Source organism: Dermacentor variabilis, chromosome 2 (genome assembly GCF_050947875.1).
Source record: "Dermacentor variabilis isolate Ectoservices chromosome 2, ASM5094787v1, whole genome shotgun sequence".
NCBI classification, from domain to species: Eukaryota; Metazoa; Arthropoda; class Arachnida; order Ixodida; family Ixodidae; genus Dermacentor; species Dermacentor variabilis.
Genome location: NC_134569.1, coordinates 98,847,801 through 98,918,143, shown reverse-complemented (window position 1 = coordinate 98,918,143; position 70,343 = coordinate 98,847,801). Strand labels below are relative to the sequence as shown.

Genomic DNA, 70,343 nt, shown 5'->3' with positions numbered 1-70,343 from the left:
GAAAAGCAAGCGGCAGTGGATGGGACGAAATGAATTGCACACCTTTCGTCCGGCGTCATTTCTCACGTCGGAACGAAGGGGGAGGGGGAGGGGGGGGGTGACAGGATGCCTACCGGGTTTTTCTAAAGCGTTGCGCTGTGCGTTACGTCAAGCTATTGGCTGAGGATGCGTTCCTTGTAATACTCCGTTCATGTCGCACCGTCGAAGGCCACGCGCGTGAGCCGCACGAATTCGCTGCGCTAAAGTATCGTGCTGCCTTCTGCTCTTTCGTGAGGAAGGACTAATCGGGTCTTCATTTATCAACCTAACCACGAGAAAAGGTCCGCATCTGCTATAGACGTACGTACACGCGCCGAAAACGCAATTTTTTTGCGATGCCGGACGTTGAAACTATCGGGTCAGCGACGCAGAAGGCTCCGGGCACAGCCGGCGAGACTCGAAGCTTCGTGCACGTCTGCTTACCTTGGACGGCTCGCGCCACGCAAGCACACCGGCATTCTCTTTCTCTTTAATTCCATCTTCGTCACAGACAGATAAGCCACCGAGAGATACCTTCTCACCGCTTTGGTGTAGCGATCGCTCCTCCTAAAAAAAAAAGAAAATAAAGAAAAGGAAGCGCTGTCTCGCAACAAAGTGGCAGGGAAAAACGCAAGAGAACAAAAACAAAACAAAAACGAAATAGGCATAAATAGAGCGGAGGAAACGGCCGGCGTGTAAGTTGTGGAATGGCAGCCAGGTGGCGTGTGTTAACGCGGTGGTCATTGCCGTCTGCTCGCGTGATCGGAGGTCCACGTAATAACGCAGTCGCGGCTGTTGCAACGGAAGGCCATTGTGTTGAGATGTATAATCTGACGAAGCAGCTATGCGGTAGAAATGAATGTGAAGTTGAGCACTTGTTGCCCCACCAGCCCCCAGTGCGCGTACGTAAATAATTTATGTCTTCTCCTTTCGGACACCGTTTGCTCTTTTTATTTTTACGGCGGATACCACAGGGGCTGTTGTGTGCTTGTTAATTAGATGAGGGAACGGAGTAAGCTGCGAAGGTGATTGTTCCCAACGTGCGGCAGCATAGCCAAAGGAATTGCTTGTGGTCGCAGCATGAAGAATAGAAATATAGGAGAGGCAAACCTGTAAAGGACGACTCAAGGGGAAAGAGTGCGGGGGAGGCCAGAGTTGTTGATTGGCCGGTCGTACCTTCCTTTGTGGGCGTTTTTTCGCAATAGTGATTTATCGCGATACTTAACGCGTACAACCATTGGCCATGGCACCCGTTCGAATTGAAAAGATTCAAAAGTGAGGGCATGTGGTGTTTGAGGGCATGTCGGAATCATCAAATAAATGAATGTTTTTTTGTTGCTTTTTTTCTCGTTAATCGTTGTCTGTGGAGTTGTTTCGACAGACTGCCTCGCTTTAACGCATGTGCTCACTTGTCACCTTCACTGATTACTGATCAAGTTCCGCTCCCCGCAGCTAGTCGCCTTCTTCATTTCATTTCATTAATAACACCCGCGCGGCGGGACAGTAATTGGTTGAAGCGTCCCGCCACCGTCCTTATCAGCACTTGCAAACTCTGCAACTTCTTTACATCCTACTTTGGCAATGGTAAAACTAGAAATTTCGCCGGCCACGTTCTTTCCTTCCTTTTATTGCCCCAAAGAAAGAAACGGTCAAAGTTGCTTCACGGCCGCCGTCGACGTCTGCAACCGCGAAATGTGACAGCATGCGCGATCTCAGAATGAAAAATCGAGGTGCCACGCGGGGTGCAATGTTAATCGCATGTTAATGCACAGCGAATGCCAAAGATATAATGCGCACGAACCACCACGCATAGCATAGCGAAGCAGGCTTCTGTATAGCGAACGCCGAGCGGGAGCAGCAGTGCATCGCCCTCGAGAAAGGAACGTAAGCTAACGCAGTCGGTAAACAAGAAACCGGACCTCGGTATAAGCGAACTCGGCGAAGTGACCTGCGACCTCTCTGACCCTCCAGCCTTTTCCCCCTGCGCACCTTTACCTTTCCCAGAGGAATTGTTGCTCGTGATTCACTGGCCTCGCGGTTTCTCCGGGCGCCACATGATTTCACCTGTACACCGCAAATCGCTCAGGCTGTGCTATTCCTCACTAAAGCCGTGCAGTGCGGAGTTGTCACGCAGCAGCAGTTCTTGGATAGTGCGAAGTGGGAACGAACAGCGCGGAAGTCCACACGTATTGGCGATAAAAAATATATATACATACGCATATATTTGTCGTTCATCAGCGCTGTTTGCGAGTCGTTCTTCATGTCGTCCGGTCTCTCGCTCTTGTGCGCTGTTCATTCCCACTTAAGCTGTTCGTGATAGGCCAGCACCTTTGCTGACTATCGCATATTTGCTTAGTCTTGCTCCTTATCCCTTTCTTTTTATTTTGCGTAAACTTATATGGAACAACCAGCAGTATGTTAATTCTATAGTCTATCCTTATCGGCCGTCCGGATGAACTTACCTACACACGAGAGAACGAAAGAGAGGAAAAGAGAGAGGAATAGGTGATGAAACACGACTATAGGTTAATCAGGGTAAACGCCCGGTTGGCTAACCTCTACTGTGAAGAAGGCTAGAGGTTAGAGTAGATGAGGCGGATGGAAGCAAGGATGATAATGTATATGAACTGCCCTCTGAACACGGATGCGCGTTAGACAACTTGAAGCCCATTGCCAATGCACGAAAAAAAAAAAAAAACCTTCACAGTGCTGTAGCGAAGCGATCTCCAACGTCAACAACACTGCATCGTTTTCGTTGACTCGTGTTTTAAAAGGAAGAAGTACACAAGACGTCAGCGAGACAGGACGAAATGAGCAGAAAACAATGGCCGAAACGAAAAGAACACGCGTCTTGTTTAGAGAATCGCCCGATGAATTGTTTTACCTCTTCTAACGCTAAAATTTCTCTACCGTATTCTGCCTTTTCTTTTTCGCCAGACACGAGGACCCTCCTCCAAGCCGGGCGAAACAGAAATTCCTGGTATCTAATAAACGACGTGAAACGAAGCGTATACAGCGGTTCGCGCTGTGGCCGTGGGAAGGGAAAGGACGCACACATGGCATGGCTTGGAAAGCGCGATGCGGCATAGCGGAGCGAGACAACGGGTCATTTCGAGCACCGTTCGCGCGACGGGGGCAGCCAGCGGTGTGTAATATATTTTGGCGAGAGGCAGCGCGGCACGAAAGAATGGTCCGCCGGACGCCCTTCACGACAAAACACCCGCCGCTGCCAGTGTCAAGGTCGCGAGGGGTATTCACCGCGAGTAGTTTCGCAACTGGCTTCGACAGAACGCGTACACAGCGTTCGCCGCACGTGCGGACGAGGGGAAACTTGTTTAAGACCCGCGGCGGCGCCGCTCTGCGTTTTCAGGCACCGCGCAGGCTGTGTGGAATTAGAGTTTTAGTTTATGGGACGCAAGCGGCTTGCGTAAGCAAGAACTAGGGGCGACGGTACTGCGCATGCGCAGGGTCCGCACATGCGCAGTACCTTGCGCAGTACCCCTAAACTAAAGCTCTGCGCATGCGCATTACCGTCGCCCTTAGTTCTTGCGTACGGAAGCCGCTTGCGTCCCATACACATAACTCTCTTATTTGCTGCGTTATAGTCACGTTTGTGGATCCTAACCGCGTGCAATGGGACGTCCAGTATTGCGGCAAGCAGTGCAGGTTAGTTTTGCTGACAGTCAAGATGCGAGGCTTGGACACTGTCGCTGAAACCGAGTTACGTTGCAACGCGTGCGACAAGAGGTGGAATCGCAATGTGGGCGCCGCGATCGGCTGGCCGAAAAGTGTGGCGCCCAAAAATTTCTCTGACTCGCGTTCAGCCCTGGGCATCAAAGGGGAGCTTAAGTTAGCGCAGTCGGATATATTATGCGGGATGAACTTTATACATACACGTCCGACTTGCAAAGGTCCCAACGCCACTCTGCAGTGGTTACCTGGACACTGCGACGTCTTCACGGACACTCCGACGCCCTTCAAAGTGAGGCCCAATCAGAGCGATCTGATCCTGAGGTTCTGCTTTGTCACCAGGACATTATAACTCTTGTCTCACACATTGGATGGCGCAATCAAATTGCTTTTGTTCAACTGACCCTGACCGCCCGTCAATAGCTCCTATTTAATGCGTTGAACCGCCGTGCACCCACAGCATACCTCAAGGGCTGTGAAAGCAAGCTGAGGGCGTCCTTCACTGTCTGTCACTTTCTGCAGCTTACACGAGAAGCCTTTCTTCGAGATCTGACAACTCAGTTTGCCGCTGTGACCCCAGTTTCATCATTATACCTGAATACATTGTATATGTCCTGCGTGACATCACTTTGCGGTTAGCAGCAAGGATATTGCTTGAAATACGCGGACACACACATAGAGAGAGAGAGAGAGAGAGAGAGAGAGAGAGAGAGAGGTGAAGGACAGGAAAGGCAGGGAGGTCAACCAGACGAGCGTCCGGTTCGCTATCCTACACTGGGGGTAAGGAAAAGGGGAATAGAAAGGGGAAAAGAGGGAAAGAGTGAGCACTGAGTAGATGTGGGAGGATGCACAGGGACACTATAAGTGGTCTCTCAAACCGATCCAGTTCAAGTGCTGTACTGTAGAGCACGAATCGCTTCTTGTGCCAGTGACGGATGTGGCCACGGTCCGAGGATCTTTGACTCAGAGAACGGACAGATATACAGAAAAGGCGATATCCTAAAGCGGTGGAACAGAAACGGGGAACCAAGTCCGAGCCATCAAGGCGCTGCTGCTTATTTAAGTCAGTCAAGACTTGTAGACACACTTTAACATTTAGAAATGTAGGCTTGATTTGTTAATTTTATGATTTATATTGTCTGTTTTATAAATATGTTCTTGATTTCTTTATCAATCACTTGCTACGAAGTAGCAATCTCTGCATGTAGCAGGACTGGCATCTTGAGCCTCCATCAAACTCTATTTTTCTTTCTTTTGACATAACGTTCATATTTTGCTAGGTTTCTTGCGTGAATATGCCCCTTTGAGTATACCAGATGAGTATACAGCTTTGACAATTTAAACAACGCAGCCTAGCTTGTGCACCTCAAAATATCTTCATTGGTTGATACGAGTTAAGATCTATTGTTTTGTGCGCATTTGGCGCTGAAGGCACTGACATGCGCTCGCGCAAAGGTTTCGGGACCGGCCACGTACAAATACGTATGGACGAAAGCAGTGACTAGCGGTTTCTTGAAGTAAGGGAAAACGGAAACAGAAAACGGAGTGACAAAGAAACGAGTTTTGCGCCAAGACCACACACAAGAAAGGATACAACACAGACGCGTACTTCCACTGTTTAATGAGTGTAAAAGCACCCTACATATATAGCCCTCCAAGATCCGAGCGCATGCGTACGCTTACAAGGCATCATGTAGATTCAGGTAAAAAAAAACACGTTATCTGAGTAAGCGTGAAAGAAATGTCGGCTCGGCCTCGTACACAAATACAGACGTGTCACTGACACAATTCGGACCACCTTTTCTAATAATAATAATATTTGGGGTTTTACGTGCCAAAACCACTTTCTGATTATGAGGCACGCCGTAGTGGAGGACTCCGGAAATTTTGACCACCTGGGGTTCTTTAACGTGCAGCTAAATCTAAGCACACGGGTGTTTTCGCATTTCGCCCCCATCGAAATGCGGCCGCCGACCACCTTTTCTAATGTAGAAAGCTTCCAAAGTTTCACGTGCCGTTTGTTGCCTGCCTCCACCCAAAATCCTCAAATCTCAGAAAAGAATCGGTGAGTAAGGAGTTGCCTGTAGTGGTCCCCTACATCTACAGAGTTTCACACTGCCTGAAAAAAAGAAATAGCTAACCGGTACAATGTATCGGGTCTGTTTTCAGCTACCAAAAAGCTAGCCCAGCTTAGCCGACATATAACTTGCGAAGGCCAAAAGGTTTGCTGTCAGAAAAAGCGTGCCCGGCGTTTCATAGAGTGTGCCACAAACGTTGTTTATAAAATTCTCCTGCCCTGCGGAAAAACCTCTATTGGACAGAGGCCGGGGTGTTACGTGAATGACCAACTTGGGAAACATGCAGAAATAATGATGGTGAACGTCTAGTAGAACACTGCAGGGCTTGTACGAATTGTATTCCATGGTTCCGAGATTTGAGAATTTTAGGTGGAGGCAAACAACAAACGGCACGTGAAAATTTGGAAGCTTTCTACATTAGAAAAGGCGGTCCCAGTTGTGTCAGTGACATGTCTGTTTTTCTGTACGAGGCCGAGCAGAAATTTTTTTCACGCTTACCCAGATAACGTGTTTTTTTTTTTACCCGACTCTACATGATGCCTTCTACGCGTACGCATGCGCTCGGGTTTGGGAGGGCTATATGTGCAGGATGCTTATACGCTCATTAAACAGCTGAAGTAAGCGCCCGTGTTGTCTCCTTTCTTGTGTGTGTCGTCTTTGCGCAAAACTCGTTTATTATGCTGGGTAACCAACTAGCCCAGCAGTTCACCCTTCTGGAGTGACAAATGTTCAGACAATACAGAACAGAGAGCTAACACTGCTCTGACACATTCGTATAACAAACAAACAAACAAACAAACAAACAAACAAACAAACAAACAAACAAACAAACAAACAAACAAACAAACAAACAAACAAACAAACAAACAAACAAACAAACAAACAAACAAACAAACAAACAAACAAACAAACTAACAAACAAACAAACAAACAAACAAACAAACAAAGAGCACCACCATCGCACATACTAGTCAGGATATTGCAGCACCACGCAGTATAGCCAAAGTCTTGCGTGCATTAGCACTGAAGCGCAAGATCGATCACATGAGTAAACGAGCTCATTTCTAAATCACTCGATTCGCTAATGGGATTCCACTGTCTTGGGCTCAGACGGTGGCAAGAGCTTGGGCACAAGGCGATCGAAGTTAGCTTATGCCTTTGGACATCCCATAGCTACGTGTCGCTTCTTAAAGATGCAGTGCAAGAAGTTCGCCATGTTCCCTAAAGATGGGCCGAGTAACCCCCTTTTCCCCAGGAGGCAACATGAGGCAGTGAAGCGCTGCCAACTCATATCTAGACCACGTGAATGCAGTCTTGAAAAAATGGAATGAAGTGAATTCTGGGGTTCTATGGTCCAAAACCAAGATTTGATTATGAGGCGCGTCGTAGTGGGGTACCCTGGATTAATTTCGACCAGATGTGGTTCTTTAATGTGTCCCCAATGCACGGTACACGGGCATTTTTTGCATTTCGCCCCCATTGAAATGCGGCCGCCGCAACTGGGATTCGATACCGCGCCTTCGGGTTGAGCATCCCAACGCCTTAGGCACTACAAGCCACCACGTCGGGTCAAATGGATTAAAGTGCAAACATTAGGCTTTGATTAGACTCGAGTCAGTGGAAATCGTTCGCTGAGTTGAGGTGGCTTCGAATATTGGTGAGCCCAACTACTCGAGTGTGCAGAAATGCTACGCGTTACGAAAGTTCACAAGAGTTGTTTGGGTGACGTGAGTGTGCTTGCCCGTGACACGAATTAGGAAGGAACATGACTTCGGTCTTCTTGGTGAGACACACTTGGGTTAGGTGTCTGCGCAGTGGCAGACGGGGACGAGCAAATGTACACACAGAAGTGCATCCTAAGTATGAACTAGAAGGCACAGTGTTTGTGCGTAACTCTGCACTGGTGCTCCGCTCATCTACGAGTACAAGACTTCAAAACTTCTTCTAGGCACCTGTCGCGACTTGGCGAACTAGATTGCAAACTCATAATTTGGGGCGGAACGTTTTAGTGACAGTCAGTTTACAAAACTTGAGCGAGGATATATACATTTATCTAGGTAGATTAGACAAAAGGGATCCGACTCAAGAGAGGTAAACTTACGGACGACTAAAATATAGGTCGGTACGCGTATGGTAGGCATTATCTTACGACAGTCGTCTCAGTGGCTATGGTGTTGGGCTGCTGAGCACGAGGTCGCGGGATCGAATCCCGGCCACGGCGGCCGCATTTCGATGGGGGCGAAATGCGAAAACACCCGTGTGCTTAGATTTAGGTGCACGTTAAAGAACCCCAGGTGGTCAAAATTTCCGGAGTCCTCCACTACGGCGTGCCTCATAATCAGAAAGTGGTTTTGGCACGTAAAACCCCAATTATTATTATTATTACGACAGTCGTGACCGCATGTGGCACTCATGACCGGCGACTTACAGTTATTCTTGAAAAGAGAAGTAAGCGTTCAGTCATTGCATTCCGTCGGTACTAATGCACGGGGCCGAAATTTTGAGGATGACGACAGAACTGGAGAATACGCTAATGACCACGCGATGAGCTTAAGCAGAAGATTAAGCTTAAGACAAAGGAGAGGAGTTTGCAAGGTCACGTAGTGCTTAATGTAAAGAATCGGCTGCCTGTTGGTTGCAGTAACACAACGCGTGCCAATGGAAAAAAAAAAGAAATCATGCAGAAACCATCGACGATGATCGTCAATGCAAGCGAACAGCCGAACACTCCAAGAAAGCTATTCGCTTTGCTAAACGAATGGTGCGCTTTAACGACGTATATTTGCTGCAGTGAGAATACTTAAGTAGCGTTCGTTATTTAATTAAGTATTCCGTAGAGAACAGAGCTGTTAACCGGCACATCTCATTGCAGGACACGAACGAGGCTGATAATCATGAAACTGAATCACAAAACCGTGTGCACTTCTTCAACCAAAAAGATATACTTCGTGTCGATGTTACTCTAGTGTAGGAACCAAACACCCACCGTGGCTGCTTAGTGGCTTTGGTGTTAGGCAGCTGAGCACGAGGTCGCGTGATCGAATACCGGCCACGGCGGCCGCATTTCGATGGGGGCGAAATGCGAAAACACCCGTGATTTAGATGGCACGTTAAAACACCCGAGGTAGTCAAAATTTCCGCAGTACCCCAATACGGCGTGCCTTATAATCAGAAAGTGCTTTTGGCACGTAAAACCTCACACTTTAATTTTTTAGCAACCAAAGCTTGAAACCAAAGTGTTTTTCGACGAGGCCGAAGTTTACGCTCCATAGAACCTACACCACTGCATTCGTGCAGATGCATAAAGCGTGAAGTGTTTTCCAACTCTGTCACCGCGCAACCAAACACCGCGAAAGTCAAATGTTTTACTCCAGATGGAAAGAAATTTTTGGATTATGAGAAGTTAATTTCGTGAAAATCATGTACCAACTCACTTCCACCTTCCAATCTTGTTTGTTGGTTGGTTGGTTAAAGTGTTTGCTACGCGCCGGGTTAGCATCGCAGTCTGGGCTGGCAATAGCTTTGTTCTTCTCATGTAGCGAGCGGCGTGCGGTACGACAACATATCAAATTATTATTTAAAGCAGCGCTTTAAAGTAATATAATGAAGGCAGACGCTCGGACTATTACGCGGCAATATAGGATAGCCATCAGCACTCGGCCATTCTCGAGTGGTCTCTCCCCCAAGTACTCACAGAAATGCTACTCAGCTTCGGTGATAGGACTATCGATAATAGACGTGCCAAGCACGAAACAGGCAATTGAATATAAGAAATTGCAGCAACTAGTTAGGCATGCTTAAGACGAAGCCGGTTACACAGCAGTGTCGTCTAGAAAACGCCGAGGTGGTCGTCTAATCACCTGCTTAGATATATATATATATATACGGGATGAGAAAGGGGCAGGGAGGTTCACTGTAGCCAACAAAAGGCCCTTGCGGTCCCGAAAGTGCAAGCGCATCTGGCATGGCGAGAAAATTGCGGGCACTCACTACGCGGACAACAAGAGTGAGCGAGAGAAAGAGGGACTAGGAAAGAGAGAAAGCTGTCACCAAGCAACGTACTTGTGGTCAGCAGAGGGCAATGGACCGACAATCTATTATGGATTGACGTGAAGTCTCAACTTATAGACTAATTTAGCGCGACATTCTATTCCCCTCCATAGGGAGCCGCTAAACGTTTCGTACGAAAGGTATGGCCGGGAAGTGAGCTTGCCAGGCGGTCGTTCTGAGATTAAGATCAGGGGCGGAGTTATCTCACACCATCCGAGGCTGTAATCGTCGCTGCTTTTCTTACGCGAGAAAAGATCATAAATCACCGCGTTTCGTGCGTGTATCTTTGAGAAAGACAGCGAGAGTGTTTGGGGCAGGTGCGTATTCTGACAAGGAGAGATGGGTTACAGAGTGAAACAAACCGTACGCAGCATAAAAAAGAAGAAAGGACTCATTTACGAGCTTGGTGATTCTGTTAGCTCCGTTCTCGCGTGCCAGATGGCTCATACGTGTAATTGCAGTTTACCGTCAACTTTTCAGAGCTTTCTGCCATTTTGCTAGTAACTTTGAGTTGTTATCGCTCGTTTTCCAGCTACGTTTATTTTTGGGAAGAAGCCTAAATTGCTCCTAGCTGCTATTTGCAAGGCTTTGGTTACTTCTTTAGGAGACATATACGATTAGTTTATTTTTTTTTGTTCTTGCTTTTCAAGGAATGGAAAGGGAGAAAGAAAGAAAAGAGGCCAGCGTAAGGTTCATGAGCATCCAGCGGCGTCTGCCTAATTACAGCGTGTGGTAAACAAACCGGTCATTAAATCCAGTAGCATCATCAACCTGCGTCGGTGTAGCTTCTATGCAACGCCAATCGCGGTTATTAAAGTGTGTGTACGAAGAGTTCTAACAGCCGCCCTTTACTGACGCAGGCTCACAGCATTAGTCACGCTACCAAGCTGTGGGTCCGCAAGTGTCCGCGTGACAGCGGCCATACTGTGCTACGGTGCAGGACACGGGACCGCCGAATTTAAACGTTCTCAACGAAGGAGGAGGCACCGCAAAACAAAAACGGTTCGCATTTTTGGTCAGGATCAGGAGACTGACCTTTCTAGAAATTGTTTGTCGAACACCGTTGGCCCGGAGCACTCCGGTGGTTTCTTGATGGTGTCCTCTTGCGGCTTCCATTGCAAAGCACGTAGGTTGCTCTATGTTCGATTAAAAACAAAAACAAATATTGGCGGCTTCGCCCGGAGGGCGAAGCACGGACTGCGATAGCAAGGCTTAGCGTTGCGCTTGAACATTTCGGGACGTTATTATCACTACGCGCGGGTCCGACTAACGCGGACGCGATATACGTGGGTGCGCCAAAATATCTGACACCCTTAACAAGCTTTACCAGGCTGTGTAGGGCCTTCAGTGGCATTGCACAGGTTTCACTATACGCAGAGCTCGTAAAGATCCGCGCCAGTAATCAAGATTGAGCTCTGGTTATACTTTCAGGTTTGAGCTCTGACATTGTTTCCCGCTTTTAATATTTAATACTGTGAGAATTAAAAGTTAAAATAATATTTATGCGCTGTGATTGTTATGTTTCGTGATATTTCATTGCGGGCTGCCATTCTCAGAATTCTGAAGAATGATTTAGTCAAGAATGTAAGACCTGACAGATCAACTTTAGTGATGGAACAGGGTAGCAATATAATTCGCCTATATATACAGCATGACATGACATATAGCATGCAAATACACACACACACACACACACACACACACACACACACACACACACACACACACACACACACACACACACACACACACACACACACACACACACACACACACACACACACACACACACACACACACACACACACACACACACATATATATATATATATATATATATATATATATATATATATATATATATGTATGTATATATATGGAGCCTCACGGCTACGACGACGGCGAAAATGTCGGCATAGTTGCTATCACACAAACATACTGAGTTTCACATCAGATGTGCCTCTCTGTTAGACAGTGCGGTCCACTATTAAATGGAACTCTCAAGTGTGAGGCTATCATTGGCTGACGGTCTAGCTACAAGTGACGGCTAAAGCTATTTTAACGCACTGCGCGCGTGTATAAAAAGAAGCCACTGTGCCACAAACCACACGTCATCTGCTGCAAAGCCGGCCGATTTGTAAGTATACTTGCTAGAGGGGGAAATCCGCACGTGCTCTACACTTTATGTGTTTCATTTAACACCGAACAGCATTGTACATAACCAGGGCTACACTACTATGGTTGTGTTATGAGGCCGCCACTGGCGTACTATATTACGTGCAGTGACGTAGCACCCCGACGCTTGCGAGCTTAGACTTCATTTGTAGTAAAGCACTCAGAGTCGCGGCCAATTTTCTTTTTCTTTCTTTTTTTTTTCATTTCACTTCCACTATAGGATTGCGGCCGCCATGGCTCTGTCGCTAAATTGCAGTTTCGTGCTCAGAAGCAGTGCGCTACGTCTTGTGTATTCCTTGGAGATATGGGAGAAGTTCAGCGACAGCTGTAAGGAGAGCATTACTGAAACGAATTGTTGCAGAAGTACGAATATAACTTCATCACTTAGATACCGCCACCGCGAAAAAGTGACCGAGAGCCACTTGTCTCATTTTTACTTCTTTCCTGTTCCTTTCATCTAGTTAATATGTGAGACGTGTAGCCACAGCGATGGATTTATTAAAGAGATAGGTAAATGTAAATCTATTAATACGACATCTACTGTTATTCATCGTTATTTTATTCTAGCAGTATTTCACGGCTAACTTGAGTTGGTCCAACATCTATGTACAATATATGGGAACTGCCTCTTGCGTATTACTTTTTTAACATTTGATAAAGTTTAAGTCAAGATTCTGAAAATACGCTTATCATAGGGGGCTTCCTTATGCTATACCGACAGCCATGCGAACATGTGGTACGAACAAGCTACGAATGCTGAGCATAACTATCTTTTAAGCTAGGGCTGCCCTCTGTAACAAAAAAGAACACAAGTGAAAGAACAGAAGGCATGGACGGCTGGCACTATAATTTGGTGCCAACGTGTCGGCGAGAGTACTTGCATCATGGTATTACAGGTACTTCTGTCTAAATGTTGGCACCAGAGTTACTCTGTTTCCGGTTTCTCGTCTGTCGAAGTCTGTCGAGCCCAACTGTCACGGGAAAATCCAGCTCCCGTCGAGCGGCGGGTGATAGTTCGAGATCTACCAGACAACCACGCCCCCTTGGTTACAGAACAGCCGTCCTTGCAAGATCTGCCTAATGACGTTCCTGATTTTCCTCAATCTAGAATGGTGCGCACCCGTTGACTTAGCGCCTGTTCTGCAACTACATTCAAACTTCGCCGTGTGGAAAAAAAAAATTCCACCGAACCACAAATATATATAGCATTCGCTAAACCTAGCGTTTGTTGAGTAGCGAACATACCCATCAAATACATCTTGGTGGGCGGACAGATGCGAACGCGGTCGAAATTGTGGCCTGGACCACTTTCCGATTAAGACGAACGTTTGTGCTCTAAACTAATTCACGCTTAACGTTACGTAACGCGTTAAACTAGAGTCTCAAACCTACCGCCAGGGGGCGGGGGGCTCGCTAGGAACGAACGTTATACGCCGTCCGACCATGGCGAGAATTGCGAAACGAGCGAAGTTAATGGGCCAACTTTCGAGCCCGGACGGCGTCCCCTGAACGTCACCTCGCGGACTCGCGAGAGAAGGCTCTTCAAGACGGCCCACTTCACTTTGTCTAAGTACTGTCGAGGATCGTAAACGAGAACGAGAGGTTAGAGCAGCGTCTCGGAACTGGGTTGTCGCTTCCTAGTCGGATGCCGGGATGACGTTGGGGCATCGTACTTTGCACCGCTGCCCGATCGCTGTGCATTAAGGCGTGGGATTTCATACAAAGTTTACTGCAGAACGTGAACTACTGTGTTGAAACATAGCGAATCTTTAGCGAATATTTCCACAACTGGGTATGGGCTCCGCCAATTGCGTACTTCCCGGTTTCTTTTACGTTGTGATCTTCGATTTCCATTGTCTTTTTGCATGAATAGTTCCTTTGCACCAAGTAAACATCTAACAACGAAACAGAATTTTCGAGCGGTATGTAAATGGCGACTGCTTAGTCCAAACGGACCAATAAGTTGAAGTGACATCTGGGCGGCAAGCGTAAATTTGAAAAATAATTCATAGTATTATAAACGATTTACTCTGACGGAATCTCTGAAGGCGGTGAAATACTTTCGCTCAGTGGTAAAGGTAAGTTAAACACCTTCAAATATCAAATTTTGATCGGAAATGACCTTTCGGAAAGCTTATATTAGAACAAACCCTAAGTACGTCCGATGCAAGCCACAGCAAGTGAAAAATATATCCTTCACGCAAGTTTCCCGATAAACTGTGTGCCTTCATGGGACACATTACGAAATCTGGACATGAAGTTCGGTCTTAACAAAAAAAAAAAAATGAACTGCGCGATAAAGACGTAGACGAGCGAGAGAGAAACGACAAACACGGTCGCCCGTTTTTTGTCGTTTCTCTATCGCTCGCCTACGTCTTTTATTGCGCAGTTTTTTTTAAGGTGGAGTCACACCAACTTGCCTAGATCTCAATTTTGATGCACTTTGGGTTGTGCAGAACCACATTCACTGCCAATGAGCTTTGCTCTTACTCCAAACTTCGATACTGTTGTGATAATAAAAACAATGACGCTGATTACTGTATTTCTTACTATATATATATATATATATATATATATATATATATATATATATATATATATATATATATATATATATATATATATATATATATATATATATATATATATAGAGAGAGAGAGAGAGAGAGAGAGAGAGAGGTAGAAATAGAGAGATGGCAGCAAGGTTAACCATATGAGTTTCCGGTTTGCTACCCTGCACAGGAAAGGGAGGGAGGTCGATTGGTGGTTGAAATGGCTAAAGGTCGAACTGGAGCATGTTGTATTTTTTGTGTAATGAAGTGGTGGTGGTGGCAAAATTCGTGACTGACTGACTGACTGACTGATTGACTGACTGACTGACTGACTGACCTAGTGAACGCACGTCTGCCTTATCAAAAGGCGATATCTGCGCCAGTGGATACAGGCTTCGTGATGGAAGGTTTCGGATGACCACTGTGAGTTAGTTGACCTTTAAGCTCCCGAGTCTGGGACTGTACCCGTCCTACCAGTTCGTATACCGATATCACCGACGACGAGTTCTGCTTGTGATTCCTGCGGTTTGGTTTTGTTACTTTGTTCGAAGGTAACAAACAGCCCCTGCAGGCTCTTTTTCAGTCCGCGAGCTTACGAGTGAACGCTCACTTACTCTCTTTGAAAAATTTGCAATCACTGGAAATGGGAGTGCCGACAAAACTGCCCGTGAGGCACGTGGAGAAAGCGAAAACACTTCGATAACACTGTCGAGAACGGATACCGCGCGTTATCGCAGCGTTCTTGCCCATGCCATCACACTAAGCAAATGGGATGTGCCAGGGTTCACCAACTGGCACCTACATACCACAGACCCATACATGAAGTTACGGCTGTTACCCGGTTTTACTCGGCCGGAAAAAACAACTGTACCGCTTGCAACTAGGAGTTTCTTTTACGAACGTCAACTCATTCCTTATTGGAATGGCGGACAGTGCCAATTGTAGCACCGTGTGGCGTAGAAGAAACCATAAAACAACTTCCGCGTGACTGCCTAACATACAAAGCTGACAGGCGTGCCTTTTGGATGGATTTAGGGCACGTAGATGACCGGAATTTCACAGAAGAGATCTTGGGACAATGGCCTTGGGCCCTGCGATGTGCAAAGCCGAAAAAGCGCTTCTACGCTTCTTGAGATCCACCAGCCTGTATGACTGCTTGGGATGAATTGAATGACGAATGCTTTATTGCGTGTGTGTTTGTCCTTGCAAAGTGTGAATTTGTCTTCTCCTTGTCATCTTTCGGGTTCCTTTCCCCCTTCCACAGTGCAGGTTGCCAATCGGGCTCAGCCTGGTAAACCTCTTTGCCTTTTTCTTATGACTTCTCTCTCTCTCTCTCTCTCGCTCGCTCGCTCGCTTGCTCATTCGCTCCCTCTCTTTACATTTCTTTGAATGTCATACGTTCAGACAATAATTAAACACATATCTGTGTTTAGTGAAATATTATGATCTCATGCTCAGAACTAGAAACGCCGCGTGACAACTGAATCTTCTCGGTTGTTTAGCATTTCTTTCACTGTTATGACTTGCCGTTGGCCATTGTTACGAACACATTGTCGGCTATTCCAGTCGGTCTTTAACATTGTGTGGTCACGAACCCCTTGAACCTCTCATATGTTGCTAAATTACGCTTTCGAGGACGTGAACATTTATGGAACGAAAAGGTGTGCACAGAAAAGCAGATGACAGAACTGATGACATGTTACCTTTAAATCAGCCAGGGTGTCGTTTTACTTGATTTACACGTCACTAGCAAGGTGACATGTAATGAGTGTGTCGACATAAGTTTCTATCGATGAAACATGGAATCTCAAGTACGTGATATTTAAGCTGTGCACGTACATCTGACACGCACATACGCACATGCATAGAAAGGACATACACAGGCGCTTCAATACCATGGCTCACCCACTAGCCCATCAGTATTTATTAAGCAAAGTTAAATACGATTCCACGCCCTCCAAATAAATTAAATCAAGTCAATTTATTTCAACATTACAATCCAAAACAGCGCAGATGTTGAGGGTTGTGGCCTGAAAGCCGCGAAACGTCTCGACCACGTTTCTTGCTTTCAATTTCATCCAAATTTGTGCATGTGTGGGCGTGCCCGCTGTGAATTTATAATTTCTCCTTCTTCTCATCTTTGATTTTCCTTTCCTGCTTCCCCAATGCAGGGCAGTCAACCACGATGAGTCTCGTCAAGCTCCTTGCCTTTCTCTAACCGCTCCTCTCTTACTCTCTCACCTGAACCGATGCAGAGAATGCGGCTTTACATCGGCCATCGTGAATGCATGTGACAATGGTCGTTGAAATCATTCCTTCCTAGCAGCTGGGCCTCCAGGACGCCTTTGAATCCTCCGGGTGGCCTAACGGACATCTGCGCAACATACTTTGAGAAGGTGACCTGCACGAAAAGATTTGTTAATGCGAATCCACGGTGTGTCTGCGGCTACATTTAAACTTTAATAAGCATGGTCGGTTTCAGAAAGAGCCTGCCGTCATGTCACTGGGCTGGACTATTTAATACGTGCGATCGTTACGCATCGAACATAAGGCACCAAGAAAGCACGACGCGCATACGACGACATCTCACTCGTTTCGGACTACGGCACGCATTCTGGGAAATCCTGTTTACAAAGTATAATGAAGTTCAAAAACATTGCGCCTGGATGAGTCGACGACTGCGGCGCTATGCACGCCATTCGACTGAGTGCATTGTACTTGATCAGGAAGCGGAAAATGATGCAGGGTTTTACGCCCCATGCCACCGTATACTGCGGAGGTGTTCGTGAACAAACTCTAGGCGAAGTGGTGCTGCTTCCTGATGAACGGGGAAGTATCTGTGCGGTACGGTGCTTAAATTGCAAACCTGAAATGAAACATGGGAGTTTCGTTGCACCGCTTAACATGCTATACCGACATTTGCACACCGAAGCTTCGAAGACGGAGCGCGCGTGGGGAACTATGCCCTGTAAAAAAAAAGTTACACACGATCTTCGATACGTGCATGGACTGTTTTGTCTCATCGCGTGAGTCAAACCCTCTAGACGAATCTAATCTGGCCAGAATGCCAGCAGTATTTGTAGAAAAACCAGAGAGGCGTTTAGATAGTGAACATATTAATTCACTTGTGGGTGTAAACTAATTTCTCTAGATGAGGGAAAGTAACGCGCATTGTTAATACTAGCGTAGCATCTTTGGGAAACGAGACAGTTCTTGAGATTAGACAAAATAAAGACGTCAAGTTTATAGAAAGTTTTTTTTTTTGTAACTGTGCTTGATGCAATACACGAGTGGTGGATGGCGCTTGCGAGTGCTCGAAGCCAGACGGAACCAATTAATCTCGACAAAGCTGAACATTCCGACATGTGTTTGTGATTGTGCTGATTATGTTAATAATGCTGCCAGCGTTGTTAGTTTGGAATTGTTTCTGACGGCACTTACTCTCTTGTACGAATGCTCAGACATAAATGGACGCGAAAAAAGATGACAGAGAAGAAAGACCGAGCAGGAGAGAGCGACAGTTATGACTAGAAAATCCTTTGTCTTTTCTTGTGCCTAGTTGTGCGACAGCCTTGTGCTACGTGCCAACTAGACTAATTATCATCGTTAACTAAGCTTCCACCTAGCCACACTAACCAGTACGAACAAATTCACAGCAATAGTAACTAAACACAGTAAGTAGTGCGAAGAAAAACGAGGGAGACCGGACTCCAGTTGGCCACCACAAATTAACTTCTGTGAACAAATATGGGGAAAGCGAGATCGAGAGAGAGAGAGAGTTGAGAAGGAAGAAGCAGGGATGTTAACTAGAAAAACGTCTGGTTGGCTACCCTACGCAGGGGTAGGTGAACAGGGGAATATAAAGATTAAAGAGAGGGAGGCGGACTCTTGAATGAGACATGCCGGGATTTGCCTTGGGCATCGTCCAGCATGTTGTTCGATATATGGCCGTGATGACATATGCGATACAGTGCCCACTGCACTCTCACGGCATCCACAGCCGGGCACATTCAAAACCTGAGAGGGCATTTCGCTGATACCAGTGTCCCGCAAGTTAGTACAACCGACGCACAAAATACGAGTGATTCGTATAGGCAGTGGCGACTGGGACACCGGCTGTTGTCACGAGCCTCCCGAGGTGAATGGTTTCTAATTACCAAGGCATGCATGATCGCGTAAGCGCTCCCCCAACATCACTTTCAAGCATAATGTTGCGCTTGCGTGTAAACACCGAAGGACTTGACACGTCGAAGGTAAGGCGTCTGCCTGACAAGGCTAGATAACATGAATGCTGCTGGAATACAGATATTCAGGCGGTGCGCCTGGGAACCGCGCATCGGTTCTTTTTTCATAGCTATAATACAGAGTCGCAAAGTTGGAATGCGGCGCAAGGAGACATCGTTTCCACGTTCCTGAAAAGTGAGGTGTGCGTGTTTATATAGCAGATCCGCCCCTGATCCTCACGCAGCATCGCGTAAGGCGTCGTTTACCAGGTTTTTCCTTGAATGCGGTCAACGCTTTCCATCCAGGGAACCCAGCACCCTCTGGCTGTGCTCATGGGTTTCACGCAGGCGCACCCAGGGCCTCTCAGAGCGGCGGATCGCACAGAGACAGCGACCGGCTTTGTGCAAGCACACAGTGATGGCACTTTACTCCCTTTAAGGTGAACAAATGCCGCGAAGGCGTCTCCCACAAAAAGGAAACCCGCGTCCCTTTCTCCTTCGCGCCCGTGGCTGGCGTCCAGAACGAAGAGCCCTCTGGTGTCATCATTCCTAGTTAGCGTCGCGACTCTCGACTGGTGTCTTGCGTGGCGCTCAGTAAGCGTAAATTAGAGGAGCAAAAATGAAACACATAGCAAATGGCTTCTGTTAGTGTGGTCGTTGTCTCGGCCCTTATCTTCAGTTGCGTCTGTGGCGTCCAGTCGCCTGTAATAAGTAACTTGAAAAGTCATGCGGCCTGTTTGTGTGCGTCTTTTTATAGCTCGCTTTCGTTATCGTTATTATTTCCCTTGCGCCTCCCGTCGACGAGACGCCTTCGCCCTTCTCCGCTCGACCGAGACCGCGACCCGATGTGGCAGTTTGCTGTCATTGTCTTTTTTTTAAATCTGCATACCGCTCGGTCTCGACGGGGCGTAATTACACCGCGCTTTCGCCTAGGAGTGCTCAGGGCGGCGCGACAACGACATTGTCGAGTCGTTCACCGAGAGCTTTTGTCTTCTCACTCTCGCGCATCACTTCGTTCTGCTTCTTTGTGTTTTCTCTTCGGCCCCTCATAGGCGCTGAGCCGGGCTCCCTGCTGGGAAGCAGAAATAGCGAGTCTTTACGCTATGCAGGCTTTCTCTCTCTCTCTCTCTCTCTCTCTCTCTCTCTCTCTCTCTCTCTCTCTCTCTCTCTACAGGCTATAATCGGCTCTTCTTCGCGCTAACCTCCCTGCCTTTCTCTCATTTGCATCTCTCTCTCTCTTCGCGCTATATCAGCGCCGTGTATACGCCGAATGGACAGCACGCATTCTGTGTAGGCGTGCGCGTTCGGAGATGCACATGCTTGATTATTGGCGCACACATTGAGACACATCGTTCTCCAAGTACGCGAACAAACAGACCCGGCCGTCATCCTCAAGGTCGGGGGACGATTGCAGCGGTCACTGGTAATAAAAATAGTGACAATGCGGCGGCAGTGGTACTAACTCTTAGCTGTAGTTCTACCATCTCCCGGAGAGAAAAGTGGCCGACAAGTAGTGCTTAACCATTTACGCTGTGTGATTTATGGTGACGGTGTTCGGCTGTAATGCCACCACTTGCTTAGATCTGTGTATTGGCCAATGACGCTTCCACTGCAAGCAAGCAAGCAAGCAAGCAAGCAAACAGCGACGTAATGAGGGAAGGGGCGTTATCAGCCACAGCCATCATCGCCCGTAGTGGCAGCAACTTCTCTGCCATCAAAATACAATGGTTCGATTCCCTGAAAGCCGGAATCATTCTCAGTAACTCGAAATGACTCATTTTCATGTTCTGTTAAAATGTATTGGATTACGGCACTTCCTAGCATCGGGAAAGAGGACTCAGTCATAAATATTTAACATTCGGCTACCTTTTTACGTAAGTAGTATTATAGGCAAGCATTTTTAAAAGATAGCGAGAGACAGAGGGAAAAGGCGGGGACATAAATAGATGTTCGTCCTTTTTAACTCTACACACAGAGGATGAAATGAAGAAATGAGCGATATAGTTTAAGCAGTTGCTCGCGCACAACGTTGGTGCGAGCATCATGTCGACGAATGGTCACTGAGGTTAGTCGATTTCACAAACTCTCGCAATGTCAGCGTTATTTTGGATCGCGCCACGGCCCAATAATCATTGTCCCTGAAAATCGATCCCGACGTCATTAATAAGGGAAAAAAAAATAAGCCCAAGGTTCTATTGGCTCTTTGCTACTGCACGAGCCGCACTTAAGTGTGCTGTGTAGTAGTCCTCCACCACAGGGGGAAGGGGGGGGGGTGAGGTTCAACAATAAGGTTGCCTCACAGCGGCAAAAATACCGTAGCAATCGCAGCTGCACGAAGGATCATCAGCGTAGAGAAGACAGTTCGAGACACTCGGAGTATTCGATAAAGCTTACGTCGTGGTGGGAGCAAGCAAACACTGACGTCTCGCTGCTATCATTCTCGATAATGCTGTGAAAACTATTTGGGTTTCTTTTATGAACTGACCGGGCTGCATGACCAGCAAGGCCTTTATAGACGTTGACACAGTGCCGGAATTAGAAAATGACGTAGTGTTCATTGCAGATAGCTTGTAGGTAGACTCTAAATTCAGATGCTAATTGCTCGATAGTCTTGTGGCGTATTTGTAACAATAAACTTTATCAATAAAGTGTGCTTGATGTGTTGTCGTTCCTGATTCCGGGAGCCTGCCGCAACCTGCACTAACCCAGGATACTTAGACTGATTGGTTTTCTGCATGGCTCTATGACTGTCTGTGCACGTCTCTGTACTCTCTCTCTCCCCCTTCTCTCTCTTCTTGTTCTCCCTTCCCCCAGCTTAGGGTAGCCAACCAGACCCTCGACTGGTTAACATCCCTGCCTTCCTTATATCTTCTCTCTCTCTCTCTCTCTCTCTCGCATGGTGGCGTCAGTCAGCCACTCGGCGTTTGGAGATTGGGTAGACGCCTGCAAATATTCGGGGTCGAAAACGGTAGAGCCGCTGTAGCTTGAGCAGCCCAATTGGGCGACCACTGCAGATCCCACACGGCCTTGAAGTCGCAAAACGCGGCCTACTCCTTTCATCTTCTGCCGTTCAGCGAGAAGACGTTCCTGTCTTGGCCTTCTGCTTCGCAAGGACCAAGACAGTCTGCTAAGTCTGCTTCACTCTGCAAAGTGAGCTCTACAAGGCCTCAACCTCGGCGTGGTATAAGACAATGATGCACACTTCGTGATGGGCAACATAGGAACCCATGATGACTGCATGAATCTAGTGTGAGAATCTTTGCCACTGGTTAGTGCCGTTTATATTTCACATTTATGAACGGTTGTCTGCTGTTCACCTCTTCTTCCTCCACCACCCAGAAAATAAAAGACGAAAATAAAGCAAGAACATTTTAACAGCGGACGCAGGAATCTTGATCAGGACGTCAAGTCTTGAACCCTTCAACCTGACTTTATTTTTGCTAAAATGAAGAAACTGCAGGCGGGTAAACTTGACTAGTAGGGTGATACGAGTTGTATAGTCGTGCCGTTCTTGCTGAAAAAAAGAAAGAGGATTGATTAGTTCTCAGTGCTCCGTGGGCAACTGAATTATTAGTTAAGCTCCGAGTATCCTTATTCATATCAATTCATGGAGCACGAATTCTGCGAAAATATTAACTATACTTTTAGTAACTGACGCATTTGCTCGGTCTCCGAATCCGGGGCGCTTTCAGTGCTAAGGCTTCGTTTGCCTCCAGAGCTGAACCGCCATTTCAAGATCTCATCATCACTGGAGATGATCCGTATCATGAAAATTGGGTCGCCTAACATTTGGTGGCAACAGTGCCGAAAAAGTTCGATACGGTGCGGTGTTCGGGGTGAGGATCCCCCGGGATTCCCCGTAAACGGATATCCGAGGAACTTCATGCCGACATTCTATAATATTTTCTGCAGTCTCGCGAATTGTGTTCATTGTATGTCGTCCTGACTTTTCTACGCGATATACTACTCGGGAAACTCGAGTGTTGCTGAAATTGCCTCATATATCTCATTGAGTCTTCGCCATAGGTCTCCTGATTAGTTGCTGACTGGTTTTCTCTGTATTTGAAGAGCTTGACGTAAATTTGGCATAATGTCATCAAACAGCACTGAATACGAACACAATGGGAAAAGACAAGACAAACATCACTGACTCTCAATTAAACTTTATTTAAGAAAGAAGAAACGCGTACATCTTTATACAGGATATCCCACATAACTTGAGCCGAAGTTTTAAAAATGAAAGGGACTCCGGACGCGAGTTGAACTGAATGCATAATGTTGGCACTGGCCTAGAGTTACTCAGGCTATTCTTTATTTTCCTCTCAACTAACGGATTAGTAATGTTTAAATGATCAACTTTTTAAGTATTGGCTGCAGACCCCAAGTGTGATGCGCAAAGTTGTAGACCACCTTGAGAAACCTCTCAATAAATTGTTTCCAACACATTATAGCTCCCGTGGTCCTTTTTTCCGCGTTCCATAGAAAGCCCGTGAAATATGAAAAGATACCACGTGACGGGGCGATCGCGCACTGTTACTCTGCTGCTCTTAAGCGTGCGATGGATGAACAAGGTCGGTTGCAGCGAGACTGGCCCGCGACAGGGCGTTATGCCTGGTGTACGTATCTGGGCATGCGGCTCCTATCTCATGATGGTGCAAATGCATGCTGCTGGCCGAGCGCTGCCGAAGCGATAAAGCGTCTAAGGCCACGAAAAAAAAAAAAGACGAAAGCCGTATTTTGATTCTGCTTGAAAGATGAAAAGGGCGAAACGCGTGCGAACGATGGAAGGCGATGACGGCGGCTACAATTTTGCCTTTGTGCACAAATGACCTTGTAGTAGTTCTCGAATTGAACGATGATGCTACAACTTCAAACCTTAGGGCTCGATTAACAGCGGATAAATCACACGGTGACAAAACTAACTAATGGTAAAAAAGAAACCTTGCTATATTCAAGAAAGATTACGCATGTCTTCTTCAGACGATGACTCTTTTCACACTGGCCCCGTCTGCCCTCCTTCTCACACTTACTGTCGACCAGACGTTCTTTTTTGATCTCGCTCCCCGCACGTGCGCATCGCTTCCTGGTCGCAGTATCGGGTGGCCGCGTCTGACTTCACACGTGTGTACCGTGACCGGCGCGTCAGTTCCTGAGAGAGTGCTCCCGCCTGCTGTTTCAGTTTACCGGGTGTAGATCATACCTTATGTACCTCGTCTGAACCAATCCCAGTGAACTGCAATATATCCAGTGCTCCTCAGGCACCCGTATCCCTGCGTGTTCTTCACAGCAATGGTATCTGGCTGTGACCAACGTTGAGCAGCAGATATGGCCTACTCCAATGAGGAAAGCGCAGATAAGGTTTTGGCTCTAGGTGCGTCAAGTGGACATAGAAGGCGCGCAGTTGAGCTATTTCAACGCTGGCATTCCGGTACGCGTCCGAGCTCAATGACGATTGTTCGTGCGTATGAAACGATGAGACAGACTGGGACTTTTACGAAGAAACGACATAAATCTTCAATCCTGGGCGAGGACGTGGAGACAGATATTCTGTCAAAGCTTTCCTCAGATCCACATGCAAGTGTTCGTAGTGTTGTTGCTGAAGCTGGAGTGTCAAAGGCTTCAGTGTGGAGAGTACTTAAGAAGAGGCAACTTCATCCGTACCACGTGCAGCTGCATCAGATGTTCGAGCCCCGCTATTTCCAAAGTTGAAAGGACTTTGCAAACTGGATTATAATCAAGACGGAAGAGGACCCAGGCTTTGTCAACAAAATATTGTGGACCAATGAAGCAACCTTCTTACGTGATGCTCAAGTGAACATCCACAACGCTCACTATTCGAGCGACGGAAACTCTCAATGGTTTTTGAAGACACACCACCAATATCAGTGGTCGGTTAATGTGTGGTGTGGAATTTACAGTGGCGCTATCATTGGCCCCATGTTTTAACACGCTTACATGCTTAACACGCTTACAGGCTTAACACGCTTACATAACACGCTTACAGGCGAAAGATACGTCAACGACATCCTTGATGGGGTGCTTGAGGATTTTCTTTGCGAAGTTCCATTGGCTAGAATCAAGGATATTTGGTATCAGCATGAGTGGCGTTCCCGCGCAGGGCAGCAGCAAAGCTTGCAAATGGCTGCATGAAGTATTCCCGCAGCAGTGGATTAGACGACCATAGGCCCATTGCTTGGCCGGCACTGTCGCCAGATTTAACTCCCCTCGATTTCATTCTCTGGGTCTACATCAAGGATCAAGTATACCGGACACCAACCACATCACCAGAGAACGTAAAATAAAAAAATAAGACAAGTTTGCAACTCCGTCCCTGATACCATGATAAAGAACACCTCGGATAAATAACATAGTTTTCTCCTTAACATAGTTAAAGGGAAAATAAAAAAAGCCTGAGTAACTCTAGGCCAGTGCAAATATTATGCATTCGGTTCTACTCGCGTCCGGAGTGCCTTTCATATTTAAAGCTTTGGCTCAATTTATGTGTGACAACCTATGTATGCACGTCGGCACATAAACTATGTAGCTATCTAAAAGAGCCCTATACAAGATTATTTTACATCTGGTAATGCCACCACACCAACTGACACAGCTGTCCATACTTTTTCAATGAAGATATTGGTGTTACAGTCATTTTATCTTTTGCTAACCATCCATACTCAAGTAGCAAATGTCGCAATTAGCAGTAGCGTCGCAATATTTAATGAATCTCATTCGATGCCCGATCCCCTGTGAAGCCTGGATTGCCCTTCGTCACTGTGCTAAAAACCAGTTGCGGAAGTTCTTGATCAGGCAACAGGTTTTATAAGGCTGTGCACGTACTGTGGGTTGACAGCGAGCTTTCCGCTAGCTCCATGTGGCTAAAGAAATAAAAAAGAAGAAGTGGAATTTCGGGAATTTTCTTTAAGGGAAAGACACTAAGAGTGTTTCCAAAAGTTAGCAACACCTCCCGCTGGTCGCTAGCCGCCTGCCAGGTATGGTCACATGTATCCCACTGGCTCCCTGTACAAACGAATGTTGCACAGTTGGACAGCGGCGCTGAATAAACAAGTTCAGAGATGCTGCAGCCCGAACTGTCTCCACGTGGACGGCTCTGCTTCACAAGCGACGAAACATATAGGTTCTAACCTTCCCGAGCTTTCACCACGTCACAAAGGGACTCGTCCTTGCTTTTTTCCTAAACACCCGCCGTGGTTGCTCAGTGGGTATGGTGTTGGGCTGCCGAGCACGAGGTCGCCGGATCGAATCCCGGTCACGGCGGCCGCATTTCGATGGGGGCGAAAACACCCCTGTACTTAGATTTAGGTGCACGTTTTAAAGAACCCCAGGCGGTCGAAATTTCCGGAGTCCTCCACTACGGCGTGCCTCATAATCAGAAAGTGGTTGTGGCACGTAAAACCCCAGAATTTAATTTCTTTCATAAGCGTTATCACGCAGCACCTCTAACCCCTGCCCCCCGCTCCCCCCCCCCTAAAAAAAAAGAACACTAGCTCGACTTCTTTCAAGTTGCATCAACAGTCTTGAACCAGTGTACCCTCCTTCAGCGCATTCTTCTGCCCACCAGTCATCATTCTTCTTGTAAACTTCAACGGATTGGAATGGTCTTCCCAGTGATGCTGTGCACCACTCCATCACTGATCGATTCAAAGAAGGCATTGCAAGCGTCTTCCACAAGTAATTGCACCCAACCCTCATGTAAAACCCCTTAATTGAGGTCTTGGATGTATTGAAAATAAACAAATAAATAAGGCCAACTGCTCCCTTGACACTGCCAACGAGAGCGTTTCTCGAACGCCCCTGTAGAGGTGCGCCGGTATTTTCATTAGGCGATACCACCAAATGCAATGCAAGCTTTCACGCCTGTTGAACATATACGGATGCCTTGCAACATCCATCAAAAACATTATGATAGAAAATAATGAAAATGTGTAGGGAATGATTAGAAACTACCTTGGTTTAAACGGGTAGGTTGCAGAGAAGCTGCTCATCTACTTAGCTTATATGGCGCGTGCCAACTATAAGTGGAGGGGTGGGTGCAAGGACAGCGGGCCCTGGGGGCACACCGGGGCAGTTATGCCCCCGAGTCCTTCAAAGGATGTTTGTGCTTTATGCGGCGTGTCCCCGAGTGCGAAATGCTATTTTATGCCCGTTGCACCAGAGGCGGGCCCGAGGAAACCCATTTTGACCGCACAGAGCAAAATCGTATAGGAGGCCCGGCCTTAATCGCGACCACCACTGGCCGCTCCTCTGCCGGACCGGATTACACTGGGAGTGTTGCACGGGGTAGCTCAAGAGGTGTCGAGGGGCAATGGCGGGGGCATGAAGGAAGGGGGTGGGGGGTTCTGCGGCTTTTCCCTTTCACTCGAGGCGGTGGCGTACGGTGGGAAGAAGGACGGAGGGAGAGGCCCTATATTAGTCCGCGCCCTTCGGTCGGGCTTTCCGAAACCGTTTAGCCGAGCACCTGAAGCGGATCGCGCGCCCGACCTACAACACCTCCTGGCCATTCCTTCGACGCGGCCGCACGCCTCACGCTTCGTCGGCATTAGCGTTCGACGGCGACGGCGTACAGGCTGACGCTGCACAGCTCGCACCCAAAGGCGAGGGGCATCCGCTCAGGGGTGAGTGTGCCGACCGAGTTTTCAAGCCAGCGCGCGCTCTTGTCCCCGTCGCTCTTTCAGGGCACGTGCGTGTGCAAACGAGATAGCGAAAAAAGTGCAATGTCCTTCGTTTTGTAAAGTTGTCAATGGTGTTGCTGTTGCTTTTCTCTTCCCTTTACCCATGGATACAAGCGAGATGCGTAAATTGACCCTTCAGAAATAAGATCACCTTCTTTCCGGTGAGAGTACTATATAGAAGGGCCGTGAAAACCGAACATTAAACGAAGATTAGAACAGAGAGTGTGTGCGCATCTGTGCTGGTAGATTTCGCGGTCGGAGATCAAGGCCTGTGTTCGCTAAGGGTTCATTTGAAGCTTCATTAGGTCTTAGTGCAATCAGAAAAACACGCAGAGAATTGAGTAGGAACAAGTATTCAGTAGGAAACGATCTGTTGCTCATTGCGCAAATTTTGTGAAAACCAAAAAAGAAATATGTTTGCGGTACACAATAGATAGACTGCGTATTCCTCGTTTTGAAGTGGGCACCTTATTGCCATTTGTAATGTTGAGTTCTGAAAGTGTTACATCGTGGGTGATCGAATTGTTGTTGTTATCAGGCAGAGCTTTGGGGACCGAGCCTTTCTGTTTCTATGGTGTGATGAATTGTTAGCACGAACTGAACGAACTGAAGTTGCCGTGACATATGGCGCAAATTAAATCTCAACTTGCTTATCAGCATGGCGGGCAGCTCTTTCCGTCATGGTACAACAAATAATTATAAAACATTGCAATATAGAAACGAATTTAATTGTCCGTATCGCTTTGGAAGCGCCTTTGGGAGGCATCAAAATAATTTAGTTTGCTCGTTTTTTTACGGCGTTGTCCTCGTCCTGACAGTGCGTAGCCAGGAAGTACCAACGCACTTGTACCGTGCTAATGAAAATGCGCCGTGAAAATTCCGCCGCTGTGGTAAATGTGAGTGCATTTGTTTTCACGTAGGCTTCTGCAAACTATGAAACAATGGAGGACTGCAGAAAATTCATAATCAATATATTGCACATTAAGAAAATGGTTCCACCTTTGTATGTAATCGCTACGAAGCGCTGGAAACAGGACAGCATCGCATTTCCTTTGTTGTAGCTCTTTTCTTTGTTTATTGCTCAGGGCGCATAACCACAATTGGAGACTGACCAAGTGTTGCGAAATAAATATCCTTTCTTCGTCCGCGTCTTCCGCGCTTTCCCTGAAATCGCTGTGGTAACAGCTGCTTTGTTCTCCGTTTCCGTTATGTGACGAGTGGCAAAATCTTTTCATGCGCTTGTTCTCGTTTTTTTTTCTGGCCAACCACTGGGGGTCCCTAATGATTTATCAGCACCTTGAACAAGCGCACCCAACCAGAAAGCTCTTACGCGAGCAGAGTGCCTGTTAAGTACGCGGAATGCGTGAACGCTCTCGAAACGCTAATGACTTCTGTGTAGTCGCCCGGAGTGACTAATGCCAGCTTTCAGCGGGTTTCGCTAAACGACAATGATCACTGCTTCGTTTGCGCGAGCGTGTGATTCTTGCTTTTGGCTGATGTCATCAATTGGAGAAAATTACTAGGAAAGTTTGTTAACTGCTCTCATGAGAGTGAGCTATCGTAGAAACCTTTCAGACACGGGGAGTCGTGACGTTAATGCGAGATCGCTGAAAGCTTATCAGAGTAAATGACTGAAGGCCTCTAGAGATGCTTTAATGCCCTTGAACGTTTTCTTTGCTGCGCAACTTGCTCCACATTTAGTTTGCCTAAATGCTTGACAGATCAAGGAGTACACACTGCGTTTCTTTATATAGGCTCATATTGGTATCATTTTAGCCGCCTGCGCCACTTTCTGGCAGTACATTTGTAGTGTGGCCCCAATTTGGTCCTTGTGTAGCCTGCTGGTCCCCGATTGCAAGTGAACAGATAGCAGACTGAGCTTCATCTCTTACAGGTGTTGTTCTTTTAATTTTACCTCGCACAAGTTTATTATCGATGCTAAACGAGACCGTTACCAAAGAACAAAACGAAAAGGAAGTCGTTTGGATCAGGAAATGATAGTGCGAGTTTCCAGCAGAATCATAGGCCTTAGGGGACCATAAGAGGCGCTCGATTGGCCATCGCGGCCGGTGAGAACTAGCCCTGATGGAGTGTGCAAGCGCGACTGAACGAGGACGTACAAAAAAACAGATACACAGAAACAGCGCTACTTTCAACTATAGATTTCATTTTCGCACAAATCTATAGTTAAAAGTAGTGCTGTCTTTGTGAATCTGTTTCTTTCTACGTCCTCGTTCAGCCGCGCTTACACACTCTATCATGGATTTAAACCAACTAGCTCGCCAACGTGCTTTAACCATTAGAGCCAGCACTTTGCTGCTGGGAATTTCTTAATGGCGTTTGTCGGCCGGACAAATTTATTCAAGTATAACCAATTACAGCGGTGCAGATCGGTAGTATTGTGAATAACGAGAAGTAACGCATAGCGTGAGTGGCGATTTTTTTCAGTGTTCTTGGAGGGGTTTACCAGAAAAAAGCAACGAAAACCCTTTGCTTTCGGACTTTTACCACCGCATGCCTGCTCAATTAATTGCAGCAATATAGTTCAAATTCACACAACGTACCTTTCGGCGCCCTGTCTTGATGTAGCGGCTGGCGCTCGTTTACGCTGAACTGCTTTCCTGCGAGATGTCAGCACTTGTGCCTCACGCGCAAACAACGTTGGCGGAAAGAGCGCTTGATTAAGAGCGGGAGCTTAATTTGTCACTTCCGCTTTGGCAGTTTTTTTAGCCAGTTGCCACGGGCTGTCGTAGGTCTCACCGGAAGTGATTGACTAAAGAAACGGCTGCTAATTTTGAGGATGTATACCTGCTTGGCGTGACAAACAGCTGCTCAAGTGAGACAAGGGAGCGTCCTAGCCTTACCTTGTTTGACAGCGGGACTGGGCGTCTCACTAGACCATTGATGTGGCAGTCAGAAGTAGGGGTATCCCTCCCATGAATTGTTTCTATATGCCACGAACCAACCATTCCAAAATCGGAAGTATATAAGAGGGGCAGAGAGAGGGTTATCTCAACGTTTGGAAAACGAAAGGGCTGCATGATGAGGTTGACGTGTCAGAAAGAATGCTCCGGATGTTTCATGGAAGATGGGAAGTAACAATTGTGCTCACGAAAGAGCCCTTTCTGCAGGGGCACTCGGGCTCACCCATTGATTACTCACTCGGGCTCACCCATTGATTACTCAGAGACGGAGTCGATGCCGTCGCCGCTGTTGAATAATGTACTCTCTTCTCTGTATCTTCCCTTGGTTCCACCCAGGCTTTGAGACCAAACGGTTCCAACAAGATGTGGCGGCAAGCTTTCCTGGTTCTATGCGCTGCGCAGCTGCTGATCGCAGGGGCCGGTAAGTCATGGAGCGTCATTCGCAACCTTTCACTTCTCAAAGAAACGGTGGCCAGGCTTCCGCCGGCCGCCTAATCACACGGTAATTTACCGCTCGGTTCTTGTACGTGCCGGTGTTGCTGAAATAGACGCTTTCCACGAACCTGGGAGTATCTTCCATTCTCGGGAAACCACACAGTGCTCCTTAGCCAAAGTGCTGACCCGCGAGCATCCGTATCCAGCCAAAACCTAAGACCTCTCGAAGACCTTTCGCGAAGTCTTCGTGACTTGGAAAGAAAAGAGACGATATTAAAATTTCCGTTGAGTAAATAACAACGAAATACATACGCATGCATGCATAGCGTAGTTAAGGAATTCGTCGACCGGTATTCAGGAATCGCATATTACGCAAGGGCTGTCTTAAAATCATTCATCGCCGGGGTGATCCTGTCGTTATCACACTGATTGATATGTCGAAAAGCGGACACCCGAACACCTGCCAATATGAAGATGGTCATACGTGAGTGAAGTTCTGCGAATACGGGTCCCGAAATATTTCCGGTATTTCAAATATGTCCGTATAGTAGGTGGTCATACGTAAGAGAAGTTCTGGGAATACGGGTCCCGAATGTTTCGGGTTTTTCAAATATGTCCGTATGGTAGACGTTGACAAAAGCTATAAGCCTAGAAGGTCGCCAGAACAAATGCGAAAAACGTTACGGCCTGGGTGTGGGAGCTTCGTTCACAATTAAATCGAGTGTCACTGGGTTAATTACTGTGTTAGTCGACACAGTGCGCATCATGACTCGCGCCCTTCTGTAAAAAAGAGAATAAACACTTTATTCAGGCATAGTCGAATAGAGTCGACAGTATCATCTGAATCATTAGCCTACGGGGCTAGTTCTGGATGCAAAATATAAAAGTAAACATAATATGCAATCTAAAGCAATAATAGGTAATTTTATATGCGCGCTTTAAAGTTATGCTTTATTGATAGGGCAATGTTTGTCATTTTTTAAATGATGCAGGGTATTTCATTCAAAATTTCTTGCAGCGACAAATGATGTAAAACGCTGACCGCAATAACAGTGACTTTCTGGCAAATTGACTTTGTAATAATGCTTTGCCTTCGTAATACCCCTTGTAGGTGGAAGAAATTTAAATAAGAAGATCTGGTTAGTTTGTGGTTATAGTATCCTGTGGATCAAGACAACTGTGCTTTGCTCCCAGCTTTGGATAAATGACATTATGCTTAACTCTGGAAAAGATCTGCTAGAAGGCACGTTCTTGGCCGCCAATGCAATTAGTTTCGCAGTATGTTTTTTGAATTTTTGATCAGAGGTGTGCAGTACGACTTAGTGTGGGAGCTTGGGAGTGCTGGTGATTCAACGAAAAAAAAAGAAAAGAACTACACAGCGCAAGAAATAAGGGGACACGAGAGAGTGACACCACGAACATGATACGCAATGTTTGAACTTGGAATTGTTCAACTACCTTCGACAAGGTATAATAACCAGGAACAAATTTTTTGTTCTTTCATTGTTCAATATGTGGACTTCAGCGTAGTGACGAGTCAATATTTATTTCTAGATATCTATGACTGCTAATTTGCTGGATTAATGTGTGTCCAAGAAACAAGTTGCACGTCTTAGGACATAGGTCTTCTTTGCTATTGTAGACAAGTTTATTTGTTTTAACTCATGCCAAAGTATTTTCAAGCTCACGTTCAACAATGTCGTAATGACTACCTTGGAATCATTGTAGCTATGGATTTGATAAAGACTTTCGCTTCGAGTGCCCGTTCTCTCTCTATGCCTTTTCGAATTAAGATGACGATGACAAGAAACCCGTGGTGTGCTACTACTACGGCGAGGCGATGTCGCGGCCGAGCCCGATGAACTACCGCGTCTCGGACATCCCGGGACACCTGTGCAACTACGTGACCCTGGCTTTCGTCACCATCAACTCCGAGACCTTTGAGATGGAGTCCAGCATGTCCTCCTACCTCAACAACACTGGTATGTCACCTCACATGATTTTTTTTTTGCAACATCTTCCGAATTTAGAAAGCTGAACGTTAGAATTCAAGAGAAGTTCGAGCGCTGTCAAATGCTTCGGTAGGTGTGTAGCTATTTCTTCCATTATTCAAGCCTAATTCGTAGAGGTATTCTACTCCCAGCTGGATTTCGATTTTTTCTCCTCGCGTCCTATCGCAGGGTGAACGCACATAATGGAGCAGTATGAGAACTCTTAAAGGTGGAGTTAAAGCTAGGGCCGGGTGGTTACCATATTAAGGGCCGTTGCTACACCCGCGGACAACGTTCTGAGGCTACGCAGCCAACGCTAAAGAGCCGAAGCGCACGTGTGGCTTTGCTGCTGGATATAGTCCAAGGTATAAACGAATAATTTAGGATAATATATTTAAAATGTTGAACACCGTTTTAATTTTAAGCATTTAAGTAAACTATAGAATCCTATATTGGCCACCGAGTAATAAGTTGCAGTTTCGCCCGAACGGCGAAGCATCGATTGCGATAGCAAATTAGTGGACAGCTGTATACGAAGTAAGGATAGTAGCTTTATCGGCCGTGTAAACTTGTAAACACAGGCACACTAACTAAATTAACAAGCACGGTGTCATGCGCGCACAAGCAAGCACGAACACATCTGACTCGATGACCGCGGAAACTCGCTGACAAAACACTGGCGTGAGGAAACGCGGCAGCAGCAGCGAGCGAAGTAACCTTCGTGCTGTCTGTCGCTTGAACGAAACGTGAGCGCCGAGAAGGCAGAGCACGCACAACGCTACGAGCCGCCAACGCATTTAGACTCTGCTCCCAACGCAGATCGCTCTCACGATACGACCGGGCGACCGCGTGCAGCCGCCACATGCGCAATTGCAGCCGGAGTAGAGCGACCCCCCTACCCCCTTTCCTTTACTCCCGGTGCCTCGGAAACGACGGGAGATGGGGCGCTTCCTGCCCGCTTTCGTCTCTTTCGCGCCGGCGAGACTGAGTCGCGATCGTCGGCTCCCCTCGCACGCCTTCACTCGGACATACAGGGTCGGCGACGGTGTTATGCGGAACGTCACGGCGACGCCGACGGCGGAAATGCGCTTGGAGTGTCCATATAATTGCTATCGCAATGAAGGAGAGTTCTCGCTGCAACGCGGCAGCAAAACCAACTCCTCCTTCGGCACGCGCCCATACACTCTCTGCTCTAAAGCAGACAGCACTGCTCCCTGGTCACAAGGCGTCACAAAGCGATGCCGAGTAAGTGTACGGACTACTCGTGCCGTGATACAAGTGCATTAGCTCCACCCTGGTTGCTTTTCCGTCATAGCCACAGAAAGGTGTCCGCGAGTTTAGCGCTCCCTTTATGCATAAACATTAGGCCAGAAAAAAAGCACGCCGAGTGCCTTATCGAAACTCTCAGCGCGCCTTCAGTTCGAATAGGTCAGACCGCGTGTTTCAGTGAACACGGGCCGTGTGTCGGGTGTGCAGAAGCAGAAGCCTTAGGATATGCTCTCAAAAATAAGTAGCAAATATGTTTGACATTGTCTTCCCGTCTGTCTCGCAGGCCTGTACCAGGAGTTCACGTCGATAAAGAAGAAGTACTCGCACGTAAAGACGCTCATTTCTGTCGGAGGCTGGGAGTACGGACACAGCGTGTTCTCACGCATGGTCAGCCATACTGTAAGCAGGTGAGCTACATTAAGTGCACCTAGTCAACGGAAGGATGCATTATTGCTTTAACACGGCTGGGTATTTTCTGTGTTCCCCGAATCATAAGCAGCTTAGCAATTTTATTCATGCGCCATCCTTAAAGCCACTTATGATGGCGCCTCGCGAGGTCCTACGTGACCTACGCTCTCGCAGATTTTATTGCAATGATATCTCCTTTACCAGTAAGGTTTAAACTATTAAGGGCGACTATATGCACAGTGACTTGCGTTCTTTGCTGCTGCTTCATATTTTTTTTTTGCATCTTGTATGCGCGAGTGATTGCTTATGCTAAGTAGCCTTCATTATTGAATGCGATACATTTCTTGGCGAACATTTGCCACTTTGACAGTATCTATCTAGCCACCTACGTCTTGGTGCTCTCATGGCCGTTTCGTTAACTTGATAGGTACCAAAACTGGCATAGTACGACAAGAGTGTAGGCCGAATATAAATGATAGGTTATGACATGAATATCTTGACATGTGTGTCATGTAGGTCATGAAACATCCACCCACGTCTTGGTGCTCTCATGGTTGCTTCGGTAACTTGGTATGTACTAAAATTGGCATAGTATGACCAGAATGTAGGACGAACGTAAATGATAGGTCATGAGATGAATGTCATAACATACGTGTCATCGAGGTCATGATACAACCGCCTACGTTTTGGTACGTACCAAAATTGGCATAGTATGACAAGAGTGCATGACGAACATAAATTATCGCTCGTGACATTAATATCATGACATCTGTGTCATGTAGGTCTCGAAACAGTCACCTACGTCTTGGTTCTCTCACTGTCGTTTCGTTAACTTGGTATGTATAAACATTGGCGTAGTATGACAAGAGTGTATGACGAACGTAACTGATAGGCCATGATATGAATGTCATGACATACGTGTCATGGAGGTGATGACACAACCGCCTACGTCTTGGTATGTACCGAAATTGGCATAGTATGACAAAAGTGAATGACGAACATAAATGATAGGTCATGACAGGAATGTCATGACATGCGTGTCATGTAGGTCATGAAACAGCCGCCTACGTATTGGTGCTCTCATGGTCATTTCGTTAACTTGGTAGGCTCCTCGCACACTGCCTCGCATGACATCGATTCGCAGAGGGCGTGGAATCTGCCGGCTTTTTATTATTATTTTTTCTACTCTTTGACTGTATAACCATATCGCTGTATCCAATCTGCCGGGCCTAGTCACATAGGTATTTGTTGACTCAGGCCATTTTCCGTGTGTTGCTTCATATGGTGTCTAAATAATAATAATAATAATAATAATAATAATAATAATAATAATAATAATAATAATAATAATAATAATAATAATAATAATAATAATAATAATAATAATAATAATAATAATAATTTATTTTTGTTTATTTATGAAAATTTATATCTGCCGTATAAGTGGAGCAGCCGGAGGCGTGCTGCTTCTAACCTCTCCAGTTGTAATCCATTTAATTCTAGTTCCTACTTAATTGAAAGAGAGGGACAAGAAAAGGGGAAAGGTTAACCAGAGGGGAAGATCCAGTATGCTACCGTACGCTGAGGACAGAGGGGAGGGGAAGTAAAGTGATAGCAGAGCTGAGAGAGAGAGGAAGAAAGGAAGCACAGATACACAATCCCCAGTCGGTCATTATCACCGCACAGCGCAGTACCCCTTGTAGCACTAAAACCATAATTTCAGGCTACAGCTGCTCGTTCCTGCAATCTTGAGTGTGTACTGTTGTACTTAGTGATTTTTAGCCCTTAGTGTTTTTGCTCTTCTTTCTTTTTTTCGCCTCTTTTTTTCCCTTAACGTTTCCCACCTGCCCTGCTGCTGCCATTGTAAACGGAACCTGAACAGTCAAGCTGCTTTTCCGCAGCTTTTTTCCCCTTGTTTTTCCGTCATAACCATGTACCTCCTTGCTTGTGGAAATAAATAAATGAAATAAATGAAATGTCCAAGCCTGTTGTACTTAAAAATTGCAACAGTGTCCTCGTCACCCTCTGCTGCGATGACTTTTGATGTCGGCATCCTAAATTTCAACACATTCGGCAATGGAGGAACTCATCTCGTTCAAATTTGTCCTGTGAAGTTTGAAAATTACGGATGACAGGCGAGTTAGGTTTATTACGCTGACCTATCTGATACAATATGGTCTACGACCCGCTCAACCCCCTAAACCATACTAAACAAAACATTACATTCCCCTACCTCCTCAATGAAGCCAAATCTACGCGTATTATTTAGTTTAATGCATTATGACACTACTTATTAAAGAAATAAAGCTGAAGCTCCAAAGAACAAATGAGCTTAAATTTCCCGGAGAGATTCTTGGAAGTTTAAGCAGATCTAAAAACATGCACATCTTTTGCGGAACCGAGATTTTCCATCCTTTCGGCGCTGAACGGTTCCACTCAGATATTCAGAAACTATCAAGTGGGAGTGAGTGCTTGCTGAGCAGAGGGCAATGACAAATGAACGCATGATAACCTTTTCGGTGATGTTTTACAGCATTACAGAGACGCGACGTCTATAATCTGGTTGATCTTAACGTTCGGGCCATAACATGTGTGGAAGGTAACAAAAAAACTTGAAAGTAAGGTAAGCAACACTCATCGAATGACGGGACGAAAAATGATACGCATATCCTTAAGATACACGAATGGGGCAGAGTATAATAAATCCACGCGGAACCTATCACCTCGAGGTATACAGGACTACTCAGTTGTCGGGCTTTCCAAAGACAGCAACATATTCCGTACATGGGGAAGATAGCGTTTAGTATTGCTGGAAGAACTGTGAAGTAGATGAACTTTAGTACGTCACATATTCGAATCTAAAGGCCGCGGCTCTCATGAGTACTTCAATATAGTTTGCAGAACAATCGGCTTGTAAAAGCTATAGGCTAACTATTTACAGAGCAAACGGCGGGTATCTATTACATTAGTTGAACATAATAGAGAGAGGTGGGAGATGGAAATATCACGTAATGCGTAGAGCACCTAACAAGTGCGTTATTGGAGCAACATATTAGGTGCCAGTAGAAAGGAAACGCGGTTGAGGGCTTTGATGTATTAGATGCAGCGATTAGATCAATAAATTTGCAGGTATGGGATTGAGACGGCCGCCTCGGAACAGGCATAATCGTAGATCGCTGGGAGGGACATACATGCTAAAGTGAGCACAAATGGGATGATGATGATGCTTCTGATGATGAAGCACTGCTGAGGCACGTGTCATTCATCTTCTTGTCCTCGGAATCGCAGGCGGAGGTTCGTGAAGAGCGCGGTGCGCTGGATGCGTCAATACGGCTTCGACGGCCTGGATATATCCTGGCAGTATCCGGGTACGATGGTGCGCGGAGGCACCCACGGTGACAAAGAAAACTTTGTCCTCGTCATGAAGGTGCGTGTGACCTAAATGTACCAGGACGCTGTTTGCCGTGTTTGGTGGGAGTGCTCTGGAAGTTCTCTGCTCTTTTTTATTTTGTGACCCACGGTGTTGTTATCACTGCCCATTTCTGTGGATACATTTTAAAGTTTCACTGTGCGAAAAGCGAAAGGAAGCGTCCGCGAATATTGCGAACTTCGAGCGTCGGATAGTGTCGGGGTCAGTTCTGTATGCCCTGCTTTGGTCTAATTAATGCAAGTCTCCGTCGCGACCGTGCATTTGGTTTTGGTATATCAAATAAAAAATAAACGAGGTCTAGAAATCGCGTTGACATTAACATTGCGAATGTACATGGATTGGGGAAAGAAAGTCAAGAAGCAGGGTATCTATATATATATATATATATATATATATATATATATATATATATATATATATATATATATATATATATATATATATATATATATATATATATATATATATATATATATAAACTAAAGACGTATTTAGCTGCTGTGGTGGTTAACGTAGTACCGTGGAATTTTGTTTCTTAATGTCTACACACATCTTAAATACGCTGCCTGATGCGTAACCGAAAGTGATAGTAGGAGTGTAGACGAAGTGAGTTAGCTCTGCTCATCTAGAGATCGAGCTATGTGTGTAAAAGAGAGAGAGACGAAGAGGAAAGGAAGGGTGGTTAGTCTTCTGTTTGCTACCCAACATTTGGGTGGGGAGATAGGGGTTAGAAAGAGGATAGAGAAGAAAGGGTTAAAAAATGCACTCACAGAGAAACACACGCCATGGGCGTTCCAGTTAGAGACGTTCACAAAGGCCGGTAGATCGCAAGAAGCGCAGTAGTACTTGCACGGCCTTCTTCGATGACGTTAGGCCCCATCGATGGTGTAGAATTCCTTCTTCCGATAGTGAGCTGTGCATAACATTAGAAGTTTGTATTCTGGCTTTTGCAGGAGCTCAGGTCTGAATTCCAGAAGTACGACTTCATGCTCTCAACGACTATTCCAGTTGACTCAATGCTCCTCAAGAGTGGTTACAACGTGGCGGCTCTCTCGAGGTAAGCAGTCTGTAAATTTCTGATCAAATGACGCGTGTGCTTACGTAATATCAAGGTGGTCGTGAGTGCCTTCATAACTTGAAACGAGATAGGAGTGCTCTACCAAACACTGCATCTTCTTAGCTTGGGGAAGCGGGGGGGGGGGGGAGGGAAATGGTGGACAGGCTTTAGTTATCACAAGAATATTTTTTTGTAAAACGGCCTTCACTACATGCTAATGGTCGCAAGCTAAGAGCGAACGAAAGTTTTTAAACAGAATAAGTCGTAAGCCTAGAAAGCCCCTATTGCGTCGACCTGCGCAATCTGCAGAAGCATATGCGACGGGCGCTTCGAAACAACGGACAAAACGTCATAAAGTACCATCAATATCGTCAACATGTGCACGTGGACGCCGCTAGTTTTCCGTGTCTTTTATCTATATTTACTCGACCTTCGAGCGTCTATTTACAGTGTGCTGTACACAAATTATAATCTCGTGTATGCAGTTCCTGGAACAAAACCTGCTACTTGCTGTTTTTCGCACTTTGAAGGGAAATAATCTGACTTATTGTATGAGTGGGGAGCTTTCTCGCCTGATTGTGCCCTGATCTGCCACAGGTACGTCGACTGGTTCAACGTGTTCACGCATGACCTTCGTGGCACGTGGACGGGCTACACGGACGTACACAGCCCACTCAGGAGGCGCTGTTTTGACAGGGGACCATACGCATCTCTCAACGCGGTAAGCCTGTACTCTGTTGTATCTTTCCGAGTCCCACTCCGCATTTTTTTTCGTTGTTTCTCCCGACTTCTACGCCTGGCCCACACCGTAGTACACTATTGTAACGGTAGCCGTTACAAAGATACACATTTTGGGATTCCAGGGAAGAAGAGTTTAAGCTAGTGTGGTTTTCCTGTTTCTGCTATGCTTAATATGCAATAATACCTGTATTGTGAGTCTTAGCCGAAATGCGCACAGTAGTGGATAAATCTTCACTTTCAATAGAAGTTATACACAGTTCAGAATTCACACATGTCTATCTGTAGAATATGTAGAGTGTCCCAGAAATGATAACGAGCATTCCTTTGACCATTTCGTACTCGCACGATAGACGTACGACATGTGAATTACTGAAAATTTGCATCTCTCTCTCTTTCTCTTGTTCGCCTCGCTCCGGCCGCTGCAGGAGGACGGCCTGAACCGGCTGGTGAAGCTGGGCGCGCCCAAGAAGAAGCTGATGCTGGGCATCCCCTTTTACGGGCGCAGCTACACGCTGCAAGACCCACGCCGACACGCGCTCGCCGCGCCCACGCGCCGAGACGTACACGCCGTACCGGGGCCGTACGTCATGTCGGACGAGATACTCGCCTACTACGAGGTAAGCACGCGTGGGCTCGCTGGCACGGAAGGTGTCATGTGCCTGATGAAGTCTGTATGTATGTATGTCTGTCTGCCCGTCCGTCCGTCCGTCCTTCTGTCTGTCTGTCTGTCTGTCTGTTTACGCTGTAAGATTTGGATTTTGGGCTTGTAGGACGATCGGAGGAACTTGGGGCGACAGGACTAAGCGTACAGGGTTTATTTACAGTAATTACATTTTAAACATGGGATTCATACACAGTCTAGCGTGACTCCCAAATGGAGCCCGCAAGACGAAGCATACAGCAAACGAGCACACAGCTCACGAGTACATTGACGAGCACAGAGCACGACGACGAGCACACCTAGCAGCCGACAAACCGCAGTTTTTAATCACTTCGTGTTCCATAGATCTTTAGGTGAGGCAAAACGTTCGACGTCATCGTAAACAGGCCGCCTCTCTGCGGGACGTTTTACAAACACACACACGCATGCACAGGTTTCAGTGCCCCCTCCGCGGGCAGACGACCTTTGCAGCGCAGTCGTCGTGGTGTCCATTGTTCTACGTCCCCGTAGCCAGGTGGTCACGCCCGACCCCAGCCGGCGCCTCTAAATTCCAGAGCGGACCTCGCACAGTGCCTCGAAAAGCGCATGGGGAGGTTCCGCCAATTACCTCCCCTTGAGAACTCCCCTGAGCTGACCCTTGCCGCGTGGCTGCCGGTTGTCCGCAGTTCTCTGAAATTCATGGTTGGTTAGCGCTGTCCTCGCTGGTTCTCTGAAGGGCGCCCCCACCGCGGATCGATCGATGCACCTGCGGCGAGCTGAAATAGCTGCAGGCCGATCCTAACAACGCCGAATCAGTGGCCCAAGTGGTCTACCAGCTTGAGCCATTGGGCATTTACTCGCGGTCGATATGCCATTGTGGCCGTTCCATCGTCGCCATTCCAGCTGCGCCATCGGACCATCGTCATGCCGTCGTCATCACGTCTTCTACGTGGACCGAGTGATCCATGTTGTCTTATAGCACGGGCCCCTATAGTTATGTGCTTGAGGCCGCCACGCCATCGTGGTCGTTGCATCGTCATCGTCATTCCAGCTTTGTCATCCGAATCTCGTCATGCCGTCGTCGTCACGCCATTGTATTCATACAGTCGTCAGGCGTTCGTTGTCATAGCGTCGTCGTAATGTCGTCATGGTTGTTTTATCGCTGTCCCTCCAGCTTCGCCGTCCCTCTGTTCATAGCTTAGTCGTCGCGCCATCATCGTCATACGCTCGTTGTCATCCCGTTGTCCTTATAGTGAACGCCATCCGCGCGCCACTGTAACTGGCGCGCGTTTAAATGGCTAGTTTATAGTGCCACTCTGTGACGGCATGTTATGCACGTGACAGCCAAGTCTGATGGCTTACAACACACAGTTCGATGACACCATACTAATGCCTAAAATGTATGCTTATGAACGGCGATATTATTCATTGATAATAGAGCGTGAAAGTGTAATTTCATTCTTAATTGAAGGAGGTTGGAATAAGGTTACACTCCAGAGCCGCATCTCTGACATTATACGCGAAGGCGACCACCTTTTTATGTCACGGTGTTTTTGCAAGAGTGATCTCAGAAGTGGACAAATTGGAGTGAACATAGTTGTTCATGCCTATAATTGTAGCTTTCTCCTTTTTTCCCCGCGTAATACGACACAGTCATGAGCAGAGAACGTGCCTTTATTAAGTTAACAGTTGGAAACACCAGTAGGTACAGAGTATCGTTAAATGCCGTTAAAGGCAATAGAATCGATGTTTCTCTGGCCCATTCACGTGAGTACATGGAAGCCTAGAATAAGAAGGGAAATGATATGAACCATAAAGGAAACGGAGAGAGATTAACACAATAGACCAACAAAGTAGGAACGTAAGAAACTCGACAAATAACTCAATTGATGGTTTCAGAGGTGTGCCGTTAGAATCTCTCTCGCTATCTGTCGGCACAATAACGCAAAGTCGTCGTATATTTTTCTGTATTACATGCAAAAAATAAAAAAATAATAATGTGCCACTGTGAGGAAGTCAATTTCATGCCGAGGTGGTGAAACGTCATGCACCGTGGGCTAGCGCTATGTGTAAAATCCACTGACGCCGACGGCGCACAGTGAACGGAAGTAGGTATGCTTATCGTGGGAACACCGCGCGTTAAAACACATATTTCGTAATCGCAACAATTACGGCAATGTCGCACCCCTCTCCCCCCTCCCCCCTCCCCCCTTATTTTGGTTAGATGCATGTAAAGGGAAGGGTACGCTCCTAGCCTGGAAAATAAAAGTAAGTTTCTGCAGTTTACGGCGAGCATGTCTACCACTCCGTAGTGAGCACTATAGCGGTATGTGGGGTACTACAGGGACCAAGGCTTTGAACTCTTGAAGCTCGCTTATAGACAGTGAAACAATCTCGAAGCCCTTGCCACCAGTGGTGTTGTGCCATCTAACTGCGCAGGTTTGCATGGACATCACGATGCTCTCCTGGAGACGGGAATACGACGAGGTTGGACAGTGTCCTTACGCCTATCGCGGTGACCAGTGGGTTGGATACGAAGACGAGGAGAGTGTCTCTGCAAAGGTACGTGCTCATATGTACGAGTAGTTTCTGCTTTTCACTCTACACAAAAGATTTGCCAGGGCCAGACTGTGATAGTGGTGAGCTCGCTTCGTCGAAGTTAAAGCCCAACATCCTCGTTTTGGCGTACGGAGTCGTAGAAGGGCTCCGGAAAATTGATTTGCGTATACAGAGGGAGTAAAACAGCAACTTTGTTTTTGTTGCAAAACATTAACGAATGTAGGGCTGTTTCTATTGCCTCTGTTATTACGGATGTGCTTCTTCAGTCGTTGTTCTGTTGCGCTAAAGAATGCGCAGTTGAAAACTTTCCGTATAAACGCGATGTGTTATGGGTTTTTGAGTTATATTTCAGCAATTGTTCTCCTGCAGTGCCGAGGGTTGTAAGGATTTAGCTCCCACCTCCCACGCTCGGAACAACTCCCTCCCCCAAACACACACTGCGTGTTCTTTCACTACACAATGTTGAGCTCGGGCGCGGTTGTGGTTTGAGCAACTGTCATGAACTTGAAGCGTCTTGTGACGCATTCGTCGCAAAACAAGAGATGTCTCATACGTGCTGCTGTTTACAGGTGGACTTCGTGCTCGAACAGGACTACGGAGGCGTGATGGTGTTCAACATCGACATGGATGACTTCAATGGTGTTTGTGGTGTGAAGAACCCGCTGCTTAACTCTGTGTGTCGAAAGTTCAACGAAGGACGCCTGATCGACCCGCGCATAGGTTAACGTCCGAGGCTGCCTGCGCGTGACACGTGTATTTTGTGACTGTGCGACGATTCCGTTTTATCTACCGACGGAGTGCGTGCTCGAGCAAGTCCTCTTTGCTTTTCTGGACGACACACCGGGGCTTGCCAATGCACTGTGATGTATGGGAGGTCTAGTTGTCGCTTGTGTCATACAGACCACTCTGTGTAGACCTCCGGGGCGCACCATCGCATCGAAGCTTCCTAACTGTACTGCCCAGCGCACGGCGTTGTGGCGTGGTCATACGTAAGAGTTGAGAAAATCTACAGACAGCTTTGGCTGCCCCAAATGAATCGAAGATGAAATGGTCTGTACGAACAAATGTAAATATTAGTCGTGAAGCGAACCGTGTTTGTTCATTGTGAGCACTATGATACACCACATTGTTCCTAACTCATTACCAACAATAAATCGTCTGATACCTGTAAAAGGAGTCGTGGACTGTCTGTCACTTTCTCAGCGGCACTATAGAGAAGAGTCGGCACGTTTACAAAGGCGCTAGGAACGTATGCTTCTGCGAGCTACAGATGTATTGGTGGCACACACAAGCAAGCGGGAACATGCAGAAAGCATGTTCCGCAAGCATAAGACCAGTGCAGTGCCAGTGGACAGCGTCTAGTCTGGTAACTACATAAATGTAGCAGCATATCTGCTGTTGGCTACGGTAGAGCAGTGTGAGAATGCATAGGGACTACAATATCTTTCCACGAGAACAACGGCAAAAAAAGAAAAAAATATATAATGCTTTGTGGATGAACAAACGAGCACAAGACGACGCTAGCTACGAGCGCTCCTATGCTAGGGTGCCTCGATGTCATGGCAGCGGGGGGGGGGGGGGGGGGGGAGGGGGGGCGCTGACATTGAGGCACCTTATCCTATGCTAAACACTACGCCCGTAATGGCTGCAATGTACCGCAAACAGCAATACGAACATGGACAAGCAGATGTACTCTATGGTTTATAGAACGTTCACATAACATCCACACGCGAGAAGACCAGTTCAAATGAAAATGAAGAAGAGTGCAATGTCTCTATGTATTGTTTCAGTCTAATTATATAACGGTGGCGATAGCAACTGGGTTGAAAAAAGTACAACTCAGCGGGAGACGAAGTCACGGGGTTCGCGCGGTGTTCAATCTTCATAAGCTCGAGTCCTGCAGCTTCTCGCTGGCTTCGTCGTACACGACCACCACCTCACTTAGCTCGGACGCCTTCTTCCGGAAGCAGACGTGGTCCACCACCGCGCAGGTGACGCAGTCGCCCAAGCAGTTGTTGGTCGTCCGTGCGCGGTCGCTGCGTGAAGGTGGGGAAGTGCAGTTAAGGAGAGCACGGGATTAGTCAGAAATGCGCGTAATGTGACTGTCTCGCGGCATTTTGAACTTTATCCTTTGTGAATTAGAGAGGCTTCAACATCTGGAAAACAATATGAAGTTCGGTGTCCTATCTCCCCTAATCATCTTACTTCCCCATTCATTTCAGTTGCTTTGATCATACAACACAGCACGCAGTAACTATTGCAATCTTTCTTTTATGCTAGCTACAGCTCTTCTTGCGTGATTTATGAGCATGCAACTGCAAAACTTAAATTCCGAATTCCAGCTTCTTGATCCTGTCACTGAATGAATATTCAGGCCTATTCAGTGCTGTGACGATAAAATGAGGTCACCTTTACGTTCCTCATGTGTGCAGGTGTTGTTCATGACAAATTTTCCGAACTTCGTTAATTGTTATGTTAATTGCTACTCTGGGTGAACAGTTTGATTACTTATATTAAAATACGCAAGATCTTTTTTTTTTCGTTCGTCAAAAAACGTATTAACGTCTGAGAAGTGACACTGCTTTTTCAGAAGGAAGCGGGGGACTGGCATGCTTTTCCATAAAATGTGTGTTACGAAGGCACTGGCTTAATCAGGTTCGTTGATTTCTGCTGCAGTATCATAAATGAGAGCATCTGCGAGACCAGAGATCCCTCTGCCTTTTACAGGTAGGTATCCAAAAGATTCAAAAGGCCCCCAACCTCAATATCCAATCTTCTCATGCGACTAGTCGTACAACATATGAGTATTCAAGAGAATGGCATATATTCATATATAATTATTTTCTTTGATGCGGTTTGCCTTGAAGGATCAACAACGACTTGTTTAAACGCACCTTTCGATAAAGGTCTCAAAGAGGGTCATGAAAACGCACCATTCTTTACTTCAATGTTACTTCAATGCGGTCGCTGCCGTCACGTAAGTGGTGATGTACGGAAGGGAACAAATATATGTAAACGGGCGATGATAGGCACTTTATTTCGACCTTTTAGCAAAAGAATCAGCAACTTAACCTTTTATTCCTCCCGTCGGTCGCCGTCTGAATTTCATTGTAAACTGGAAGGGCAACCTCTGCGTTCCATAGCTTATATGTACTTACAGCAACCACTCGACGGTGAAGAGAAGGCTGACGTCACTGACTGGGGCACCGATGACTGACAATGTCATCACCATGAGAAACAGTGCCGAGCTGGGAACGGATGTCGACGCCACACTGACAGCTGTAGCCGAAATGCTGCGCAAGGATAAAATAAAGCTGTTTGTTGTTTCGGAGTCTCCCAGAGGCGATCTAAATACCAGTAAGTTAAGTTAGGTACACTCGAACCTCGTTATAAAGAAGTTGAAAGGGGAGCCGAAATTACTTTGTTATATCCGTTATTTCGTCATATCCGTTATTGCCATTTAATGCAATACATGCGGAATGGGGTGCACAATTCTAAAGATGGAAATTAGAACACGGATTTCCGGCCCGCGGGACCGTGACACGGCCACGCAGGCGATGAAATTTGAAGAAATTAACCCAAGATGACCAGGCGTGTGTAGCACGTTACGGCACGTGTTCCATTGTGGTGGTCCTTCACGTTGGCTTTCCCCTTGGCGCGTCGCGGTCAGTCGGCACGCGTCACACAGCGCTGCGCTGTGTGATCGAGCAGCCGAGCGAACTTCGCTGTTCCGGCTTGGCTCAGCCGGCTCGTGGCCTCCGATATTGCACCGATGCCAATGCGATCTCGGAGGCCACGCCCAGCTGCGCCGCCCTCACGGCGCGCCGCGCAGTAGAAGTGAATGCACTAATCTTTCGCACCGCAGCTCGTCTCGCGCAGCCAGGCACGCGCAAGAAAGTGAGGTCATTGAAGAAGTGCGGCAGTGAGCTGCTCCTTATGCGCAGGTGCGCAGCTACGCGCGGCAGTGAAGGAAAATCAGTGTTGCTCGACGATGTATTCGATGTGGACCCGTGGGAGTTTTGAACTGTCGCGGCGGGAATCACCGAAAGCGATGTACTCGGCACGCAACAGTAGGGAATTTTTTAGTTTTGGAAACGAATCTAGTTCGTTATATCCATTGGCAGGATAATTTCACGTCGTTAATTTAAAATTAAATTATGGGGTTTTACGAGCCAAAACCACTTTCTGACTATGAGGCACGCCGTAGTGGAGGACTCCGGAAATTTCGACCACCTGGGGTTCTTTAACGTGCACCTAAATCTAAGTACACGGGTGTTTTCGCATTTCACCCCCATCGAAATGCGGCCGCCGCGGCCGGGATTCGATCCCGCGACCTCGTGCTCAGCAGCCCAACACCATAGCCACTAAGCAACCACGGCGGGTTCACTTCGTTAAAACGAAATTTTAAATACATGGATGAATGTGGGGATTTCAAAGGGAATTTCATTTACTTCGTTATGTCCATTATTTCATTACGTCTCGTTTTGTTATAACGAGGTTCAAGTGTATATGAGTTCATCAAGCACCTTCTTTGGGAGTACTCTAAGGGAGCACGTGGAATAAAATTTAGTAGTTAAGCTCAATTGGTTCATTGCAGCTGGCGAAGTCAAAAAGTTGACGGTTACTTTAGCATACGCTAAAGAGGATAAAGGCGAAAGCCCGTGGGCTCGCGAAACATTAAATAAAAAACTTGACATTTTCATTCGAATGCGTTGTTACTTCCTGTTACTTGTTTTCTCCCACCAAAGGTCGTGGGTTCGAGTGCCTTAGTTAACTGTGCCTCAGTTAACTTCGCCTTAATTAACACCAAAGATCGTGGGTCGAATCTCACCAGTGGTCGTTGGTTCGACCGTTAATGGTAGCACCATCAATTTTGTTGCCATTGAAATTTGGTACACCAAAAGTCGAGGGTTGGCTCCCATCAAAGGTTGTGGCTTCGAGTGCCTTAATTTGCCTTAATTAACACCAAAGATCAAGGGTCGAATCTCACCAGTTGTCATTGGTTCGACCATTAATGGTATATCACCATCAATTTTGTTGCCATTGAAATTTGATCCACCAAAAGTCGAGGGTTGGACTCCCACCAAAGGTCGTGGCTTCGAGTGCCTTAATTTGCCTTAATTAAAACCAAAGGTCGCGGGTCCGACTCCCACCAATGGTCGTGGGTTCGACCATCAATTGTGTCACCATCAATGTTGGTGGCATTGAATGTCGGTCTCACCAAAGGTCGCGGGTTCGAGCGCCCTAATGATTTATATCTTAATTAACTTCGCCTTTATTAACACCAAAAGTCGTGGTTTCGCCTCCCACCAATGATCCTGGGTTCGACCATCAATGGTGGCACCATAAATTTTGGTGCCATTGAATTTGAGAGCCATAACATCGGACGGCCAATTCTTCGATAATGCCGGACAACGGATTGTTTGACACATGAGGCTTTCGCCTTAATAATTCTTTGTCTCTTCTATCGAGGCCCGTAGCTGACAAACGCCATGGGCATGGCCTGTCCACAGCGGAGGCGCCGGCCTCGTCTGCCAAGCTAAAACCGACTGTAACGTCACCACCACCACCACCACCACCGTACTGGAAGCTGCTTTTCTCAATCTGTTGGGGATCGGGTGGGCTACATTGTGATTGTGCAGACAGTTTTACTTTTGCACGCGCTTTTGTGCAGAGTGTGCATACAATGTTCGAGTGCGCACGCTTTGCGCAAGTGAACTTGTCCGAAGCCCTGCGCATGTTCTGTATTTTATCCCATCTATTTAGCTTACTGTATTACTTTATGCTTATTGCTCGTGCTTCTCTACTTTCACCAGTGTACCTTTTCTCCTGAGCTACGATGTAGAGTAGCAGTACAGAGGAATTATCTTCCAGCAAACATTTCAATCAACTTTTTCTCGCTTTTGATTTTGTGCAGCAGAAAGACGTAAAGTGAGACGCCGGTGGCGCGCGACTTCATGCTTGGGAAGAGGACACGAAAAGGGCTAAAAGCTATAAAGCTGGACGCTGCGTACTAAACGCAGAAAATAGCAATAACCATTCGCGCATGGCTATCGGCGTCACGGCGCACACTTACACGATGGCGAAGTAATCTCCCGACGTAAGGGCAATGGCGTTGAGCTGGGCGATGAAGATACTGCAGACTGTGATGAAGACCGCTGTACCATTCATGTTCACGGTGACGCCAATGGGCACCACGAACCGTGTGACGCGTTTGTCGATTCCACAGTTTTCCTCCAGGCAATTGAGCGTCAGCGGCATGACGGGAGCACTGCGCATGCGTGGCAGACACGATCATGGGAACGGACGTGAAGATGCGTATTTAGGAAGGTGAATTATAAAGTGGCAAACGTATAGCAAACATGCAAGTGATTAAGGGCGCACGCCATCTTTGAAAACGTTTGACAGCGGTTTAAAATGCACTCCCGTCCGCAGGCTTCTGCGAACGTAATACACTCCAAATTAGATTTTACAAAACGTGGTTTAACGAGTTTCTCTATGTTCCGAACGAATTTTCTGCCCCGCCCATAAGCCATAAAGTTTGTAATGCGTGCGATATCTTAATTTTACGGATTAAACATTTCTGTCAAACAAAATTTACGGAGAGCTCTTACGAAAAGAGGCAGGAAAAAAAAAGATGACACACTAGTAGACTTGTGCACCCTTGCAGAATCACACCTAAATTTAGGGCGAAGTTGTTTCTTTCGAGCAATTACATTAATAATTTCAGTCGCCTGTAATTAAAACACATGCGCTTTAAAACGTGACCCACGTATGCAACTTGGCAACGACCTCTTCTCGTGTAGATTTAGACTCAGTGTCACAAGTGTTCCTTTCAGGACAAGGGGGGAAACATACTTATAACGCTTCTACAACATCGTGATTAACCCCCGCGTACCCATAAAACTTTGCTCGAACTCCCACATTTCTGACAAATCTGAAGGCTGTGCTACTCCAATTCTCCGAGGGCAGCGGGTAAACACTGTATGCCTTTTGTATAATTCGAGAAAATATGGAGAAATATGGAGATATTCAGAAGGAGCTCCAGAAGTACCCTCTGCGCAGTCACACAGAATTTAGAGGAGTTATTCAGTTTCCCCTTGGTTGTGAGGAAGCAACGTGTCGAAACAGAGTACAAGGGATCTCGCGCAAGTCATTGGATACCCGTGTCAGTGTGCTGGACGGATAGCATAAAACTGGAACCCAGCAGTAGACTCCTTTTTGCATTTTTGGAAATAAATACCACGCATTAATATATTTTTCGGGAGCAATGACTCGAGTTTCATAGAAATTAATACAGTTCAGGCTCCGGTCCAACATCGAAGAGAAATTAAGAAGGCAGAATAAACATGTTTTTTTCACCGGTGGGAGCCTAACAAAAGGTTCATTTGCCAGATGGCTACCACTGAGATTGCGCACGTACGTGACGACTGCAGTTGAGAGTGCGTTTCATTCACATCGGCCACCTTGGTCGTGAGCAATGGTCGTGAGGGACGCCGACTAACACGCTCGCGGCCATTGTAGTTATAGCACGCGTACGCGAATACCGCAAAAAACTGGACGGAGCGAACCTCCGCCACGGTTGATCAATATATGCCGAGAAGCGCACGCGCAATCCGGAGGTCGCGAGTTCGACTTGCTACCGCTGGCTTGTCGTTTGCTTGCGTTTTCGAAGTTGCCTCGCGTTCCCTCTCGCTTGCACCCCGTCGTCGCACCGATTTCGAAACGACCCACGCGCCGAGCACGTACCTGGAGGCCGTGACGAAGGCGCACACAGCGACGTACGCGAGCTTCCCGAGGAACCGGAACGGGTTCTTCCGCGTCACCACGAAGTACAGCAGGCACTCGACTACGAACAGCTCGACGGCGAGGCCCGACAGCACGGTGGCGATGAGCAGCGCCATCTGCTGGAAGAGTGTCGCGATGCTCGCCACAGACAGTATGCGGGCGCACAACAGGCTCGTCACTCCGACGGGAGTCAACCTGCAGAAAAAAAAAAAGAAAGACTGCGAAGTCAAGTTTATTTATTTATTTGCGTTATTACATAGATAAGCGTTATGAACTTTCAGGGCGTGTGTAGAATGCTAGAAGAGTCGCTCGCTTGTCCTTTGGTCTAGAAGACAGTTGAGAGCTGCGCCAAGTGAGTGTTCGATCACCTAGGTCTTGTTTTGAGAAAACCCTGCTGAGAATGGTCGGCCCGTAGCTTTCGAGATTGGGCTGCGAGCACACTGCGCGTTGCCTGATCTCAGAGGCCGTGGTCGACCATTAGAGCTTTAAAAATATCACTGTAGAGAAATCTGGTGCTAGGGTCAACGAGAGTTACAAGCCTAGCGGTTCATTCAGCACGGAAATGATATAGGTGCTAAATTGATTTGCCTAGAGTTCGTCCTCCTGGCTTCAAAGTACCTCGCGACATTGCAATCGGATCATTTTCAGCAAACCATTGCATTATAAATGCAACAATTCGCAATAATCATATATGCATGGGCGCAGAGGCTGGCGCTGCTTTCATGCTTATAAGAAAAACATGATTACTTGAAAATTTAAGCCAATGAAGGCAGATAAAGCGTAAGAGCTAGAAAGACGCAAGAACGTCTGACGCAACAAGCACAAATGTTGCCCAAATCCATGTAATAATAATAATATTTGGGGTTTTACGTGCCAAAACCACTTTCTGATTATGAGGCACGCCGTAGTGGAGGACTCCGAAAATTTTGACCACCTGGGGTTCTTTAACGTGCACCTAAATCTAAGCACACGGGTGTTTTCGCATTTCGCCCCCATCGAAATGCGGCCGCCGTGGCCGGGATTCGATCCCGCGACCTCGTGCTCAGCAGCCCAACACCATAGCCACTGAGCAACCACGGCGGGTCAAATCCATGTACTGTCCATCATCTCAATGATAGATAAAATAATGAAGTTCTGGGGTTTCCGCTAGTAATTTTTCTAGAAAGCTCTATGTGTCACCGATCCCTTAAGGGGGCAAACAAGAAGCCTCTCGCGGGGGAAACGTGTTATTTGTCCTACGGTAACAGGATTCTTCGCTCCTTTGGGCAAGGTTGACCTTCTCAACACCGCGTCAAAATCTGACCGGGGGTTGTATAAAGTGAGTACAAAAAAGCCATTCCCAGACTGACGTGTCGGCTGTATACATGAGCACGCTCCGCTGACCAAATGTGTCTTTGGGAAAGCGGTAGTGGCGTCGTCTATACTTTTCTGTAACGGGACTTCGGAACGGAAGCAACTTGTCTGCGGTGACATGGCACATGTGCATGGTGATGTCACGTTTAGACGTTTTTTTTTTCTTCTTTTGTATTCAGCAAAAATGTAGGGGCTCATTGTAGTTTTATTTTTTCTTTTCGGAACCGCATGAGAAAAGCGCGTAACATACCACATGACTAGGTAGACAATTTTCATGATGGCAGCATCCAGAGCCGCGAAGAACTGCTTCAGAATTTCGACGGGTTGTCCGAGTGTGCCGAGGGCACCCCCAAACACGACGCAGAAGACTATCAGGCCTGAAAGCACGAGAGGAGAAAACATTGGGCACGGCTATGTTCGTAGAAGCTCCGAAGAAAACATTCACACATAACGAACTGCTTAGTAGGGATTATTCATGCAACCGTAGCTCATGATACCGATATGTGCCAGACGAGTAGCCATATAGGCGCAAGGACGTTGAGAATAAACTGAGAGGAAATGACACCAAGATGACATTATGAGGAAAAGCTTAAGTGCATGGTTATTCTGCCTTCTAAATACGTCTCATTGCACGTTTGACATGAATTTATTTGATATATGCTGCGGCGATTTTCAACAAGTTTTCAAGTAGCGCACATGTAGTGCGCTTTTAAGGGTGGAACAATTCTTGAGAGAAGTACTGGAACCTTGTTGGAGCCGTTCCGACGGCTGAGGCCATACTGCTCTTTAACAGTTAACATGGAAAGTGCAACTATATTTTTAAATAAGCGCAGATAAAAGAAGTCCGCACCTTTACCGTAATAACAATTGACACGGGTAGCGATAACGTATACCGAAGGGCGTTGTAATACCGGTTACTCTAAACGACATGTGACAACTCACCCAAAGAGTTGGTGCCAGTTCTCCGTGACCAGTTTTTCTTAAGAATCTCCTTCGGAGGCTCTCCTTTAATGGAGAGATTTTTCTTCTCGTATGACGTGTAACCCTAGCGACGAAGAGAGACAAAAGTAAAATGGTGATGCCAATTCACAACAGCAGCTGACCCAAATTACTCAAATATGCAACGTCATCTCAGTAGCAGGAAGTGATTGTTTACCGTACTGTATAAGGAATAGGAAGAACGGAAATTACTGCTGGCAGCACTCTAACGGTCTAGCTCGAGTGGCTTACAGTGTAGCTTTTGGGCTATTCCGCCTAAATGCGCTGTGGTGCTGTGATATTTTGGAATCTTTGCATGAGGAATGTTAAAAGCCGGCGTTGCTTATTTTCTCGTTTTTATTCTAGGTCATAATGCAGTGAGATAACTGTGCACCCGACGTTCCTGATAACTAAGGAGGAACGCGTTAAAATTAGATAGTGATCGCATCTCTCCTAAACCTTCGCCTCGAGCAGCTGAGTGGCCGCAGTGTGGCGGCACCCCCTCAATGATAACATAATTATTGTAAAAATAAAAAAAAATAAAATTCAGTTACGATGACATCATAAATTTGTGATCAATAACTTTTATATTATACCCGCGAGGTCCATGCGCTTCGGTGACAATGGGATTATCGATAATCACGAAATAACTTGGTAAATCAGGCTTTACACGAGAGACAAGAATCTAAAAAAAAAACCGGGCTTTGGAAGGCCAGTTTCTTTTCCTTCTTCAGCGAGGTTCTGAATTAAAATGGTCACGCACCTAGCTGTCTTCGTCGATCAAGAACCGGCTTCATCTAAGAGGTACCATTGCTTGCAATAAGAAGACCTCAAGCACTCACCTGTTCAACGCAGGCTTCTACCAGGTTTTCTGGAAACGCGTTACTGAAAAAAAAGAGTAAGCAATTACATGCCGAAATCATTATGCTTAGGCTGAAGAGCAACCAGAAAGAAGAACTATCTGACACAATCATAAATATTTATCAGGAAGAAAAAGCAAATACAGCTGTTGATGAGAACGAAAAGACAGTTTTCTTGATGTAGAGAGAGAGAGATGAGAGAGAGAGAGAGAGAGAAGGGAAGAAGGAAAGGTAGGGAGGTTAACCAGACTGAGTGCAGTTTGCTACCCTACACGTGGGGAGGGGAACGAAGAGTGAAAGAGAGAAATAGAAAACTTAGATTTAGGATGTCTATAGTCGGGCACTAAAGTCTGTTGCCTTCAGGTAGTGAAAAAGCGCTCGAACTACTTTCTGCGCTAATGAACTGTGGGGCCAGGCTCCCAAGATCTTCGCTTCCGTAAACGGCCTGTCATCCAGTCTATTCAAGGCACACTGGAGAGTCTCACGTTGATTATCGAAGCGAGAACAGTGGCACAGAAGATGACTGATGGTCTCTTCACACTTGCACTTAGCGCACATTGGCGAATACGCCATTCAAATACGATAGCTGTAGGAGTTAGTGAATGATACTCCTACCCACAGCCGACACAGCAGTGTTGCGTCACGTCGTGAAGAAGAAACTTAAATTACTTCTTGATGTAATGGCGCCTTCAGTCAGCCTGAAAACTAGCAGTTTATGTACATTGCTCAAATAGACAATGAAATGGACCTCTCTGCATTCAACTCGACCACAAGCGTCTGAAAAAATTATATGGCAAAGATGCGGTTACAAAAGAGTCGTTTGATGCGATGACATTTCTCTGCTGCTCCCACCGCTCATTAATTGCGAGATTATAAATGTTTAAATTATATGCATCGATACGCGAGTGCTTCCCAGCCTATAGGGGCCTTAGCGTTTCGGAGCTTTGTAGTTGCGTGTTTTTGTTTACCCCGCAGTTTTTAAAACCTTATTTATTCAGTGATGTGGCAATAAGTATGCGCTATGCGCATACTTATTGGCTCGCACGATGTATGACACACATAACAAGGATAGTCACTTCATTACTGCGCTTTAGCCGGCGATACGCTTATAACTTGAGCTGCAGTCGCGATGGTATCTCGGCTGAATGCCTGTGGGAGTCCAGAACCATCGCCTGTGTATACCATTTTGACCGTGACCACGTGGGAGCCGCTATATTTGATCACGTTGTGAAGACATTTATCAGTGGCCCCAGCTGCCTCCATTGCTTCCGTGTTTACAATGAACGTGCATGACGCCCCGGTGCGGTTCAGCAAAGCTCTCTTTCAGGAGATACCGTAGACATTGACTGGGTAGACGATAGGAAGCTTTGACCATAGCTTCAGAGGACATGTAAGCGCTTTCTGAGCTCATATATGCCTTCTTCAAACGGTGCGGGCAACGTATATACTACGGTTGTACTGGATGCGGAGCTATAAATGTATTTCAACCTGTCCAAACATTTCGCTTCTGAGTTAAAGTAGGATTATAATGTCCTGTGCTCTTCGTTTTGTCTATTTGCTAATCACTTTGAAGTAGCGGCTTGTCATGTTTCTGAGCGAGTGACTTTGATCAGTGTGGTCGTTACCTCATTGTTTATTTTCCTGATTGGTTACTTTCCTATATTTGTTCGTTGGTGGGGTTAGTTGGGGTAGTTTAGTTCTTGTGCCCACAATTAAGGCTTGGAACGTAGATGTTCTGCACTTTGTGACAACTTAATCGTAGCAAAGACGTATTATCGCTAGTCACTCTCTTACTCTTTCGATCATCACGAAACATCCAGCTTCGAACTTTCATGTGCTGTCGGTGTAGCCGTCACCCATGCTTGATCACATTGATTCCATTCAATTATTATTGATGCGTAGGTGATAGAGTGGGCACGATTTCGAGCGTGTGTTTGGGCGGATGTGTAGACAACGTGTAAGAAGTAAGCTTACAATGCCAGGAAACGGCGCTTCTCCCTTTGTTACTGTGTAACAAGTTGCACTCACTGTTGCTGGCGTTACGGTGTTGAATTAATTTCTCCGGAGGTTAGCCACACAACGCTTAAGTTAATTTCTTTATCCTCGTGGAAAGTCGCGCATCACGAAAGGCCGGCAACACAGGCAGTCCTTCCCTAGCCACGGTCCGCGAACTTTTGCCGCACAGATTCATTCTATTGCTTAATATGTGAGTCAGAATTTCTGCAGTCCCTGTTTTGAACCTTCCCTGCTTTGAACCTGGAGGTAAGTTCGTGCAAGCCGCTGACCGGGTCTATTAAGTTGCTCGGCACCCGCCGTGGTTGCTCAGTGGCTATGGTGTTAGGCTGCTGAGCACGAGGTCGCGGGATCGAATCCCGGCCACGGCGGCCGCATTTCGATGGGGGCGAAATGCGAAAATACCCGTGTACTTAGATTTAGGTGCACGTTAAAGAACCCCAGGTGGTCGAAATTTCCGGATTCCTCCACTACGGCGTGCCTCATAATCAGAAAGTAGTTTTGGCACGTAAAACCCCATAATTTAATTTTAAGTTGCTCGGAAAAAGTAATGTCGCGCACGGGCAGCTGGAGGCTTACTTTACTAGTTCGGATGGTGACATGTGTATTCGCAACAGCTCTTCTCCAATGCATTCCATGGTCATCACGGTGCCCATGCCTGGAATTCCGGATGAAGGTTTCTTTTTGACTTGCTGGATTCGATTAATTAATTAATTGTTATTCATCAACTAGAAATTCTTGTTTAGTGATTATTCAGTAATTAATTACGTAACAGGCTGCGTATCCCGAAGAATGATGAGCAAAAGCTAACGTGACAAGTGCTTGAGAACGCCCATTCGGCCACCTGCTTCTGAAATGCTTGCTTGATCAAGGAAGTTGAGAGGTGAGGAGAGTGCTTCACACATTTGACCAACGGCGGACATTTTTCGCAAACCTGGAAGACTCGTTTGCGTACAGCTTCAGCATACTAAAACCAAATAGCAGTCAGTCAGTCAGTCAAGAACTTCAGTGAGGTCCTGAGGAGTTTTAAGCCGTTAGAGATCCCATGCGGGGAGCTCCTCGGGCCGAAACCGTAGGCGACGCCCAAGTCGGGACGGGAACGTGGTGACGCTCCGCCAGTTCTTGGGCCCTCTGGACGGCCTTGAGCTGGAGTTTGAGGTCCGGGCTTTTGAGGGCTTCTTCCCATTCGGGCTCACTAGAGAGAGGGCCCTTTGGTAACGCGGTACATTGCCATAGCATGTGCGAGAGTGAGCAATAGAGTTCTTGGCAGTCTGGGCAATTTGCCGGGATGTCTGAGTTATAGTGACTCAGTAGGCCTCGTGAAGGATACGAGTCCGTTTGTAGCATTCGAAACGCGGCCGCCTGCGCGCGTTCGAGTTTGCAGTGCGGGAGCGGATATTTCATTCTGCCTTTTCGATAGTATGAGGTGATTTCATGATAAGTGAGTAGCGGGTCATTAAACTGAATGTCCAGCCCCTCGGAGGCCGTAGGACCGTCGCGGCGGGCAAGTTCTCGCGCACGGTCGTGGGCCGTTTCATTGAGGTTTGGTTTCCGCGGGTGAATGTCTTTCCCCATGTGAGCGGGGAACCAGGAGAGGCGTCGTTTGCTCTCCTTTGAGCTCGCTAGTAGTATGTGCGCCACTTCTTCACATACGTTGCCGCTTTCGTAGGCCCGAATTGCGGCAGGCGAGTCCGTGAGGACATGAGTAAATGTGGGGTCTGCCATGGCGATGGCTACGGCTATCTGTTCTGCTTTAGCGCTGGTGGTCGTTTTAACCGATGCGGATGATCGTAAGGTTCCGTTACCGTCCACGACTGCTATCACGAAAGTGGATGTGTTGCCGTACTGGGCCGCATCCACAAATGCGGTGGCTTCACGATCCGCGTCGGTGCGATCGAGAATCGCGCGGGCGCGGGCCCGGCGCCTGCCCACGTTGTGTTGTGGGTGGACGTTTCTAGGAAATGGTCAGACCTTGTAGTTGTCTCTAATTTCGCTCGGTAGGGTAATCGCATGCTCGAAATAGGGAGAGGGGGAGATATTAGCTTCGTTTAGGATTAGTCTACCGGCTTTGGACGAGGATAGGCGTAGTATTTGCGCCATAGTCTGAGCCTCGATCACTTCGTCGATGTTGTTGTGCATGCCTAGCTGGTCAACCTTTGATGTACTTGCTCTTTGTGGAATGCCCAAGACCTGTTTGATGCTCTTGCGAATGAGTGTGTTTAGTTTCGTCTTTTCTATTTTCGTCCAGTTGTGGGCAGAGGCGACGTAATTAATGTGGCTCATAAGGAATGCGTGGTATACGCGCAAAAGGTTATCTTCGCAGAGACCCTTTCTGCGCCCCGAGACTCTGTGGATGAGTCTGATCATGTTTTCGGTTTTGGCGGTTAAATGTTTGATAGTGTGTCCGTGGCATCCGGTGGCTTCGATTAGAAGCCCAAGAATGCGTATGTGGTCGACTCGCGGAATCTGTTGTCCGTCTCTTGTGTGTAGTGCTATCGGAAGTTCGTCTAGAGGTGTTAGGTAGCGGACTCCTTGGCAAGACTTGCGAAATAGTAAGAGTTCCGATTTCTTGGAGGATAGTTTCATGCCTGTGTCTAGTAGGTAGTCTTCCGTGGCATCTAGGGCAGACTGTAATGCCTGCTCCATGTCTGCCATGGAGCCTCCCGGGCTCCAAATGGTGATGTCATCTGCGTATAAAGCGCAGTTTACGTTCGGGATGTCTCGTAGTTTGTCTCCGAGTCCCTTCATCACTATATTAAATAGTAATGGAGAGATGACTGAGCCTTGAGGTGTTCCGACGGAGCCCAGCGTGTAAGGGTCCGACTTTAGTTCTAAGACTCGCAGTCGGGCTTCACTGTCTTTCAGGAAGGAGCGTACGTACTCCTGAAATCTCTGGCCGAGGCCGAGGCCTGCAACAGACTCCAGTACGAAGCGATGCGAGACGGTATCGAATGCTTTCGTGAGATCGAGGGCGAGGATGCCTCGAACGTCTCTTGTTTTAACGTCGAAGATCTGTCTCTTTAGGAGTAACATAACATCCTGAGTGGATAGGTGGGGTCGAAACCCTACCATGTTGTATGGGAGGAGTTCGTGTTCCTCAATGTAGCGTGATACTCGGTTGTGAATGACGTGCTCCGCCACTTTACCCACGCATGAAGTAAGAGAGATGGGTCGTAAGTTGTCCAGGTTAAGGGGTTTGCCGGGTTTGGGAATGAGGACCACCGTGGCAGTGCGCCATTGCGTTGGTACCTCTCCTGTTTCCCACACGTGGTTGATATCTTTCGTGAGCAATGTAATGGATTGGTCGTCTAAGTTACGTAACATTCGGTTGGTTACCCCGTCCGGTCCTGAGGCCGACCTGCTGTTTAGGTGGTGTAGCGCCTCTCGGACTTCTGCTTCCGTGAAGGCAGCGTCTAGCTCGGGAGTGGATGCGCACCAAATAGCATAGTGTACTTTATTTATGCGTTGACTAGGAAATTGTTGGTTGCGTACGACACTCGAAAGATATCACTAACAGCCTCATCAAGTTCTATGCTATGACAAGGCTGCATTTTCTCGTAGAAGGAGAGAACGAGGCAAGAGAAGGCAAACGGCAGCGAATACGCTATTTGAAGCATATGTACCAGGGAGAGGCGAGCTAGTTGGTGGTCGAGATTGGAATGCATTATGTAACCGCGCAAACGATAACGGACGAAGAAAACACACAGGACAAGCGCGGAACTTCAACTGAAGTTCCGAACGTCACGTAACTGCTTGTTACGTGACGTTCATCATATACCAAACTAAACATGCAGTCTTCAACTCCCTGGGCACTGCGTCTGTTTGTGCGTGCATCGAGATGCAGGAATTCCGAATACCTTCACTCAACGACCACCGTGCTATCATGTGGTAGCCAGAAAGCGAACGACCGCGTATTGAAAAAAAAAGTTCTTAAACGTGATACATGTTTTAAGACTGTTAAAGAAGGTGCCAGCATTTTGCAAAAGAGCGTATTTACTCGGCAGCTCTCAGATCGCCGCGGCTGGCACCCCGACCGCAGCGTTCTGGTAATCTTTCTTGCAGAAATCAATTTATTATTCGCATTTGGTCATTAAGCACTGCTTCTTATTGTTACGGGCAACTAAGACCATAAGTGGAATGGCGACGTCGAATATGCGTAAGATACCGGCGATAGCGTTAAGAGGTAGCTTTAGCTCGGGAGCTGCTATCTAAATACGCGGGAAAGTAGAAATAGATTTTCTCGGCCACCACTGCATTGATTTGGTGCGCTGTGTTTCATTAAAAAACTGAACTATAATGATTGTTGAATGTGAAATTGTGATTTTATGCCATTAATATTTTTGTAGAGTTGTAGAGAATTGCAGATTTTCAGACAACGAAATTATCAAGTTTGCAACTTCGTGGTCCGCATTTCAAATCGGTATCACAATATTGTATATTGCATCTAATAGTACATAGCGAACAAATTTGATGGACTGTGCATGGCTCTAAAATGTACCCTTTATATGTCAGTAAGACGTTCGCGAAACCTTTGTCAATACAGCTATACATTCACGTAATACATAAACTTATATGCTAAATTTGCCCGTTTCAGATACTCTAACGGGCGCAGTTTACAGAACTGCGCTATCTGGTTTTGTTGCAGAGTTACGGATTTCATTGTTCAATTTTTTTTTGAGCTTACCAATTTTAAACAGTCTTGTAAAAAATTTGAGGCTTCAAATCGAAATTCCACTTACAGCAGTCACTATGGAATTTAACTTTATCTTTCAAATGGTGCAACATATTTCGTTCGAATCGTTTTAGGGGTCGTGTCATTGAAACATTTCTGTGTTTTACATGTAGTTGAATAGGCGGCATCGGCGTTGGTCCAGAGCATTCCTTGCCGCTTGAGTTGGCCTCCGCTGCACCACTATTGCAGCCAATGTTTCCACTTCCCCTTCTGGCCACCATAACGATATCGAGAAGAAAGCGCACGAAAGCCCTGCCGATAGCAGCGCAGCCGAAGCCGCAAAGAGACCGCTAAAGTATTAACGCAAAAGTATTAGCCGACGGATCAGCCGGCGCTCCTGTCGTGCCTGGACGACAGCGCTCGACCTGCACTTTAACGGGCGCTCATTGCCACGCGTAACGGGAGCCAGCGGCCAAAGGCGTCTGCCAACCGAATCCACGCAGTTCCCAACGTACACACCACCTCACGTCGTTCGCATGCTGACTGAAGGGCCACGCTGTATGGCTCTGTGGCTTTTCGTCGAACGCGTCTGCCGACATAGGCTTGATAAGACGAGACATGCGCTGTCATGTGAGCAGCGCGATTCAGCAAATGCCCGGCCGTGCGGCCGCATCTGTTGCTGTGTGGCTATAGGTCTAAGCAAGGTTCAGTGCCAAGAAGTTTTTGGAGCGGCGTACTCTGCTGGTTTTCACGCTTGCGCGCCACGCAGTCGGACTGATCAGACTGTGTAGTTCCTGCTTAATATGCTAAATGTGAAGGTCATGGTAACATGCATATGGCCAGTGTGGAGCCCAGTCCGAATATCTGGCACCGAGGCAACGAAAAGCGACGCTTTGCGCCGTCCACGTTTTCGACCAACGCTGTTCTGGAAAAGAATCAAGCTTCGCCTGCGCCTCTGACTACGTCGAAGTCATTTTGCGCTGTCCATAACCGCAAGGTGGTCGGCTCATCACGAACATTGGGTTCTTGTGCTCAGAGATTTTTTACGCCGAAAGACCAGAAATGACAGCGTTTTCTTTCCTAAAAGAAGAAAGGAATTGAAGATGGATGATGCACTTCCAGGTAAGAATGACGAAGCGACCTGGAGTTATAGGTTCAATACATATTTCGGTATACTACTTTCGGTATACTACTACGTATGCTCGTTTATTGATTGCACTTAACGCCAAACATATTCCCATAAGCCGCGTCCGCAGGAGACGCGCTTGCGCGGCTCGTACGAGCCTTTGGTGAATGCTGACGTCATTCAGGAGCACGCACTAACATCGCCTTTGAGTGAACGCGCTTATCACCTCTTCGATGTCACATGTACGCAGCCTGCCATGCTCATAACACTCGAAAGCGCAACGGTTAAGTTATGTGATGGTGTCGGAATAACTAAACTCCATCAGTCCGATTTCTGCCCTCAAAAAATACTCCCAGGGTGCTGCCGTCATGGCACAAGCTATCCGGCTCGAAGCGGCTGGCATTTCGTCCTGCAGCGATCCACTTTCAATTCAAGTTGCGACTCTCACCGTAAAACTTGGAGAGCGTAGTACAGCTATAGAAGCGTAGGTGTAATTTCTTTTACAGCGGTGAGGCTGCTATTCGTTCTTACCCCTCCGTGTATTTAAATGTAGGACGTGCCAAAAAAATATCATTATCGCGTATTTCGTAGATGTTTTCCATTCTCAGTTTTTTTTCAGTATTGTTAATTTGCTCGCGCTGCAGCGTTAATACCATGTGCGGCCCACACTAATAGGACAGATACTAGTAAATGAATAGAATCGAAAGAAGAAAAATCTTTGCAAAATATGAACCAGGAGTCGATGGCGGCTCAAGTCGTCAATGTCGTTGCATCCTTGTTGTACCAGTACCATCCGACAGCTGTTTTAGGTGGCACTTGAAGATTCTCTTGGTGTATCCTCGTAATATATTTGCTATATTGATCTTCCAATGCTTTCGAAGTCCGTTCTCCGCGAATGCGGAGAATGGACTTTCCTTTGTAGCAATTGCTACGATTGGGTGGATTTCTCATTTTCCCTTAGTTAATTACTTCTCTCCGCCTTGTGGGTTTCCGCAGAACTATTACGTCAAACTTTTGCCTTTGCTTCATGTTGCTGACAAATTCTATTTCGCCCTACAACCTGCTAGTCGCTTGGTTAGCTCAGATGCTAGAGCGGCTTCCCCGGTAAGGCGGTAGTCCCGGGTTCGAATCCCGGGCCCGGAAGAATTACTCTTTAACTGCGTGGCTTTTCTTTCGGTGAACCCGTATGGGTTTCCTTCGCAGCGATTGCTACTATTGGGTGGATGTCTCATTTTCCCTTAATTATCTCTGGTTAACTTCCTTGCCTTTCCATGCATCCTTTCCTTGTTTTGTTTGACTATTGCTACCATTGCGAGAGTTAATCCAAAGAAGCGACAGCCCAAAGCAACCGGACATAGAGTGAAGCAACGCATTTATAATACTCAAATAATCAACACACTCTTCATAAAGAAGTCCTTTATGCCTAACTTTACGTTTATGCGTGGTGTCGGGAGCACAAGGCCGCGCGATCAAATTCTAATCACGGCTGCCGCATATCGATGGCGTCAAAATGAGAAAACACCAGTGGACTTAGATTTAGGTGCACGTTAAAGAACCCCAAGTGGTCCAAATTATTCCGGAGTCCCCCACTAGAGCATGCCTCATAATCACATCGTGTTTTTGGCACGTAAAACCGCATATTTTTTTAACGTTTATGCGTAACTTTAACTTTTCTTTCTCATTTAAAATTTTGAGAAATAAGTGAGAGTGCATGAGTGTTCGAAGATTTCAATACGAATCGAATAGTTCTTGCTATTTGATTTGTATTCAAATCGACAATACATTATGCGAGTCCATTATACATATGTGTTTTCGTTCCAATGTGAGGGGTAACAACACTTATTAGAGTATACAGGGAGAAAGACGGATGCAAGCGGTTACTGTTCGTAGTGATTCTGCTGCAGGGAACCCATATTTGCTGCTGAGAGGCACCGCTTGCCGAACAGCCCACGATTTTTGTTTATTTAGGCAAATCAATTTTTCAGTTCTACAGCGTCACCATGCTTGGATAGCTTTAAACGATGTGCGGTGCTGTAGTTTTGCACTTTGATGCTGCTTCAACGTCTGGCAGCGTGCTTTTCTCGTGTTTTTGGTGTCATTGTGATGGTGCACCAGACACGGTCCCCTTTCAGTTGTTTCTCGATTCTAAGTTTCTCCGTTGACCATCATTTCAGTTATCAACCGCTTAGACCACTTGGCTTACACCGCGTTTGCTTAGACCGCTTATACTTAATCGGAAGCGCTCTGCGAGCGGCATTACATGAGTGGGATATTTAAATAAACCTCCTCCCCCTTCCTTTTTTTACCAAACAGAAAGGGCGAGATAATAAAAATTCACTTTGGTTATATATGGGAAAATGTTGGATATATGATTTGATATTCGGAGGGTCGTTCTTTCATCTAATATTTGATTCGATTCGATAGCTTCGCTATTGTAGCGCCCCTATAAGTAGTTCACGTAAAAAAATTCGAATGATTCGGTAACAGCAAGAAGAGAAGCCGTGTGAGACGGACATAGCTCTGAAGGTGGAGAGGGTGCTCACCGTACGAGATCCAAGAACGTGTCCAGTATCTGCGGGTCACCCCGGATCTCGTCTTCGACATCGATGCCCGATTTGAGCTCGGGACTACCCGGGTGAATCGTTGTCACGAATACCAGTCCGATGAGGGAAGCGACAAAGCTGGTGCTGATGAAGACGGAAAAAGTCAGCAGAGCCATCTTGCCTTTCGCCTTGCCGCTGAGAGTGGCACTTCCTGTAAAAAAATGAGTAGTCACAACGGCCCGTTCTCGAGGAAAAGCTGCTCGAATACTTTTTCTGTACGGAAATCGGTGGTGCCGTGGGGAATGACAGGAAAGAACTGCGGCGGAGAGGAAGCTCTCAAATAAATAATTTGTTTTTATCACTTGAACGACCTTTAAGATGACCCCAAAGTTGTGTAAGAGTACGCCGCCTCCTTACATATATGGCGACTTCTATGGTTACTTCTATGTAAGTAACTTTCACCTCTGTTAGTCTTAGCACACCGCAACTTTCCTTTTTCCAGCATTTTATCACTATTCTGCTCTTCGTATTAAGCAGTTTTTTTGTCTCATGATGTATTCGCTTGTACGACTAGCTTAATATTGTCACGTAGTAATGACGGTGAATAATCCAGCGGAAAATCTGTGAATGACGAAATGAACTTTTATTGGGCGAACTTGTGCCCACGAAAGAAAGTCACATTCAAAGCACAGCGATAGCGGCGAACACGGTCGGCGATCGTCGAAATCTGATCTGCTGGTCAAGCACTTCGGCTTTTATACATGAATCATCGAAGGTTCCAGAGTAATCACTGATGCCGCGTATCTTCCAGAAAGCTCTACGCAATTCGCGCTGCACATGCGATCAGATTACACAAGCTTCGGTGACAACAGACAGCAGATTGAACCATCGGTAACATTCCAGAAATTTTCGATACATGCGGGCGCGTGCCGCCCTGAGCGATAACATTAGGACGGTGAAAAGCGGTCTCCCGGAAAAGAGAAACAACTACACGTGTCAATATAGAGACCTAACCTCTAACCCAACTTAACCTGACCTAACAGGCGTATAACATGTCCCGCTTTTCGTTGCATTCCACAAAGACCATCTTTGTATAAAAAACTGGCCTCTGTGCGAATTGTAGACGTATGTCGAGGTGAAGAATGAGAAAAGGCCCAATATATATATATATATATATATATATATATATATATATATATATATATATATATATATATATATATATATATATATATATATATATATAATAATGAAGGGAAAAAGAGACAACAACCCAAACGCAGCTAAGGGCTACAAAAAAAAAAAACCATGCGGGTTCCTCGAAAGAAAAGCTTCGCAGTTGAAAAACAACGTTTATGGTCCCAAGTTTGAGTCCCAGAGCAGGACGAACTTTTCTTCAACTGCGAAGCTTTTCTTTCGAGGAACCCGTATGGGTTTTCTTCGTAGCACTTAGCTACGTTTGGGTGTATGTCTCATTTCCCCTTTATTCACCCTTTTCGTGGCGATCCCATGGGCGCTGCCCTGTTTGATCACGTGGGGACGCCTCCATTGCTTGCCTCAACTGCCTCCGTTGCCTCCGCGTTTACAATGTGTGTGTATGACGCCGGTGCGGCTTAGCAAACCTCTGTCTCGCGAGATATCGTAGACGGTGACTAGGTGGACAACACGAAGCTTTGGCCACAGCTTCAGAGAACATGCAAAAGCGCTTTGGAAGCCGATTAAGCTATGTCCAAACGGTGCGAGCCGCGTGTATTGTGCTTGTTTTAAAATCGAGGTTGATCATGTATTCCAAGCTATCCAAACTTTCCGCTCGTGAATTGAATCAGGATTAGTGTGTCTTGTTCTTCGTTCTTTATTTGGTAAATATTTTGAAGCAGCGGCTCGTCACATTTCTCACTCAGTAAATTTCCTTGGTGCGGTGAGTATTTGATTATGTCTGCCTAATCGCTCGCGGGTGTGCTCAGTTCCGACAGATTCGTTCCTTCTGCGCGCAAGGCTTGAAACGTATAGCCGTTTTGTACATGGTAATACCTTGTAGCAAATCTGTATTATTGCTAGTAACTAGCTTACTCTTGTGTACCGTCACGAAACACTCAGCTTCGACCATTCGTGGGCTATCAGTGTATTTATTATGTCATTTATTAAGTCATTTATTATGTGTATAGGGTGCGCATATGTTCGAGTGTGCGCCCACTCACTTATTGACACGTTGGCGATAGAGTGGGTGTAAGATTCCGTGCCAGTTGGCGTAAATGTGTGTAGATATTGTGCGCGAAAGGTACTATGACAGGAAGTGGCGCTACTCCCTTTGTCATTGTTTAACGAGCGGTACTCACTCTTGCCGACGTCCCGGAGCTGAAGCACTTTGAAGGTTAGCGACACAACGGTGGTGGATGAGTACATCTTGAAGTGTCGGTAACACGTACGACAGTTGCTGCAACGGTCTGTGAACTTGGCTACACAGATTCATTCCATTCCTTAATATGCCAATCACTATTCTTGCGGCCAACTACTGCACACGTCTTCAATCGGCATGATTTAATCCGGCACGATTGGAACACAGTGCGTTAGCGAAAACTCAGTTCCATTTCCGACAGCTGATCGCACAGAAGCAAAGTGGAAGCGGTAATGGTTTCGTATTCGTGCGCTGTCGCTGAGGCGACGTTCGGCGCTCTGCCGAAAGCTCCATCTCGTTTCTTCAGAACAAAGTGATCCGCGAAAAAGGTCAATATTATACCTTGAGGCCTCTTTCAAGAGGCTCCATACAAACTAGCGTCTGCCACGAAGTCACTGTTTTGTTAAGGAAAACTGAAGCCCCTTTTGGGCCCAGCTTCGTGGCAGATTATGCATTGGTGCCTCCAACGCACGCACACTAATGTAAAAAAAAAAGGAGGAAGGAGTAAAATGTAGTGTTCAACAGCGCTTTTTTTTGTACCCAAGCTCTCCGTTACCTGAGCAATGTCCAACCATAACATTTAGTCTACTTTGAATGCTCTTTTAACGTTTCTGTATCCCTCTGAGCATTTCTATCAACGAGTCTCAGCTCACCCGTCCACTTCTTCTATCACCCCCTGCAAGGTTTATGCCACACCTTACTCCGAGCCCGTGCAACTTCCTCTCTGCACACTTGCACCACCGTGTGTCTGCTCCCTCCTTCGTCACCTTATTATAGCCCAGATGAGGTTGTTCTTAAAGGGACTGTGAACCAGGTGGAGTCCTTACGCCAGCGCTGTTTACTGCCGGCAAATCCACACTCGTCGAGCCTCACAGGCGGAATGCTCCCGCCTCTTGCATACCGGCGTCAGCTACCGTGCCGATCGTAGCGCCATGATCACTGGATACACGGCAACAGATACCGCGAAACACTACTTGAATTAATAGAAAACGGAGACCTTTTTTCCCACGTATCAGACATACCAGACATGATGTCTTGAGGCAAGCATCAATAAAAAGAAAATAATTTCTGAGATTTCTTGAAATTCGTCAAGGCGAAGTTTGACCGCTAGTGGAACGTTCGGCATCTGTGCATAGTCACCTGTGATGATGCTGGCGATCATCATGGGGAGCACGAGCATGCGCAAGCACCGCATGAACACCTCGCCCGGCATGCCGAGCAACACAATGGTGGACTCGCTGGGGCTCGCGTGGCGCAGACCGATGCCCAGCACCACGCCGGCAACGACGCCTGCTAGCGTTGACAGCAGGAATAGGTGCTCTTTGGCGAACTTGCGTAACCTCGCCGCTAAAGGCTCTGTCTGCACTCCTATGCTAGCCGCGCTGCATTCTTCCATTGTAATCTTTCCGCTCTGCAGCACATGGAAAGACAAGAAAGACAATATCTCTAGCACTTGTAGATAACTTGTGCACATTGTATGTAAATGCTAAAACCCTCGTCTGCGTTTACTTTATTTATGAGGCGCAATATCCAAGAATGTATCGGTTGTGGGTGCACTCGCTGTTTCAAGTAGAAGAAAAGGCAAGCACGTGACAGCAAGCTAATGGTTGTACTCTTTTCTGAGAGGTCCTTTGCCAAAGGCAAAGCCCCGGAGCAGAAATCAGCTGCGTTGATTTCCGCATTAGAAGCTGGCATGACACGTTCCTCAGCGTTGGCACGAGCTCCGTGCATTTCGAAGGCCATGCGCAGGCTTCGCGGCGGCGGCTCTAGATGGCGCCGAGTGTTCTTAGGGAAGAGCGAAATAGGAGTCTCGCTGCAGTACACGAATCATACATAACTCGTTTAGACGGTGGCAATATGCTGTGTCGCTATATTGATGCGATGTTAACGCATTACCGTCGACAGTCATTCCGGCGCCATTTTTCTTCATAGATAACTAACTGCGCAATACGAAAATTTTGTGCCATTACGATTTACATGAACCGAATTGCTGCGTACCAAAGCTGAGGTTTCAAGAAAACGTCACAATTTGATGCACACCGTGGGTGACACCGGGCTGCTCGCAACTGTGTTAATTCAGAACGCTATAAACAATCACGACCTGTGGTATTATTCACAGCTGTAATTGATCTGAGAGTTGTAATGAAAGCCTCGAGGATGAACGATTGACAAAGAGCTCTGCAAACCGCGTTCTGCAATAAAAGGCGATTTGTACTTCGACATTTTCTGTAAGTCGCTCGTTTAAGATTCTGAGAAAGAAAGCAAAGAGACGAGAACGTTAGTAGCTACGGGATATGAAAATGAAGAAGCTGAACTCACTGCATCAGTTTTCTTCGACAGACCGCTGAAGGACATGGCATTGGTGGAAACACTAGCATGGTCCATGTCTCTGGTGATCAGGTGACTGCCGCTGGACACCTACTTTCAAGGGCTGAAAAAAGTGAACGTAGGTCGCACAGTTTCAAGTAAGCACGAACTCGGACGTCTCAGGTAATCTCAGGGCGTTTCAGTCAAGAAGCTGATTCTTTGGTACAGCGAACAGATTGCTCGCGCACGTGGGGCTCAGAAACACCGCACCTTTTCGTAGGGCTCTTAGGCCTCTACCATTGACGAGCACACGGCAAACCCGCGTGCGAAGTCGCGAGCACCACAAACTCTCTTGTAACTCTTGTTTCCTTCAGAAGTTCTGGGTACAGGTAGCAAAACAACTCGGCGACGTATGCACACAGTTGAGCGCACACAAACTCTCCAACTTCTTGCAAAGATATCACGCGTTTGCGCCGCGGATGGCCCGCTGTAAATTGTCCAGATAACGAGTTGTCTGGCCTCGTGCGAGGGTATTTACTGTGCGACTGCTTTCTAGTCTTCCCTAAGCGCGCTATATTGAAGACACCTCCAGCGAAGGTCCGTAAGCTGCGCTGTGAGTTATGCCGATCGCGTGCAGACTGAATCCCGTTAAAGCTCGTTAACAGCGGTTGCGGTGATGTCAGCGCGACAGTTGTGCAGTGAAGAGATGCCAGCGTCGCACTGGGAACCCACTCGTTCAATCTCCCCTTTGTGAAAAGGAAGTCGAAAGAGAAACACAAAGCACTCCGCAGCAAAGCAACACAAAACGAAACACCTCGAGGAATCACCTCGAGCTTCTTTGAACTGCCGGGAGGATTGCGCAAGCACGACTCGGTCGGCCCATATGCACACGCGATGAGCTCGGAAAGCTCGGCGATTCACCGACACGGAGAACCGGAGTCGGAGAGATGCGTGCCTGCAGTGGGGATGTTTTCCGAGTGGTTGCGGAACAAAGCCCGTTCAACCTTCTTTTCCTTTCATTCAAAGAAACGTACGCGACGGCGTTTCTGGCGAAACCCTGGGACACCTCGAGACAATTAGTTCAGGTCTACTCGAACTTGATGGATCACCGAAACACCGTCGTTGGAAAACCGGCGAAAGGTGGGGTTGTGCGGACGAGCCAGACACGTAGCGGCACAGGCCACTGTGCCGTCGCTCGCAATGGCGTGCGAATTGAGCGAGAATGCCTTTGGGGTGCACCCCGCGAGCACGTTAAGAAAGTTCGCCAGTCGTACGGTCGCAACGTCGTTTGCGTAGGTGTTTTCCTGTCTCTCTGGTGACGGATGAGCGGAAACTTCGGCGAAGAAAATGGAATGTTCTCTCAAACAACTTGTAA

The 70,343-nt window shown here is 46.8% G+C and overlaps 2 protein-coding genes across 2 annotated transcripts; one reads left to right on the top strand and one right to left on the bottom strand.

Annotated features, from left to right (window-relative positions):
- The first annotated feature begins 27,251 nt into the window (after positions 1–27,251).
- Positions 27,252–44,106, top strand: LOC142572363 (endochitinase-like). The gene is made up of 10 exons (XM_075681429.1): positions 27,252–27,422; positions 30,740–30,824; positions 32,632–32,820; positions 34,382–34,505; positions 37,795–37,933; positions 38,890–38,993; positions 39,591–39,714; positions 40,160–40,351; positions 42,814–42,936; positions 43,503–44,106. The coding sequence occupies exons 2-10, from the start codon at positions 30,767–30,769 to the stop codon at positions 43,656–43,658; spliced, it is 1,209 nt and encodes a 402-aa protein (XP_075537544.1). The 5' UTR covers positions 27,252–27,422; positions 30,740–30,766; the 3' UTR covers positions 43,659–44,106.
- Positions 44,107–44,611: 505 nt separating this feature from the next.
- Positions 44,612–69,937, bottom strand: LOC142572361 (putative sodium-dependent excitatory amino acid transporter glt-6). The gene is made up of 10 exons (XM_075681428.1): positions 68,981–69,937; positions 67,802–68,072; positions 64,267–64,477; positions 53,895–53,937; positions 53,017–53,119; positions 52,325–52,451; positions 50,683–50,916; positions 49,010–49,204; positions 46,092–46,226; positions 44,612–44,969 (listed from the first exon to the last, which is right to left on the bottom strand). The coding sequence occupies exons 1-10, from the start codon at positions 69,044–69,046 to the stop codon at positions 44,816–44,818; spliced, it is 1,539 nt and encodes a 512-aa protein (XP_075537543.1). The 5' UTR covers positions 69,047–69,937; the 3' UTR covers positions 44,612–44,815.
- Between the last annotated feature and the right edge of the window lie 406 nt (positions 69,938–70,343).

Excerpts from the sequence above, each read along its gene's own strand:
- LOC142572363 (XM_075681429.1), top strand. The coding sequence starts at position 30,767 with ATGTGGCGGCAAGCTTTCCTGGTTCTATGCGCTGCGCAGCTGCTGATC. Across the intron at positions 32,821-34,381 it reads CTCCTACCTCAACAACACTG|GCCTGTACCAGGAGTTCACG; the intron begins GTATGTCACCTC and ends TCTGTCTCGCAG. Across the intron at positions 34,506-37,794 it reads GTCAGCCATACTGTAAGCAG|GCGGAGGTTCGTGAAGAGCG; the intron begins GTGAGCTACATT and ends TCGGAATCGCAG.
- LOC142572361 (XM_075681428.1), bottom strand. The coding sequence starts at position 69,046 with ATGGACCATGCTAGTGTTTCCACCAATGCCATGTCCTTCAGCGGTCTG. Across the intron at positions 68,073-68,980 it reads TGTCGAAGAAAACTGATGCA|AGCGGAAAGATTACAATGGA; the intron begins GTGAGTTCAGCT and ends CATGTGCTGCAG. Across the intron at positions 50,917-52,324 it reads ATTGTCTACCTAGTCATGTG|GTTGACTCCCGTCGGAGTGA; the intron begins GTATGTTACGCG and ends TTTTTTCTGCAG.